The sequence below is a fragment of the Pleurodeles waltl genome, chromosome 7 (assembly GCF_031143425.1).
Source record: "Pleurodeles waltl isolate 20211129_DDA chromosome 7, aPleWal1.hap1.20221129, whole genome shotgun sequence".
NCBI classification, from domain to species: domain Eukaryota; kingdom Metazoa; phylum Chordata; class Amphibia; order Caudata; family Salamandridae; genus Pleurodeles; species Pleurodeles waltl.
Genome location: NC_090446.1, coordinates 17,951,628 through 18,023,716, shown reverse-complemented (window position 1 = coordinate 18,023,716; position 72,089 = coordinate 17,951,628). Strand labels below are relative to the sequence as shown.

At 44.2% G+C, this 72,089-nt stretch overlaps 1 gene segment (V, D, J or C); it reads left to right on the top strand.

The window, feature by feature from the left end:
• The first annotated feature begins 18,914 nt into the window (after positions 1-18,914).
• On the top strand, positions 18,915-50,694 carry LOC138246733 (T cell receptor beta chain MC.7.G5-like). The segment is given in 6 exon segments: positions 18,915-18,932; positions 35,648-35,735; positions 41,103-41,435; positions 44,139-44,156; positions 46,956-47,062; positions 49,819-50,694. Coding segments are annotated over 6 exon segments (591 nt in total).
• Positions 50,695-72,089: the final 21,395 nt, after the last annotated feature.

The following is a 72,089-nucleotide window of genomic DNA, read 5'->3' as shown; positions in this document are numbered from 1 at the left end:
ATTTACGCGCATCAAGATTGAGTATTAGATACTATACTTTGAGTGGGTGTGATTTACTCCTGACTTTATACTGAATTTCCAGAAGTACATCATCCATACTCATGGTAAAAGCTTTGTGAACTGGATCTCTGGGGAGACATGGTTCCCAGGCAGCCTCACTTCGTCTGCCTCAGGTTTTTGCAAGGGGCCTTCACCAGGGCATGTCAGTGTGCGGCTCCAGGCACAGAAGTACACCGCGGAGTCAGTCAGCATCAGGCTCTCTGTCTCTAGGGTGAACGTCAAGTCCTGTGGTCTTTCAGTCTTAAAATGCTTGAGAGTGTTTTCTGCCACAGAGCCAGTTGATATGGAGTAAGAAATAAGCTGGAGGGCAGTGCCTGGAGCCTGTCTGTACCAGTACAAGTTGGGATTGGAGGTTCCTTTTACAGAGCAGTGGAGAAAAGTCGATCCACCTCTTCTTCCCATAAGTGATGGGGGGTTTTGGGAAATAGTCTGAGACCTGGTGCCTAAAAAAACAAAACCACCATACAATATAAATCAAAAAACACAATTACTGTCCACAAATAGAGTCCTGTCAATGACTTACATGAAAGAAGCGCAAAGAAAATGATGCTCAGCGACACGTGCTCCATGTGTACTTTGTTGCATCTGAGTTCTAGGATCTAGTGCTGTGAAGCAGCGCATGGAGAGAGGCGCCTTCTTTCTGCTTCCTGTGGCACAACACTTAAACAGAGCTTTGCCCCTCCTCCCCTAGTCATCATCTTTGCTTCGTAAAGCTCCTCCCTCTATGCCTTACTGCTTCAGTGAGCAGTCTCGCTGAAATGGTACCACCTGAGGGACATACCGGATGTGGTGGCCAAATTCAAAGCAAAGTTCACTAGAGGTCGTGGTGCAAATCTAGTGGGGCTACTTTGGTTGAGGGAGAGGGAGAGAAGTACCCACAGTTTCGACAACGATATGGTGCCACTGACCTGCCACATTATCTGGCGGCCTATTGTCCCACAAACACATACACACTTCTTTGTACCACATTGCAAAGGTGTCTGTGTGAGTCTAGCATACGGTTTGTACTGGAAGTGTACCGTTCCAGCATCAAGTACTGAGCTAAAACATACTTCTTTGTATGAGTTCTGTACAGTACAACACACTTGCAAAGTTAGCGAAGTTTAAAGGAAGGAAAGCTTTTCACCTTCTTTGCACCTTCCTCAAGGATGCGTAATGTTTGGTGCAACGCCCTGTCTAGAAATGTTAGTAGATGGGACTGTGTGTGAAAACCATGGAAGATTGTACGGGAACACCCATGGACCACCCATGTGACGCCTTCTTCACACAAAGCACCACGAAGGAGAATATAGTCGTACTTTTCATTACTTTTAGGCATTTTTCCAGTTCAAACTAAAATTTGCACTAAAAATAATTCACAAATACACTTTGCACCGGTTTGCATCACTTTTGGTGTATTTGCAGGGACTCAAAATGCAGGTAAATGTGGACCTACACTTAAAAGGAGATTGCGGCCTCCCACAGCAAGGATCTTTTGATTCACTGAGGACACTTGGGGGGTTTGAAGCAGACTTCTTTACTTATTGTTCTTTTCATATTGTCTCTATGAGGATGAAGCATTGGAATGCTGTTTGCTGTGTGTGGGTTGTCAGGACAGGAAAGTGGTAAATTGTCATCAGGGACATATTCTGAAGTTGTGCACGTTGGCACAACACAATGTATGGGGTTGGGGAAGGTACTCCTACTAACAGGCATAAGTCTCTACTCAGGGTTAGTGAATTCCATCTTGGCAGAAAATGAATCCCAGGCTTGAATGTAAATATATGGGACCTAACTACAAACACATTTGGGAGTATGGAAAGATGTAATCCTCTGGCGCTCTTTACTACTCTTAAATGGATCCAGAAACACCCCCGCCTGTTAGTACAAGTGCAAAGAGTGCAGTCCTTTCTATTTGCATTAACTGCTCAGGAATATTCTTATTTTTATTGAAATTCTAAATGATTTGCGTGTAATTCAAAAAGACAAACGAGTATGTAAAAAAGTAATGCAGGAGTATATTTTTATGTACTCCAAAATGCTTTTGTGAAAAAGCACCTATGTGAACCCATACGGTCCATTTGTGAATTAGGCCCAATTTTAATATCTCCCCGACTGACAAAGACCGAAGGAAGATGAGCTGCGGATCATCTTTTAATTTTTATGTTTTATTCTTTTCCTTATTACAAGGGTCCTGCAGGAAGCTAAATCTATCTCTGTGCCAAAACTGAAAATGTTAGGGCCGTATTTAGAGCCCCCTAGCGCCGCCGGAGTGTCACTTTTTGTGATGCCCCAGTGGCGCTAAGCACTGCGCCGTATTTACAAGGTGGCGTTAAGCCACTTTTTGTGGCTTAAAGCCACGTTGTAAATACGGCCCCTTCTCCCTCAGCACTGTGCCTGGAAGGAGCATTCAGTGGGTGTTGCTGTGGGTGGTCCACAGCAACACCCATTTCATTTTGACACTGCCTCAGATTTATGAAATTTCGTAAACCCGAGGCAGCTCCAAGATCTAACGCCACCCCAGTGGTGGCGTTAGAGTGGCACAACAAAGAGAAATACTTTTATTCTTCCTCGGTTTTTGCTTTTTCTATGTGTGCTGCATTCTGCCAGAAATCATTGTATGTGCAGGAAGGTGCCCTACCTGCACATAAACAATCATTTGAAAATGACGCTTTGGCACTTCTGTGTGTGCTGTATTCTGAAACACACACAGAAATGCCAAAGCGCCATTAATGATTGTTTATGTGCAGGAAGGGACATCTTCCCGCACATAAACAATCACACTCCTCAACACAGACATCCTTGCACAATGATGCAAGGATGCTGTTGTTGGCGCTGGCAGCTAAATTTAGCGCAAGTGCAGGGGGAAACGCAGGGGTGCACCGTATTTACTTAAATACGACGCATTCCTGCATTTCTAAAGTGACGCAGTGCGGCACTGGCAATTTTGGCGCAGCACTGGGCTGCGCCACTTTTCCTTAAATTTCGCCCTTAGTTCCCAAAAAGAACATTATTTGTTTGTGTTTTTTTAAGTGCCCTTCACAACTCGTTATTTGACTGCTACGGGGGCTTAAAAACCTCACTGAATTTACCAGGGTGAGGGTAGATGTAGACAATGACTGTCACAAGAGACACTTAAAATCACCTCCTAAATATTGACCCACTCTATTCTCCTTGAAGTCTCAATCTTCTTTAGAGAAGGAATGTCTGCCATCTAGCGGACACTTTACAGAAATGCAACACCTTATGTTACCAAACAATTTCTACCCATTACAATTGGCGTTTTTGTTTTTTAACCCACCTTTCAAAATGTTTTTTTCGTAAAATATTTATTTAGTATTTTTATTTGGAAAAATGACTATAGCACCTGTCCTTGTTAGCACTAATGAATGGCAGTACTTTCATTACTGAGCCTTTGTGACTCCCACAACCTTTTTATTTTTCAAGTACACACACAGTGAGTGTTCTGCTTGTGAACAAGACAACATGTCCTTTATGCAACTTTCTAAAAAAGGAATAAAAACACTAGGGGGCAGATGTAAGAAAAGCAACGCTGCTGTTTAAAATACGGCACACCATGGTACAGGGTAGGGGGCAATAGCATTCACATTTTTGACACTATTAATGCATTGCTCAGGGTTAGCGCCAACATTTTGGCACTAACTCTGGACAGTACATAGTGGTCCATTATAAATAATGTTGTGCCCCCTTTTAATGGCTTCTCTCAGCAGGCGTTAAAAATGCCACAAAAAATGGCGCAAAGAAATCTTTTCGATTTCTTTGCGCCATTTATTTGGGCCTCCCAATGCAGGAACCCACCCTTGCATACATTATGACTGGTGCAGGCATAATGTGGCGCTAGGCGTTACAATGTTGCGCAATGCATGCATTGCACCACTTTGTAAATCTGGCACAGAGATTTTGACCTCATTTGTCCACATTAGTGTAAAAAACAATGGATGCTAATTTGGCGCTAGGAGGAGCTTGGCCCTCTTTAATCTGGGCCTAGATGTATTCATCAAAGAATTCCCCCTGCAAGATGCAAACGCTTAAAGGTTGCAATTAGTTTTATTTCCACTTTCATCCATTTAAAACATGAAGCCGGTGGCTCCAAAACATACATCAAACCTCCAAGGATCCCTCCTCCCAAACCCCTCTCCCCCACCAGACAGAGTGGTTGAAAAGCCTTCATTGTTCACTTTAAAGCTTTGGTTCAGTGGCACCGGGGTCTTGCGGCAACCGAGGGCCATCTTATGCAGCAGGTTTGACTACATTATGTTGCTGAAAAACGTACAGGCCTATTGCCCAATGATGCCTTGATGACTCTGGGGGTCATTCTGGCTGGCGGTGCTCCCACGAGCTCCCACGAGCATTCTGACCGCGGCGGTTCCGCCGCGGTCAGAAACGGAAAGTCGGCGGTCTCCTGCCGACTTTCCGCTGCTCGGGGGAATCCTCCATGGCGGCGGAGCCATCCTGTTCCTGGCGGGTCTCCCGCCAGGAACAGGATGGCGGTAGGGGGTGCCGCGGGGCCCCTGGGGGCCCCTGCAGTGCCCATGCCAATGGCATGGGCACTGCAGGGGCCCCCGTAAGAGGGCCCCGCAAAGTATTTCAGTGTCTGCTAAGCAGACACTGAAATACGCGACGGGTGCAACTGCACCCGTCGCACCCCTGCAACTCCGCCGGCTCAATTCTGAGCCGGCGTCCTCGTTGCAGGGGCATTTCCGCTGGGCCGGCGGGCGCTCCTTTGGAGAGCGCCCGCCGGCCCAGCGGAAATGTTTAAATGGCCGCCGCGGTCTTTTGACCGCGGTGCGGTAATTTCACGGCGGTACCTTGGCGGACGGCCTCCGCCGTCCGCCAAGGTCAAAATCAGGCCCTCTGTATCTGAACAGTCCCTGGGACGTTTCTTTTTCTGTCGACATGGATTCATAATGGATTTTTGTAACTTTTTGTTTGGAATTTCAGAAGGATGCTGAGTAAACCATTTCAGTTTTAACATTTTCTGCCATGACTTTATTAAGTCCATCTTTTTTACTTCCAAACCCTTAGGCCCATAATTAGACTTTTTTAGCGCAGCATTTGCATCATTTTTTGATGCAAAAATGGCGCAAACTTGCAAAATACAATTGTATTTTGTAAGTTTGCACCGTTTTTGCATCAAAAAGCGGAAACGTGGCGCTAAAAAAGAATAAATATGGGCCTTACTGTGATAATTATAAAACATTGTAGCTCACACAATTTCTGAACTTCTTTCTGAAACTTACACCGTTGTCATCTCAGTGTGTGTGAAAAGTTCGGTCGGTTATACAGTGTAAGGCGACATTGTGGGGGGTCCACACAAACGGATGAACATTTGCTACCAATGTGTACAAAAGCTGTGCTTTTAGTCCCTGCAGGGAAGGTATTGTGTTGTAAAAGAAAGAGGGGCTGTTCAGTGATTTCAGAGCTGGCTGTGTGAGCCCAGGGTCTTATCCTGCTTTGGAGTGAGCCAGCGGCAAACCAGATCAGAGCCTTTCCCAAACAAATAAGGCCATATTTAACAGAAAATGACGGTGCTCATCGCTGCACCAAAATTGGCCATCATTTTCACAATGCAGAGATGCACAGTATTTAATTGAATACGGCACACCACTGTGTTGTCCCCTCCGCTGGTGCTAAATTGAGCTGATATTTAGATTTCAGCAGAAGGGATAACCGTCATCATTGTAATGGAGTAACCGTTCCACCAATATCTAAATCACAAGCTCTGTCTTCAGGCTGAAAAGCCCCCATCTTGGCCTGACATCCGTGAAGTGTGGTAGGTGCTCTGGGTCAGTATCTGAGGAGGAAAGAAATGTCAGACACCAAAATGAGTGCCAGTAGGACCCACCTGCAACCACCTGCTCAAATTAACTCCTGGATGTGGCCAATTTCACTGAAAATCACTCAAAATGTATAGTTATTAAAACTTGTACTACCATTAAGCACACTATAAGGTCACTAACCTTCATCAGGGAATAGGTACAAGGGATTTTTTCTCTATTAGAATCCCTGAAGTTTAGGGCAGTCTCCTAAGGGTCATGTATTTTTTTGTGCTTTACAATCCCACAAGAGACAACATGCCCAAGAGTGCAATACAGATGTTTCCTTTTTCGTATCTGCTGCCCATTAGCATCTCAAGCGGGATGAGAGAAAGGGCCTGATTTCCCGGATGGGTTACTCCATCACAACCGTGACAGACAACTTGTCCGGCCTATTACAATTTCCATAGGATATAATGGAATCGTAGTACAGCGGATGGGATATCTGTCACATTTGTGAAGGAGTAACTACAGCTACCAGACTCTAAATCAGACCCATCGCCTGACTACTATCTCTATACTAATTAGAATGTTGTCATCTACAGATTAAAATGATCATCCTTTACGTCGGCATCTCCCATTCCCTGCAGGGCTTGTCCAACCAGTGTATGGTCTGCATTCGCTGCCCACATTAAACAGACAGCCAAAGCCCGGCAGGTAAGGGTATTGCCAGTGTAGGGAAGTGCACTAGTTTTGTTTTACAAACCTTGCAAGGTAGTTTACGCCCAATAGGGCAACATAGATTTTGTTTTGTTTACACCACCCACAAACAATTCAAAAGGTCATAGTCTGTCTACTGCATCTGCAGGTAAGTCCAGTGTTTTCTGCTAGCCAAATGCCCGAAGTTAAACCTCTTGTTTATGTCTGGAGTAAATAGATTACCATTGTTTAATATGGAAAATAATATCCCTTTTGTATAGTAAACAGACTATCATGCCTAACAGAGGGCAGTGAGCAAAGACATGGACCCCGGCAGTAGGTAAAACTAACTTCAAAATAATTGAGCATATGTATTATGGAACACCCAGACACAGACCTGTTGGCATTGCCAATGCTTGATTTGTTTTTGCCATTGAATATATCAAAAACCATTTTAGGAAGGCCAGTTGTGCACTTGGGGATCACGGTCTTGTAATCTTGGAATGTTTTAAAAAAAATAAAATACAACAAAATCAATGTCTAGATGGAGTCTGTGTGCATTTGTGTAAATGCATGAGCAGCCATCTTGGAATGTTTTTTCATAAAGCATATTGAAAACCCTTTCAAGATGTCTGTTGTCGGTGCACACACATGCACATAAACAAATGACCATGTTGAAATGGATAAACACCATCCACAGATGGCTGTCTGCAGCTGTATTATGGCAGGCAGGACACAACATTTTGGTAGGCAAGTGGGTGCTAGGGAAGAGCGGGGTTTTAAAATAAAGTAGGGGCAGAAAAGGGAGGAGCAAAGAGAGGGCAGGAGAGAGAGAAGAGGAGAAAATAGTCCCACGTGAACTGAAGGAGGAAAGATATCAAGGCTTGTAAAAAGATGTCGCCCTGTCTCATGCGGGCATGTGCTCTCTCGCACACCTGGAAAATAATACTGCTTCAGGAGTCTTTGACACCAATATGACTGATCAAAGGTTCAAGGGATCAGATTAATCAAAATAATTGTAGAATTTGTAATTCATTAGGAAAAGAGAGAATATTTGAAGTCTTCTGCAGCGGGGTAGCTCCACACCTTATTCAGATACAGCGATCATACCAAATCATTTGTGATGACTCCTTAATACCCATTCCTAAATTTGCTAGAACTTGTCCACCTTTCCCTACAGTCCACATTTATTTGTCTGTTGCATAGGCAGTGTGCAAAGTACATATTACAGGTTTATGAAAAGGAAACAATTCAACTGGAAACTAGAGGCCAGATGTATCAAAATTCCATTTTGCATTCCCTAAATAACGAATTTTAAGAAACAGCTATTTAGAGAATGCAAAATAGTATGTAATAAAATAGTGAATCCCTAATAGCGATTCCTACCGAATCGCTATCGCTATTAGTGAATTGCTATTTTGTTTTGCAACTCAATTCGTTCCTATGGGCCCGAAGGTCCAAAGGTGTCAATGGTTTTGCATTACCAAAATTGGGAAATACAAAATCAAGGGATGCTTAGGGCCTGAGGCCCCTTTTGATGCACCCTGAAAATAATTTGTGCACATGTAAAGAGCACTTATTCCCTGAGAGCATGTGTGCACTACATGGCACTTTAACAAATGCATTTTTAATGCATTTTTTAAAATTGCAAATGGTTACCACCAACTTGGATTAGGTGGTAATAGCATTTCCTAAATGCCCATTTCACATTTAGGAAATGCTTGTTACATGTGCTTAGGGAATCACAAATAGGGATCTGCTAAAATGGGACTGCCAATGCCTTTCATACATGTGGAAAGGCACTTTTACATTCGCAAACAGTGAAATTTAGCGATTCCACCATTTGTGAAAGCAAGAACCTTTGATACATGTGGCCCTAGGCGAGGTAATAAAGACGTGGTACACAATACTTCACCATCTACTCAGGGCATCTGTGTATCTCCAAAGGCTCGGGCCGGATCACAAACCATTTTTAACTAGTGATATTTCATGAATTAGGTGGTATGTTAAGGCTGTGCTGGGTCTCAACACCTTTAACCACTGTGCAATGAAAACAGGATTCTAGAGGTGGTAATGTGTGACAAGAACGTTTGTGTACATTTGCTGTGTGGAATTTTGATACAATGATGATATGTGATGTTTTGTGTGCAGTTGTGTTTTTGTGTTGCATTATTGCAAAGTAATGTTGTTGTGTTGTTGTGGGGTTGCTCTGCTGTGTTCTGGTTTGTCTGTTCTGTTGTGATATGCCCTGGTATCATTTAATTGTGTGGGTATGTTGCTTTGTGAATGTTATTGTTAGGGCCACTGGAATTCATAGATTTGCCACAATTACTGCATAACCCTTCATCTGTATAAATTGCAGATTTATTTTGTTTGTTTTGGACTTGAAAGGACCAAGTTACTTAAATGTTTGTCAGACTAATAACTGCACAGTGCCAGGCCCTTTGTGGCACAGTACAGTGGGTCACCTTGTAGTTGCTAATTGCTGGATTTAATGGGCAACATATACTAATAAGGTGAAACCTTCCCCAGGACTGCATTTATCTCTGTAAAAATGTAAAATCAATGATGTAATGCTGCCAGAAATGTGCCGCACTATTCCGCATAATTGGCCTTTTCTTACCGCATAAATTAGTCAACTCTGCCACATAATGGCGAGTCGCAATGCAGGATGAAGAATGGTGACCCTGACACCATCTGCGAGTCACAAGGGGGTTGCATAGGCCCACCTCATTAATATTAATGAGGTGGGTCGCAATTTGCGACCCCCTCGCGACTTGCAGCACACACAGGGATGGTGGCCTGCTGGAGACAGCAGACCACCACGTCTGTGACTGCTTTTAAATAAAGCAGTTTTTTTTTTGTTTGTAATGCAGCCCGTTTTCCTTAAAGGAAAACGAGATGCATTACAAAATAAAAAAATGAAACGTGTCACTTTCATTTTTTCAGAGCAGGTAGTGGTCCATAGGTCCACTGTCTGCTCTGAAAAAATGTTTTCAATGCCATTCACAAAGGAGAAGGGGTCCCATGGGGACCCCTTCCCTTTTGCGAATGGGTTACCACCTGTGTGACACGGGTGGTAACTGCAATTGCTTTGCGACTGCGTTCGCAGTCACAAAGCAATCCTGTATCGCGCTGCGACTCGCAAATAGGAAGGGGAACACCCCTTCCTATTTGCGACTCGCAGTCCCGTTTTGCGAGTCGGTAACCAGGTTACCGACTCGCAAAATGGGAATAGGGCATTGCGATGTGGGTTTTGCCCGTCGCAAACAGCAAAAATCGCTGTTTGCGACACGTAAAACTCTTGCTACATCTGGCCTGTGGTCCTTCCTTGCAGCATAACTCCAGTGACGCTGGTTATTCAGTTGTGTTCTGTTGTTTATTCAGCAAATGCTGCAACATTTCCAGCCAAAAGCCGCTGACGCCTTTACGGATCCACTGACAAGTGCAGTTTACCACGTCTAGTGTGGTAAGATAGCGCTGCTCCGGCTGTTCAACTATTTAAGACACCAGTAAGGCCAACACTGGGGTGGAGACTGTCCTAGCACTGCCAGTGCTTACTGTGTGTACCTGGACCTCTGTGCTTCAAGACACTTGCGTTGTTCACCCAGGGAGTAGTTAACCACCTCATACCAGTTTAAATGGGGCACTACAGGAGCAGATTCAATTGTTTTATGGCCCTTTTTAACTTTTATCTCAGGTCAAGGAGACAGAGAGAAAGAAAAAATATTGAAATGGGAAATTAAAAATAAGATAGAGGCAAATGAAGTGAGACAGCATAAAGGAAAGAAAGTAAAATGCAAATAATGAAAGAAGGAAAAAGAAGGAAAGCAGAAATATACATTGAAATGTGAGACAAAAGGTGAGTGAAGGAAAGAAGAGATAAAAGAATTAACTAATGAAAGGAATACAAAACGATGGGTGAGAAAAATAAGCCAGTAGTGGTAAATGTGCAGTTTTTGTCCATATTCCTTTAAATCTTTCTGTAAGATTTGTAATTTTGCACCCATTTCTGTTAATTTTCCCCGAGGGTACAATTCCAATTACACATTATAAGAAGAGTTGGGATCACTCACTTTACTTGCACATTTATTGCTCTATATAGGGTTAAAGTGGGGGTATTTTATTTTTCTGGCTATTCTATTGTTGTTTATCCACTGTTAGCCCAGGGCTCCAAGCCCCCTCTAGCTCCTGGAGATGTTTGCAGCACCCCTCTAGCCCCTGGAAAGTTTGGCGCATCACTATGGCTCCTAGAGAGGTTTGCTGCACCCTATAGCTCCTAGAGAGGTTTGAAGCACCCCTCTAGCTCCTTGTGAGGTCTGGCACACCACTATACCTCCTAGAGAAGTTTGCAGCACCCCTCTAGCTCCTGGAGAAGTTTACAGCACACCTCTAGCACCTGGAGAGTTCTGCAGCACCCCTAGCTCCTGGGTAGGTTTCCTGCACCCCTCTAGCACCTGGAGAGATTTGCAGCATCCCCCTAGGTCCAGGAGAGTTTTGGCACAAAACTATAGCTCCTGGAGAGGTTTTCTGCACCCCTATAGACAATGGAGAGGTTTGCAGCACCCCTCTAGCTCCTGGAGAAGTCTACAGCAGCCCTCTAGCACCTGAAGAGGTTTGCAGCACCCCCTAGCTCCCAGAGTGGTTTGGCGCACCACTATAGCCCCTGGAGAAGTTTACAGCACCCCTCTAGCTCCTGGAGAGGTTTGCAACACCCTCTAGCTCCTGGATAGGTTTGCAGCACCCCTCTAGCTCCTCGAGAAGTTTACAGCACCCCTCCAGCACCTGGAGAGGTTTGCAGCACCCCCTAGCTCCTGGAGAGGTTTGGCGCACCACTATAACTCCTGGATAGGTTTGCAACACCCTCTAGCTCCTGGATAGGTTTGCAGCCCCCTCTAGCTCCTGGAAAGGTTTGCACCACCCTCTAGCTCCTGGATAGGTTTGCAGCCCCCTCTAGCTCCTGGAGAGGTTTGGCGCACCACTATAACTCCTGGATAGGTTTGCAACACCCTCTAGCTCCTCGATCGGTTTGCAGCGCTCTCCCTAGGTCCTGGATAGGTTTGCAGCCCCCTCTAGCTCCTGGAAAGGTTTGCACCACCCTCTAGCTCCTGGATAGGTTTGCAGCCCCTTCTAGCTCCTGGAAAGGTTTGCACCACCCACCTAGCTCCTGGAAAGGTTTGCAGCCCCCCTGTAAACCCTGGAGAAGTTTGCAGCCCCCTCTAGCTCCTGGAGAGGTGTTCACCACCCCCTAGCTCCTAGACATGTTTGCAGCCCCCTCTAGTTCCTGGAGAGGTTTGCAGCCCCCTCTAGGTCCTGGACATGTTTGCAGCCCCTTCTAGTTCCTGTAGAGGTTTTTGTGCAGCTCTCAGCATCCTGTCACTCACTGTGATACTCCAGGCACAGTAGTACTGAGCTGTGTCATTCTGCCGCACACTGTCGGCCCTCAGGATGAAATGCTGAGCCCCCGGCCTCTCTGCCCTGAAGTGTGTCTCTGGGCTGTCATCAAGCATGCCAGTGCCCCTGGACAGGAACATCATTTCGAAGGGCTGCTGGGGAGTCTTTCGGTACCAGTACATGTTTGGATTGCTGGTGCCCTCCACCGAGCAGCTCATTTCGACAGCCATTCCTGGGGGGACGGAGAGAAATGGGGGGCTCTGGAGTATGGTCTGTGGTTCCACATCTGCAGGGGAAAGGAAGCAGCAAAAGAGAGATGATGAAACAAAAAAGAGAAGTATATTCTGACAGTGAAAAGGAAGATGATTAAATAACTCACAGTGAAAAAACAGAAGCAGTGCGCAGAGTGAGCACGAGCCGTGCATTGCGCCTCGCGCGCTGGTGCTATGACAGCCGAGGTGCATCAGAGCAGGTACTTCCTCTTAAAAGTGGGAGTCAGGGGTGGGTTTCTTTCTGCCCCCTCCTGCCCTCCTCTTTGACTCCTCCTACTTTTGCATTGCACATCTTTCACTTAAGTGGTACAGGTCAGAGCACAGTTTGGTGACCTGAGGTCAGTGCATGAGAAATAACCTCACGAGGAGGCATTTGTTGAAGTGTTAAAAAAAAAACTAGAGACTATTTTTTTACTTTTATACATTTTAAAGTTATTCTAGTCCTGGGAATAATTCATTGCACACCAGTGAAGAGTTGCAGAACTGAGGTGGAAAAGGTTGATGTCTCCTAACATTTATCTGACAACAGACCTTACAAACCTGCTACACTGGTGAAGCAACAGAGAAATCAACAGATGCAAAGCAAACGGGTTGTGCCTTAAAATGTACTGGGTTTTGGCTTAGTACATGAGTATCTACTGTCTGCACCAGGACATGAGTATGTACGGTCTACACCAGTACATGAGTATCTATGGTCTGCACCAGGACATTAGTATCTACGGTCTGCACCAGGACATGACTATCTATGGTCTGCATCAGGACATGAATATCTACGGTCTGCACCAGGACATGAGTATCTACGGTCTGCACAAGGGCAAGAGTATCTACGGTCTGCACCTGTACAAGAGTATCTACAGTCTGCACAAGGCATGAGTATCTATGGTCTGCACCTGTACAAGAGTATCTACGGTCTGCACCAGGACATGAGTATCTACTGTCTGCACCAGGACATGAGTATCTACGGTCTGCACCAGTACAAGAGTACCTACGGTCTTCACAAGGACATGAGTATCTACGGTCTGCACATCGATATGAGTATCTACGGTCTGCACCAGGACATGAGTATCTACGGTCTGCACCAGTACAAGAGTTTTTACGGTTTGCACAAGGACATGAGTATCTATGGTCTGCACAAGGGCAAGAGTATCTACGGTCTGCACCTGTACAAGAGTATCTACAGTCTGCACAAGGCATGAGTATCTATGGTCTGCACCTGTACAAGAGTATCTACGGTCTGCACCAGGACATGAGTATCTACTGTCTGCACCAGGACATGAGTATCTACGGTCTGCACCAGTACAAGAGTACCTACGGTCTTCACAAGGACATGAGTATCTACGGTCTGCACATCGATATGAGTATCTACGGTCTGCACCAGGACATGAGTATCTACGGTCTGCACCAGTACAAGAGTTTTTACGGTTTGCACAAGGACATGAGTATCTATGGTCTGCACAAAGACATGAGTATCTACAGTCTGCACCAGGACATGAGTATCTACGGTCTGCACAAGGACATGAGTATCTACGGTCTGCATCAGGGATCTCCAACCTATTCTATGAAGAGAGATACTTCTGATCAATGAAATGTTCCTGAGTTAGTAATGAATTTGACAACTATTAGTTGTTATCACATCAGAGACAATCACAATTGTGGCTAAACCTTGCAGAATTACTATTACTGACCTTCCAGATGCATGTCACAATATTGAGTGATGCCAAAATATCATAACCACAATCTTGACTAATACAATGTCATGAGGGTACATATATAATTTAGTATAGATTTGCTATTCTAAACTCCACATCTTTGTACCCTGAAGATATATATATATATATATATATATATATATATATATATATATATATATATATATATATATATATATATATATCTTCGATTTGAACAGATGTAAGACAGTCAATTCAGCTATACTTACCGTTATATATTGTGGTAGACTATATTCTGAATACAATATTTTGGCTGGACAAGATTTAAAATTGAATATTGGATAAAACTGAGAGTAACATCAGTCTCAGGAAAAGGTTATCATAATAAGAGGCCTCCAAATGACTAATGGCATATCAGTCCCAGCAGCAAGTACCCACTGGCACAAAGGGAAATACTAACATCTAAAATACTAAAAGCTCTAAATGTCCACAACTCAGTATGAAGTGCCATTCAAAGAGCAGCTTAAACAGGGTTTCAATTTGTAATCACTTTGTTTACAAGCATCAGCATATCAGTTTCGCAAAATACACAGGTTTCTATGGAATGTATACTCTTCACTGTGGGTTAATACACTCAAAGAAAATCTTGTCTTTTTCTTGTCAAGTGAACTTCTTCAATAGGGCCAGAGTAGACCCTCTGAATTGTGTACAGTGCTGGTTTGCACTTCAGGGAGCTACTTCCAGGGTACTCGAGAGCTACCCGTTAGAGATCCCTAATCTACCCTCAAGAGGGTATCAACATGACCACCATAGCACAGAGACACCACTATCCAGATAGAATTATTACAGCTTTTTTGAGAAAGTTGATTTTATAAATTTACCAATAAACTTACTTCTCACATGAACCTACTGACTGGTGCACTTCTCAGCATCACTTCTAACCACTGCTGCAGTACATTTCATCAGAGAGTAGCTGCACTTCGCCGAAGTATTCCAGTACTATACGCAGTGAATATCTGCAATTCTCAGCACTGCTGCAATACATGTAATGGAAGAGTACCTGTACTTCTAAGTACTGCTGCAGTACATTTAATGGAAGAGTACCTGTACTTCTAAGTACTGCTGCAGTAAATTTCAAAGGAGAGTAGCTGCACTTCTCCGAAGTACTCCAGTACTATATGGAGTGAATATCTGCAATTCTTAGTACTGTTGCAGTACATGTAATGGAACAGTACCTGTACTTCCAAGTACTGCTGCAGTATATTTAATGGGAGAGTAGCTATACTTCTCTGAAGCAATCCAGTATTATAAGGAGTGAATATCCGCACTTCTCAACACTGCTCCAGTATATTTAATGGAAGAGTACCTGCACTTCTCAGCAGTGCTACAGTACACTTAATGGAGGAGTGCCTGCACTTCTCAGAACTGCTGCAATACATTTAATGGGAGTGTACCTGCAATTCTCAGCACTGCGGCAGTACATTTAATGAGAGTGTACATGCACTTCTCAGCACTGCTGCAGTACATTTAATGAGAGTGTACATGCACTTTTCAGCCCTCTAAAGTGTATTTAATAGGTGAGTACCTGCACTTCTCTGCACTAATGCACAAAATGTAATGGGAGCGTACTTGCACTTCTTAGCACTGATGCAGTAAATGTAATGGTAGAGTACCTGCACTTCTCAGCACTGCTGCAATTTATTTAATGGGAGAGTACCTGCACTTCTCAGCTCTACTGCAGTACATTTCATGGGGGAGTACCTGCACTTCTCACCGCTGCTGCAGTACATTTCATGGGAGAGCAGCTGCACGTCTCAAATGGTACTCTAAGGAGTGAGTATCTGCACTTCTTTATTTCCACTTAAAGCACTGGTAGTAATCTGGTCTGCTGATGTTTCTCAAGCTCATTGTGCTTCCAAACCCTTCACTGACTTCGTACTGCATCCATCCTATAATATATGGAAGAGCCCCAACCGCTTGGATGAAACTTATGAAAATACTCCATGACAGTATTCCTTCATTCTCTGATAAGGTACTTCATGTAGCACCTGTCCCTTGGAAAAGGGCATCTCTGCCTGGTTCTCGCCACCTGACCTTCCACTCTAGCACCTCATTTAGTAATTGGATGCTTGCTAAGGACCAGGCAGGGCAGTACTGCACATGCGGGCCTTTACAATAGTGAGTAAATTGGCATTATCTTTTGTGTTGCATAGCAGCGCCTATGCGCCCACTGCAACGTTTAGTAAATGAATACTTTCTAAACCTCTGGTAATATCATGAGTAATAATTAGTAAAGCATCAAAAGTATCCGTAGAGCAATTTATAAGAGAATACTAATACTAAAGGCCAGGCAGGGCAGTACTGCGCATGCAGGTTTTTACAATAGTATGTAAATCAACATGAATCCCTAGAAAACTTTATAAAAGGATACTAATACTAAAGGCCAGACAGGGTAGTACTGTGCATGCAGGCCTTTACAATGGTAAGTAAATTGCGTGAATCCCTAGAGCACTTTATAAAGAATACTAATACTAAAGGCCAAGCAGGGTAGTGCTGCGCATGCGGGCCTTTACAATGGTAAGTAAATCGACATGAATCCCTAGAGTACTTTATAAAAGAATACTAACACTAAAGGCCAGGCAGGGTAGTACTGTGCATGAGGGTCTTTACAATGGTAAGCAAATCGAAATGAATCCCTAGATAATAGTTCACTAATAATAGTTTATTAATACTTTATAATAGTTTACTAATACTAAAGGCCAGGCAGGGCAGTACTGTGGGCCTTTACAATGGTAAGTAAATAGGCATGCATCCCTGGAGCACTTTATAATACTAATACTAAAGGCCAGGCAGGGCAGTACTGTGCATGCGGGCCTTTACAATGGTAAGTAAATCGACATTACTCCCTGGAGCACTTTATAATACTAATACTAAAGGCCAGACAGGTCAGTACTGTTCATGAAGGCCTTTACAAAGGTAAGTAAATCGACATGAATACCTAGAGCACTTTATAAAGAATACTAATACTAAAAGCCAGGTAGGGCCGTACTGCTCATGCAAGCCTTTACAATGGTAAGTAAATCAACATAAATCCCTAGAGCACTTTATAGAAGAATACTAATACTAAAGGCCAGGCAGGTTTGTACTGCGCATAGGGGCCTTTACAATGGCAAGTAAATCAACGTGAATCCCTAGAGCACTTTATAAAAGAATACTAATACTAAAGGCCGGGCAGGGCAGTAATGCACAGGCAGGCCTTTACAATGGTAAGTAAATCAACATGAATCCCTAGAGCTCTTTTTAAAAGAATACTAATGCTAAAGGCCAGGCAGGGCAGTACTGCGCATGCGGGCCTTTACAATGTAAGGAAATCAACATGAATTCCTAGAGCACTTTATAAAAGCATACTAATACTAAAGGCCAAGCAGGGTAGTACTGTGCATGCAAGCCTTTACAATGGTAAGTAAATGGACATGAATCCCTAGAGCACTTTATAATACTAATACTAAAGACCAGGCAGGGTAGTACTGTGCATGCGAGCCTTTACAATGGTAAGTAAATCGACATGAATCCCTAGAGCACTTTATAAAGAATACTAATACTAAAGACCGGGCAGTACTGCTCATGCAAGCCTTTACAATGGTAAGTAAATCGACGTGAATCCCTAGAGCACTTTATAAAGAATACTAATACTAAAGGCCAAGCAGGGTAGTACTGCACATGCAGGCCTTTACAATGGTAAGTAAATCAACATGAATCCCTAGAGCACTTTATAAGAAATACTAATACTATTGGCCAGGCAAGGTAGTACTGCGCAAGGGGGCCTTTACAATGGTAAGTAAATCAACATGAATCCCTAGAGCACTTTATAAAAGAATGTTAATTCTAACGTCCAGGCAAGGTAGTACTGCGCATGGGGGCCTTTACAATGGTAAGTAAATCAACATGAATACCTAGAGTACTTTATAAAAGAATACTAATACTGAAGGCCAGGCAAGGTAGTACTGTGCTTGGGGGCCTTTACAATGGTTAGTAAATCAACAGGAAATCCTAGAGTACTTTATAAAAGAATACTAATACTAAAGGCCAAGCAGGGTAGTACTGCGCATGCGGGCCTTTACAATGGTAAGTAAATGGACATGAATCCCTAAAGCACTTTATAATACTAATACTAAAGACCAGGCAGGGCAGTACTGTGCATGCGAGCCTTTACAATGGTAAGTAAATCGACGTGAATCCCTAGAGCACTTTATAAAGAATACTTATACTAAAGACCAAGCAGAGTAGTACTGTGCATGCGGGCCTTTACAATGGTAAGTAAATCAACATGAATCCCTAGAGTACTTTATAAGGAATAGTAATACTAAAGGCCAGGCAAGGCAGTACTGCGCAAGGGGGCCTTTACAATGGTAAGTAAATCAACATGAATACCTAGAGTACTTTATAAAAGAATACTAATTCTGAAGGCCAGGCAAGGTAGTACTGTGCATGGGGGTCTTTACAATGGTAAGTAAATCAACATGAATACCTAGAGTACTTTATAAAAGAATACTAATACTGAAGGCCAGGCAAGGTAGTACTGTGCTTGGGGGCCTTTACAATGGTTAGTAAATCGACAGGAATACCTAGAGTACTTTATAAAAGAATACTAATACTAAAGGCCAAGCAGGGTAGTACTGTGCAGGCGGGCCTTTACAATGGTAAGTAAATCAACATGAATCCCTGGAGCACTTTATAATACTAATACTAAAGGCTAGGCAGGGCAGTACTGCGCATGCGGGCCTTTACAATGGTAAGTTAATCGACATGAATCCCTAGAGCACTTTATTAAGAATACTAATACTAAAGGCCAGGCAGGTCCGTACTGCTCATGCAAGCCTTTACAATGGTAAGTAAATCAACATAAATCCCTAGAGCACTTTAGAGAAGAATACTAATACTAAAGGCCAGGCAGGGTAGTACTGCACATTGGGGCCTTTACAATGGCAAGTAAATCAACGTGAATCCTTAGAGCACTTTATAAAGAATACTAATACTAAAGGCCATGCAGGGCAGTACTGACCATGCGGGCATTTACAATGGTAAGTAAACCGACGTAAATCCCTTGATCACTTTATAAAAGAATACCAATACTAAAGGCCAGACAGGGGAGTACTGTGCATGCAGGTCTTTACAATGATAAGTAAATCAACTTGAATCCCTTGAGCACTTTACAAAGAATACTAATACTAAAGGCCAGGCAGGGCTGTACTGCACATGCAGACCTTTACAATGGTAAGTAAACCGACATTTTGTTTGTGTCACATAGCAGCGCGTGTACACCCACTGCAAACTTTAGTAAACACGTACGGCCTATTAAAGACTTCTTGTATTAGCTAACTAATTAAGCAACAAACGAATCCCTAGAGCACTTTATAAAAGAATACTGCCTACTGTATTTTAATACTTTTTATTCTTTGATACATTTTTACATTTTAACGATAAACACAATCTGTCCCTATTCACATAAAATGCCAACGGTCTCCTTCTTATCCAATACTTTGGGTGTATTATCACTAAATTAATGCCTATTTTATTTTTTGTGCGTTATGCAGCAATATTCCTGATACATTACTGCCATCTACTGGTGCTTATCTTTCATTTTTGTTCAATCTAAATAAGTGTATGTCTGCAAAGCCTGTATAAAGCTTGTCTCTGTTTTCTTTCCCATTTCTTGTCAAAATGTAATAGATTTAGGAGGGCCTAGTGCCTCCTTGTGCCTCATTAGCATCATGTTTTATGATGCTAATGCTGCCCAACAAGGCCAAATTCACTGCGCCATATTGCAAAGTGGCGCAATTCATGCATTGTGCCACTTTGGAACCCCTTGCACCACATTATGCCTGCGACAGGAATAATGTATGCAAGGACAGCGCTCCCCCATCAGGAGGACCCTAAAAATGGCGTAGTGAATGTCAGAGATTCCACTGTGCCATTTTTAACGGCTATTTTTTACACCTGCACGGAACAGGCGTTGAAAGGGGGCATACCATTGTTTTCAATGGGCCCCTATGTACTTTGCAGGATTACTGCCAAATTTTGGTGCTAATCCTGCACAGTACATCAATAGCATCAATCATTTTGACGCTTTTGACCCTACTCTGTGCCATGGTGTGTGGTAGGGGGCGCTAAAGGGCACAAGAAAAGTGGCGCTGCAGTGGTATCTTTTTGCATTATTTGGAGATTCTTTAATATATGTTATGTTTGGGGGCAAATCTAATGTTTTGTATTATAATATAGATTTGTGTGAGTTTTGACAATTTATTAAGATAAAAGTGTATTTTAAGGGTGATATTTGTTTTAAAGATTCAACATTTTTGGGATTATTAGGCATTGTACACTATTTTGGTTTCAGCTTAGATATATATTTTCAACTGATAATAACTTAATAAGAGTTTATGCCTGTTTGGCATTTTTCCAAGCGCACCCCTCATTCAACTGTGCACTAGGCCTGAAGTGAAGGGCCTCATCTTTTTTTTTTGTTGTTGTCCTCACTCATCCCAGGCACCAGGTCTTTTTCCTTTGCTCTTGTGATCAACCATCCTCCTTGACCCGGAGAGGGAGGGGCCTCCTTCTTTCTCTCTCAACAAGTCCACCTAACAATGAAGGTACAGGAAGGAATTTCGAGAGACAGCAGGGAAGGAATAATCATCGGCCAAAATTGATATATTCACCAATTGTGCTTCCAACCGGGCTTTAAAAGGTAGCCAGATTTTCCTTGACTTAAATGTATTATCTGCTCCGGTCTACCAAAAATAGCTAATATAGGGGTGACCTCGATCTCAACCCCAAATACATTAGACATCGTATGTCTCACTGCTTCCCAAAAAGGTTGAATCGCCGAACATATGGACATCCAGCGCCTTTTCCAAACCACACTTTCCACATTTGATCACCTCACCTTTCCCCATCTTTGAAAGTCTGTATTTAGTGTGAATATATGATTTCGTCTAAACGGAACAGGTTTGACCACTTGATATAGAGTACGCATAGACACCTCCCAAACCTGCCCGAGCCGTATTTCCAGAAAAACATCACCCCATAGTTCTTTAGGCAGATTAAATTCGCCATCCCCTGCCTCCACCAACTCCCAATACCATAACGCCACAACTTATTTTGGAAGGGGATCTACCAAAATCTTATCCGCTATCTGAGACCGCATCTCTTATTATCCTTAGCTATCCACCCTTTCAATTGGAGATATTTTAACCTCGACAAGGCCCCACCTGTTTTCTGCAAATTTTCCTCCCAAGACAGTAAGTCCCCCTTCCTTAACTAGCTCTCCCCAGTATTTAAAACCTTCCTTCTTAATTGGGATGGCCAAAACATCCTTCAAACACTCTGGCGTACCTGGCGAATCCCAGATAAGTGACCATTTGCTATAGTATTCAATCCTAAACAGAGACCTGACACTAAACCATAATTGGGCAGCATCCCGCAGAAGTTTTAGCTTGATTTTTTTGAAGAATTTGGGATCCCCAAATTTAAACAAGTAATGGTTTAAACCCTCCTTTACTTCTGCTAACATAGCCTTAAACATACATCCCATGTCTGTGGTACCTAAAGAAGAGCCCAAAATCCTGACATTTTTAAGTTGGAACACCCAACCATGTACTAGCAAATCAGGTAATGCTAATCCGCCTCTTTCCCTTTTCCTCAGCAGCTTTTTCCAAGAAATCCTCACTCCCTTCTGTGCCCAAATAAATGAATTTATATCTTGCTGAAATTTGCCAATCAAAACTTTATCAAACAGTAAAGGAATTGAGTGGTATAAGAAAGTAACTTTAGGTAAAATTATCATTTTAACTAAATTAATTCTACCCAAAATTGACAAAGGTAAATACATCCAATTTTTCATCAGCTTAGAGCACTCCCTCCGTAACATACTAAGATTAGTGTCTGCAATTTGCTCAATATCTTGAAGTATCTTAATACCAAATTACCTCATTTCACTTTTACTAGTACGATTCCCCATGCTCTGATTCCATGCCATTATAACTGTCTTATCAGCATTTATCTTAGCCCGAAACCATACCAAAATTCTCAATTTTATCTAAGATGGCTGGTAAAGCCATATGTAAATCAGATGTACAGACTAACAAATCATCAGCATAAAGGGAGGCTTTTTTCTCCCTTTCCCCGTATACAAAAGAAGGAATTTTCTGCTCCTGTCTGATTCTTCTGGCAAGAGGTTCAATATATAAATTGAACAATAATGGTGAAAGTGGACATCCCTGTCTTGTACCCATAAATATCTGGATCAGAGGTGTCAAACTTCCATTTAACAAAACCCTAGCTACTGGTTTCGAATAAATTAGACGCATCACCTGACAAAATGTATCCCCAAAACCATATTCTTTTAAAACATTAAAGAGAAAGACCCAATTCACCCTGTCAAATGCCTTTGCAGCATCCAACATTACTGCACCTAAAGGGAGGCTGAAGGGCCTCATCTTGTGTCCACTCTCATGCTGAGGTGGAGGCCGTGCATCCAGGGGAGCACATGTGCTAGGATGCTGGCATTGTAGACAGCCTCTGGCTTTCTAATTGCCCGGTGACAGTGCACGTGGTGCACTCATGACAGCATCACGTGACAGAGGCGGCCACATTTGTTAAACATAGATAATGGGAAACTGAAGCCCCCAGTGCCCATTTTAACCAGGTCAGAAGTGCAAGACCAGCTCGTTACCCAGATTCCAGTCATCCCAATGGAATTGTCGTGAGAAGCGGTGCATGTAGCAAGAATCAGGTGAAAATTGGATACTTATGGTGGAATTCCTAAAAACAGAGATTAATTTTAGTTCCAAAGTAAAGACCAGGGAATACTCATTTGAAAACTGAATATGAGTGAGGCCAAGGAGCCTTCAGGTGTAGGTAGTGGTGAGACTTCTTCAAAGAAGATGGTTCAGGATTCGTGGTGAGAGCCTTGGTAACAGACGTTTTTGAATCTGTGTTGAGGAGAAAGAGAAAGACTAAAGTTATTTCCAATGAAGAATATTGGTCCCTAAAGGAGGAGGTTGTGGATAAAAAAATAAGGTCAGGAAAAAAGAAAGATGAAAAGGGAGGTAGATGATAATCTTTCTTATCATGGCAGATGGATGATCTTATCACCACAAAAGAGCAAGGTGTCCTACGCGGCACAAAGGAGGGTGCCCTTTGTGGCACAAAAGAGAGTCAGGCTACACCTGAGGAAAAAAATATCGATGACGAGGGTGAAGACAGTTGTGATGAATTTGTTTTCGATAATTATGAAGACAGTGGTTGGGACTTAAACTATGATAAAATTGAAAGAATAAGGAACTAAAGAATCCTCAAGTAGTAGACATGTTTAGACCTGACATGATAAGGTACCCTAGAAATATTGATTGGTGGCCTATGACTCATGTATCAGATTTTATAAAGTTATACAGATGGTGGGCATTAGAGAAGGAAGCAAGAGCTATGATGAGAGCAGAATGCTCTTGTCTGATTGTATGACCTTGGATTTAGATGCAGATCTCATCAGTTTTGTTTTTAAATTGGGTTGCGATCCCATGAATGGTCTGGAGAGGGCAGTGAAGCAGTGTCAGGATATGCTGATGTATGTTATTGGACGATTAGCAAGAATTTTAAATATGGCTGAAGAAGCCTAATCAAAGTTGGTCCATGTGGATATGGAGTTGTTAGGAGGATGGTCACAGAGGGCAATATGTTTCCTTGGAAATGCAAATGTGGCTTTGATGGCTGAGAGGAGGAAAGCAATTCTTATGCAGATTAGTCCGAAGTTAGGGGACTTTGCAAAAAAGGAGTCGAATTAAGACCCAAAACAGGATCTGTTTGGACATGGTTCAGTGAAAGGTGTTGAAAATATGTTTCCACCTTTGCAAACTTCGATAAGGCTCAGACGTCTTGAGAGAGTATTTGGGGGACATGTGTTCGACAGGGCTGGAGTAAGGGGACGTTTCTCTGGAGGGTAATTTACAAGGTCCCAATAACAATCGCAGGGCAGCAGCTCCTTTAGAGGGTTTCAGTCTTCTCCCGGATTCTACCCTCAGAGAGGAAGAAGTAACAGGTCACCAGTCCAGAGGAAGGGTGCAGTTCTTCAAAAGGAACCAAGGTAAGTGTGAAGACAACTTTTGGTTGTTTGCTATGAAAGGTGGGGGGGCTTAAGACATTTTGTGCACAATTGGAAGGTTTTAACAAGGGATCAATGGGTCCTAGAAGATGCTCAAGTTTGCACAATAATTCCAGGAAATTCCAGGACAAACTGCAGAACCAAGGCAAATGCTATTACAAAAGGATCAGCAAAGATTGGTGGAATCGGAGATTCGCAATATATTAAAAAAGGGAGAAATAGAGAAAGTGTCAGAGAAAGAAGTAATGTTTGTGATCACAGTGTTTCTTGGTCAATAAAAAGGACAAGTGTTGGGGGCTTGTAATACATTTGAGAAATTTGAATTGTTTTTTGATTTACAGACATCTCAAGTTGGGGGGTATCCATCTTTTACGAGATATTTTGAAAATAACCCCCTTGGTGTTTTGCAAAGATGTTGAGGCCAGCTGCAGCATTTCACAGGGAAAGGGGAATTGAAATGGTTATGTATCTGGAGGATTTTCTGATTAAGTCTTAGAATCATTAGGAGTTGAAGACACAACTTCATTTAGTTTTAGATCTAAATTCAGGATGGGAAATTCCTCAGCATTCAGGTGAACACAGTGTTTTCAACCTTAAGTTTACCTGAGAAAAAATTGGTGAAAATAAAATGAAAAGTGAAGCAAGTTTTAAAGAAGCAGTTCATTAAATTGAGATCTTTAGCAATAGTTGTAGGTTTCTTTTCTTCTTCAATTCAGGTGGTCTTCCCGGGACCCCTTCATTACAGAGCACTGGAGAGACTGAAGGCGGAAGGCCTAAGAAAGGGTTTATGGTATGGGGACCAAGGAAAGGTTACAGTGGAAGCATGGGAGGAATTAATTTGGTGGCTAAACAGTTTGGATACTTGGAACGATTTTTGGAATATGTTCAGACTATGTATTGGACATAGATGCAAGTCTTTTTGGTTGGGGCGCTTGTTTGGATCAGCAAGCAACATATCACAGATGTTCATGGGAAGAGAGGTGGTACCATATAAATGGTTTGGAGATGAAAGCTTTGCATAAAAAGGTTTTGGGAAAACATTAAAGAATTGCTTTTTTTGTTAAAGCTGGACAATCAGTTGGCTGGCAACAAGTCAAGGAGCCTAACAGAAATTGCAAATAACATTTGGGGTTTTCGTCTGGAACAGAGGATATGATTCCAAGCAGAGTATTTTCCAGGTCTGTCAATATGGTGGCAGACTGGAATTCAAGGTATGTCAGGGACTACAGCAATTAGAAACTGGAAATGTTCATCTATTCGAGGGAATTTAGAGAGCTTGGGGTCTCTTAGAAGCACATTTTTTTGCATCAAGTTTGACATTCCAGTTACCCTGGTATTTCAGTTGGAGGCCAGATCCCCAGTAAAAGCAGTGGATGCATTTCAACAGGTTTCTATATGGTAAGTTTCTTTAATTTGTAGAGTAATGATGGGTACTAATTTACAGTGGCCACCTTGACCTAGGTATAGTAGTTTACGAGACGTAAATTTGATATTTCAGAAATTGGAGAGTTGGCCTTCAAATAAGTATTTGTCATTCACGACAGTTATCTTGCAAGTTGGCATCTTTACTATGTTTGATTATTTTTAGAAGGGTTCAGATGTAAGAATTTTGGAAGTAATCATTTTTACAACCCAGATGTAGTAATATTTCAAATTACAAAAAAGACTAAGACTATGGCCTTCATTACAACTTTGTCGGGCGGCAACTGCCCGCCCAGCCGGGATGTCGGCCGTAACACAGGTGCTGGCTCCAAATGGATACCAAGGATTGCACCGCCAGCCTGTTGGCGGTGCAATCGTTGAAACAGCCCTGGCGGTCTTTGACCGCCAGGGTTGTAATGAGGGCCTATGTCTTCATTAGTATTTCATCCAAGATTTGATAAGCATCCAAAGTTATGTGGAATGCACTGTTTGTGAAAGTAGGATGACTGAACTTAGAAGAGATGGACTGACTCAGTTGTTGAACTCTTATGTGAGACTATTTAATCAGCTGAGTTCAATAATTATAGTATGTTGACTGTAAATATACATGCTAGAAGCATGAGTGGATATGCAAAGATTTGGTGCACATTCAATTCAATGCGATGGCGAGTAAAGTTTTTTTCTTCAGGAGGTTTTCTGAAAGAGTTTTTGAAAGCGGCAGACTGGTCTAATGCTGATGTCTTTGCAAAATTGTATTTAAATCTATGGAACATGTTTTGACTGTTGTGTTTTCACATCTTTGAACATACATAATGCAAGCCTCAGGTCTTGATATGAAATGTAGATTCTACAAGTTTTGCGAAGCAAAAGTCTGGTTGTCATTAAAGACACAGAGGCTAGCACTATCCCACCCTCCCTGCCAACATAAAAATAATTATGGAGGGAGAGTGGGCATGAAAAGTATTTACAGTGTTTTAAATATATAGGCTTTGTTAAGAAAAAAGTTCAGAGTTAATTTTACATTCACTCCTATATTTCTTTTTTTCAGAGAACCAATAAGGATGGAGATTTTTTTGTGTCAGAGGAGGCATGAAAAGTTGGAACATTTGGTTACTCTTTTCAGTACAAGATGTTTTAGCATTCGAGCAGCTGTAAAGAGGAAGATAGCTGATGGCTTCAGAGTGATAGAGCCTGCAGTTTTGTTCTAATTCTAACATTTAAGTATGGTTAAAGTTTGATTTAAAGTGCTGCATGGAGTAACAATAAAAGATTAATGCATAATGCTAGCCTCAGTGTCTTTAATTAAATCCAGATTGTCTCTTCACAAAACTTAGAGAATCTACATTTTGTGGCTGCACAACTGTTCTAAGTTATTGTAGTTGAATTGTGACACTGTAATGTCTGGTGCTAGACCCCGCAGGCAAGGTAAAAAGCAGATCATTTAGCATCATTGCAGCTACGGTTTAAACAAAAAAAACAAAAAAATGTGTTTTCATTCTTCTGATATGTTTTTCTCAAGTAAACAGTGATCAGAAGAAAGGATGTGTCTAAGACAACATGTTTATTGTTTACACCCTATAGCTCATTACAGGAAAGACATAGGCCCTTATTACGACTTCGGCGGACAGAAAAGGCCATCCACCAAAGTCCTGCAGTCTGGTTGGCGCCAGTGCGGTCCCCTTCCCGTGGCCCCTATAAGGAGTTTCCAGTTGGGTCAGCGGGAGGAAATAGAGTTTCCACCTGCTGGCCCAGTGGGAAACAGCCCACAACATTGACGCCGGCTCATAATTGAACTGGCGAAAATGTTGTGGTGCGTAGGGTGCACGAGCACTTGTCGCACTTATCACTGTCTGCAAAGCAGACTGTAAAAAGCACAAGGGGCTGGCCAGGGAGCCCCCTGCACTGTCCATGCTACCCCCATGTAACTGCCGGTGGACAAGGGACTCAGAATCCCCAGGGCAGAGCTGCACTGGAGGATTAGGACCACCAGCACCGCCAGCCCCTCCAGTGGAGGAGAAGTGGTGGTGCTGGTGGTCAGACCGTGGCGCAACCACCACGGTCATAATGTGGCTGTCAGACCACCACAGTGGCGGCGGTCCGACAGCCACCGTGGCACTGGCGGTCTTAAGACCACCTTGGCCATAATGAGGCCCATAACCTTTCTGCATGTTTTTCATGTCTTATTCTACAGCATTTTTAATCTGAATTACATTAATTCGATTCTAATATTTGATTTGCCACATATTACTGAGTACTTTTAGATGTGTTTAATTATGCCCTACCGATTCCACTTTATTCTTCACATCTGAAAACACACCATTTCATTTGAAAGAGCAATACACCAAGGATTTAAGTTGTTTGTGAGGGGGTTGATTGTGTAGCCATGTATTATAGGGGGTTAAAATACACACCTCCGTACATTATAAGGATACTGCAAGTCAACTCAGAATTCCATGATTTTCAACTTTGGCCTGGTCCCTCTACATGCTCATGGAACTTCTCAGTGACTTCAAATATCCTTATAAAGTACAATTGGCGGTATTTTAATCCCTGTATAATGACCATTACCATGATTAACGCATGTGGATCTTCTTCAATAGCCAGTACTTTATCTCTGTGTAATGACCATTAATATGTTCATAACATGTGGGGAATTCAAACATGCATGAATTTTGCACAGACAGTTTAACACTGTTTTTGTTTAATAGCTCTATCTTCCCATGGGAGAGGAAAGAGTTTTGCATAAACTGTAAATTATCAGATTACTTGTGGACAACTTTTATCATTGATCTAAGGTAACCTTACCTTCCTGAATCAGTAATGAAGAGTTCACTCCTAAAATTATTGAGCATGCTGTATGTGTTGTACCACTGTGGGTCTGTAATCTGCTCCGTTAAACAGCTTGTAAAGGTTAACTTACAAGTAATAGTTAGTCGGTGATGCCACTCAGATCAACTAACACACTTTGGGGACAATTATTAACACTTTTTACAGATGTGAAACTTAAGTGTGCAAAAGGTGTCCCAGTCTTTGATTCACAGAATCTACGGATATTTAGGGGCAGGGATGGCAAAATGCCCACTAGGTGGAAATAATTTTCTGATATCTTACGTGTTGGTTAGGGACGGGTGCATCAGGACTACTAGAGTCAAGGAATGGCCCTTGAAATTGTAATGACACCTTACATTTTCGGGCCGTTAGAGCGTTCATTATCATTTATAATGCATTTCTAACTCAAACTGCATATGTAAGTTTACACCTGTCACTGTGGGGTGGGAGAAGGCTTTCAACTTGAAAAAGATTTATTGACATTTATTTTTCTTGAAACACCATCATGGACAGGGAGTGGACGGTCCATGGTAGGAATGCCCTGAATGTTTGGGATTTCCCACACTTGCGAACAACCTAACAACTGCCAGAGCTTTACAAAGGAGAAACACATTTATTTACACAGGAGCTGGGTGGAAATCACACTTGGTACAGATTTAAACACAAGTATGAATGTAAGTCTGATATACGGTATTTTTAGCTAAAAGGCAGCAGAGGACCTCCATGGGGGCAGATCAGCCATATGCTTTTAGGCCCATCTGCCACCAAGGGGGGCAGACGCCACTTGACACCGGGATGTTTTATTCGTAATATGTTGTTGTGGGGAGCGACCCCTTGGGCAAGGGTTGCTCCTCTTTAGTGGTGATTATTTTGCCCTTTTGTGTCCCCTTGAGGGCAGATCAGCCATATGCTTTTAGGCCCATCTGCCCCAAAGGTGAGCAGAACCACTAGACACCAGGGATGTTTTATTGAATATGTTGTTGTTGTGGGGAGTGGCCCATTGGCCAAGTGTCACTCCCCTTTAGGGGGTGATTATTCTGGACGTTTCTGCCCCTCTTGGGGGCAGATCGCCATATGCTATATGCTTTTAGGCCTGTATTACCCCAAAGGTGGGTAGAAGCCACTAGACACCAGGGATGTTTTATTGGGAATATGTTGTGGGGAGCGGCCACTTGGGAAAGGATCGCTCCCCTTTAGGGGGTGATTATTTTGGCCTATTCCACCTCCCACAAGGACAGACCAGCTATATGCTTTTAGGCCCATCAGCCATTAGACTCCAGGGATTTATTTATATAGTCATTTTGTTGTTTTAGGGAACGGCCCCTTGGGCAAGGTCCCTTTTGAGGGTGAATATTTTGGCTATATTTTTAGGTCCATCTGACCCCCAGTTTGGCTGGTGGTGTGTGCGGACTGATGCACTATATACCTTTGTGATCATAATGTTTTATTTCTCCTTTTTATTGTAGTGCAAAGCTTTTGATTCCTTTGCCTATGACTCCTGCTTGCGGTTTCGGTACTGGTGTCTGCAGTTTGCGTAGTTGGATGTGTTTGGTTAGAAACACTTTTTTGTACTGTTTACTCCAAATGAGTATCACTGCCCTGCATGAATCTGTTTTTTCTAAGAGGTGTAATAATAACAGCATATTAAGCTTATGTTTTGTTGTGCGTGAAATTCTCTTTGGATTTCTCCACAACATGTATTGTGTTGTCTTGTGTGTAACCGTCTTTGTTTTTTTCCTTCTCGTGGTATATTGTTGATGCTTGCTGTATCTGTGCAGACTACGTTGCTGCGCTCAGTCATTTTCACAATGCAGGGATGCACCATATTTAATAGAATACAGAGCACCCCTGTGTTGCCCCCTGCGCCGGTGCTAATTTGATGCCGAGCGCCAACGCAGCCATCCTTGCGCCATGGTCATGGATGGCTGCACTGTAGGGGAGATTGTTTCTGTGCAGGAAGGGACACCTTCCTGCAGAAAAACAATCTTAAATGGTGATTTGCTCTTTCTATGTGTGCTGCAGAATGCAGCACACATAGAGAAAGGAAAAAATGAGGAGAAATTTAAGCATTTCTTCTCGTCGTGCCATGCTTAATGCCACCTTGTAAATACAGCACATTCCTGCATGTTCCTAAAAGCTGGGAAGATGGTGACTACAGTACAGTAAACCGTTTGTGGATGTTATTTTTAGGGGAAAACACAGACACTTTTTCCTGGAGCACTTTTTCCGTATTTTTAAAAAATGTACTCAAAATGTTGCTATATTTTGCCTATTTTCTCAGTCCCCTCGAGGGAAATCTACAAATATTTTAAACTTTTTGGGTTACGAATGAGAGTGGAAAAAAGGACCCAAATCAGGCGTGGGTAGTTTATGTAGAAAAAAGTTATGGAGCCCTATGTGCAAACTATCCCAAATTGCCAGAAAAGGGCTCAGCACTAGAGGGGAAAGGCCTAGCAGCAAAGAGGTTAACACATGGAGTGCATTAGATAACAATTAATGTGGTTAGGGGTTCATGTCACATGAGTCTGATATATATTGTCCATCTGACTTATAAGGTACAGAGTTTGGTAAGGAATGAAAAATATATTCATGTTTTAGACACTATCCAAACATGTTTAAACATTAAACTAATAATGTTGTTTTGTTTGGAATCAGAGAAACATCATAGTATTCATAGAGTCCTCTCTTTCTGCAGAACAAAATAGTCTGTGAAACATATGATAATTGTGCACTTAGAGGAAGAGACAGATGCATAGACACACTTCTTATAATAAAAACTGCAACTTTGTCCATGTGTGTTTTATTAAGTTGGGAGGGGATGACCATATCAACTTAATCAACCGGGATCTTGTTCAATTTCATCAATAATCATTGAGAAAAGGCTCCTTAGTGGTAGCTGTAGTACAAACAGCAGGATATTCCCCTGAGTAATGTTTGACAAACACAACACAATAAAATAAGCAAACGAATTTAGAAAAAAAAGAATAAATAGCAAAATTGCACAAAATGGTTAGAACACATTAAGGGAGCCAAGATATTACTTCTTGACAAAAATGTAAAAATGCCCACAGGGAGAATGGTAGACTAAACATAGCAATGAGTCTGTCTCCAGTACCCAAAAACAGCCGCCAAAGGTCACTCTTGCATCAAAGATGAACATAAGTTGCCACGTGCAAACAGTTTTGAGCCACAGAGGATGGGACACCTGGGTCAGGTTCAGTTAACCAGCTGCTGCCTTGATGGAGCATCCTAAACCAAGGACATGACATGTTGAAACAAACTGTTCCAGACTCTGCCTCCACAACTCTTCATTAAAAGGTGACATCTGCATCAAAGTCTGGGAATGCAGCCTGCACTTTACTCAAACCTGACCAGTGCTTTCTGACAAAACCTGGATCCTTTCCCAAAGTATTCTGAAGCAGCAGAAATGGGGTGGCAGGGCTTTACTAGGGGCCATAAATGAATACTTTTGAAATGCCTCATCCAATGAAAGGACACAAAACACTAAGAGGCACATTTATGGAAAGCCCAATGCTGCGCTGTGCTGCGTGACAGGGAAAGGGCTGGAATGATCCATACTTAACGTGCGCTTACCTGGCTTTTCCATGTGCACGAAATGCTGCCCAGTGCCAAAAAGCCACTGAGCACCTGCCTTTGACCATACACACCCCAACCTGCTGGACAGTGCCTTACATAATTCTAAATCTGGTTGCAAATAAATGTCCCCTTAGTTGTCTAGTCTGCGAGTTTGAGTCAAACCACTCAACCATTAAATCTGTCAACCTTTATTTATGGAACAACTCTGTAACTTTGGGCCCATTTGCGGAGGCAGGACTTTCAAGGTCAGAATTTTACCACCTTAGTTTTACTCCTATCTATGGAGAAACTGTCCACCTTTGTGAGTTTTTTTAGTCCCAAGAGTACTCTAAGAAATGGAAGGCATCTGTAGATTGACATGAGTACTTACTTATGCATCATATTTACGTGCAATATTCCCAGCTGGAGGAAAAATCTGCCTCCTTTTTAGGGTCGTGCAAGCGTGCTAACCTGTCGTAATCTCTCTGTGGACTTTTAACTACGCCCACCACACTCCCATCAGTTTAGTTGGTTCAAGGGCTTGCCTTTTTTAAATGGCTTGATTTTGTTTGTGAAAGGCATGCATATGTCATGCCTTTTCTGGTATTTAGCCATTCTCGAGCTCACCGGCCAACTGCTGAAAACATACGCAGCTCCATGTTTTCAGCATAGTTTCTGCACTACTTTTTCTTTTTATTTCGTACGCAGCGCGATCTCGCTGCACATTTGCTGATACGTTTGTCTGCATGCGAACTTCGGTTTCATTTTGTGTGCTCCTTCACACTCATGGCGTAGACTTTAAATGGGGTCACTTATGTAATGCTGGATTACTTTTAATTTTCATTTTATGTGGCAATAAAAGTCTGGTTAGGACTTTACAACGCTAATAGATCTAAGTCGAACAAATGCGAGACCCATTGCATTGCAAATGCTTGTTAATTTTTTCCTTGTACAGCATATGTTTCCGGATAGCAATCCTTACCTTTAAATCCCCACGTTTTCATTCCCTTTTTCCACCTTAGAAGCTCTTGTTCCTTCCTTTAAGAGAGGCACTTTTGTGTACAATTCTAAGGTGAACGACTACCTGCAATCGGTATTGGTACCCTCAAACATTTCAGATCTGTGAGTGCTCATTTAATTCTAACTTGTATTTCTCCTAAAAGTCCCATGTCACATTCATTCCCTCTCATTTACAAATGTCAGATATTCATCTCAGGCTGAGTTTCCCACCTTCAGTAAACTTACTCCTGCAAATTGTTCTTAGTGCCAAACTAAGTGGAACTTAGCTCTGCAAAACGTCTGTGGTTCAAGCCCCTCACACCATATGCACCACTTTACAACTAAGTGTAACTTAGGTGTGTGAAAGCGTTTGTGAACTCAGTCGCTCAAATTTCAGTTACCAATTTGCACCTAGTGGAAGTGAGATGTGCACAATCATTAGAGAACAGTGCCCCAAATCCAAACTACTGTTCTCCAGTGGGACTTAAGAGAGTAAAACCTTTTGTAAATCAATGCCTCTCGACCTTACTTGTGACATTATCTTATGTCCCACCTTGCACCTAAGTGGAAATTATATGCATAGAAACCTTTGTGTGAACCCATCTCTCCAGGTCACATGTAACATCTTGCACCCAAATGAAACTCTGGGATGCAAAACCTATGACAGACCGAGGCCTCAAGGTCTTCTCATTAGGGATGGGCAGAAACCACAGTGTCACTCAGCAGAATTCTGCGGAGTTACATGAAAACTCTGGGAGATTTTGTGGCGTTCCACAAGTGGGCAGACAAGACACATCAGGCTACTTGAGCTGATTATTAGTGCCAGGAGCTCATTCTGTGCTGAAAAATTAGCACGAATGACACTTCGCAGTGCACCAGAGGGTGTTGCCTATTAAGTTGATTTTGTGCCACTTGAGTAGATTTTTTTTACTTGAACAGCATTTTCTGACCATGGACTCCCTCATTGAGAAAATCTTGCATGAGCCATCCTGGTGACCGAAACTCATGCTCGGGGAGGCCAAATCTCACTCACCCTCACCAATTTACCACTGGCGAGCCACATGTGGGAAAAACTCCAACACATGACGGTTGGCAGTTACAAGCGTAATGTGGAGTGGCCAAAACTACACCAACTCCTTTGGTGGTGCAGAATTTATCACCCACCGCTACTTATCACCCACTTTGCAAATAAGTCTACAAAGGTGCAGTGTAACCTTTGTTAAATGAGATCTTGAGATCTTTGCACTAAACTGAAACTTGGATGCACTAATGTTTTTCTGACTCCCAGGCTCCAGATCTCAGGTACTGGCTTGCACTTAATTTGCACACAGGTATGCACAAGCATTTGTGTATTGAGCCCCAGATCTCCTATACCACTACGCATCTAAGTGAAACTGAGTTCATCCAAAAATGTATGAAAGTAGACCCAACAAATCTTTGAACCCCCCTAAGAAAAACTTAAGTGTGCAAGGACTCTTGTGAACAGAACCCTCAGATCTCCAGAGCACCTTGCACCTAGATGGGACCTGGGTACACAAAACCTTTTATATCTTAGGCCTGCAGGGCTCATGTAGCGCCTTGAGGCGATATTCACCCTTCTGGTACCAGGTACGTTGAACTGCAAGTCATGCAGTATCCCCTGTACTGCACACGTTGTAAATGTGTTACTCCCAGAATACTCTTGTCGCCTACTGATGCAAGTGTCTGACGAGTGTTTTAGCCGAACACACTGCGCCCACAAGACTTCCTGTAGTGCTGAGCATCACGTGACTTTTTCCACAGTGTGCAACAAGCCTGTAACTGTATTTAACAATATTTTACATTTACTGTCATCAAAGTCCCTGCCAGCTGGCAAGTACTTTAATTAGCTGCAGAGGCATAAGCTTCACCAATAGAGGAGAGGTTTCTCCGAGAACCTTCCTTGGGGTGTGGCTGGGGGAGGGGCCATTTTTGTATGAGTGTGTAATGCCGTGGGGACAGGGGGCACCGTGGTACAGCCCTATGGGCCGCCTTTACAAAAACATTACCTTGAGAACTTTCACTCACGAGTTGAGGAACCCGGTGGAATATTTACTGAAAGCTATGCTTTCTTTTCTTAATTTATTTTTTATTTTGTAGTTAGCTAATACTTTATTAACAACGATGGACCTTCCATGAGATTGATTTCTGTGGCACCCCTTTAAAGCCCGGTGAATCTGACCAGCTGCGAGTTTTGAGTAAGTAACAGGGTAATACTAGTTTACTCTTTTAATCACTAATATTCTTACCAATGTTCTATTGTAATTTGTTGTAATTTGTCGATCAAGCTTCCCTTTTGTTCTTTTTTAAATGTGTGCACTTCACATGACCGTTATTATGTTTGCAAAGGTTATTTAAAAAAAACAAAAAACGAAAAGACATGTATATTTTTTACAGACTTCTTTGTCAACAAATTATCTATTTGGCTACTCCAAAGTTTCTTTGCAGAAATGAAAAGTTGGAATTAATAGCAATTACATTTGTTATACATTCACTTTAGCCTTCTGCTCTTGGCTTGGGCATGTTGGCTCCTGTAATGCCACAGTGGGGGCTGCCTCCCTTATTTACCTCTGTGCACCTGGTTTTGAAACTTTGTGGTGTTCTGGTGAGACATTAGTTATCACTTTCATTGATGTTCATGTCATACACACGTGTAGAGCAGCAACACAACCAGATGTCTCTTAATTAGCTCTTATCTTAGAGTCTACAGAGAGAAATCAGCTGCAAATGGGTTTTTCTTAGTCTAGAGATGCTGTAACAGAAGTGAAAAAGTGAGAAACTGATGACTCCTTGGTGCAGACCACCACACCCCATTGCGACAGGCCATGTCGCTCTGTGTTCACCACTCAGCTGTACTTCGGCGAAGGGACCAAGTTAAGCGTACTCGGTGAGACTTTATGGTATTGTTCAGTCTGGTGTAATCACCTACACATAAGTACCAATCTGCTCTCAGCAGTCAGGCAGCATTACAAAAATGAATCATCCTTGTTGATTTGCAGAATTTTCCTTGGTTAGATCTCACAGGGACCATGTGGTGATGTCTCAAATCTGTGTACTGTATATGCAAGTGTTGAGCAAAAATAAATCTTAAATAGGATGTGTTTGAACATTGGTCTTTAACGTGTTCCAATGCATTGAAAATGGTGGTTCAGACAAGAGAGCGGGACTGAATGTCCCAGTATTTCGCCGTAGGTATGTCACTGTGTACTTACTCAGAAGCTTACTTTGGTCCAGGTACCAAACTGTCTGTTTTAGGTAAGAAAACCAAGATTATCATGACAGGTTAATGTGAAATTGGCAATGTCTTTTTTTGAAATGTTGTTCATTTCTCCTGAATTCTGCTTTGACACAATTATCACAACTTCAGTGCATGAACAATGTTCCAGTTGGGTAAACGAGTGAGGGGTCTTTAGTCGAGTAGAACTGGTGTGAGATAGAAATGAGGGGGATCGTTCTAAGCTTCACCAGAAGTTCAGAATGTGTCTTCTTCAGACGCCTTGGTGATGCATCAACGATGGTGGAACCAATCGAGAAGACGGTGTATCTAGAGGGGTCGGAGGATAAAAGGATTTTTGTGTCAATAGCAAAGAAACCAACTAATGAGAGAACTAAAACTATAGATACTTTGTAAGGCAACGACACAGTTGTGCAGAACACGCCCGACAGAAGCTAGGCTGGGAGATCTAAGTTTGCAACAAAGGACAGTCAACATTTGATAGGAGGGGTTCTTATTTACCTGTTATCCATTATGCATGCTGAATTGCTTACGTTTACACCAGAATGTTTTAAATGGACCTGGTGGGATGTTAATTGGGCTGCACCTCGTGCAAAAACAGGGCTGAAACTCAGAGGAAATATGATTTATGAATAATATTTTGTGCAATTTACATTGATAGCAACTACTTACAATATGTCAAAAGGTTGCTGGCCCATTAATTTGGAAAGAATATGGGTGTGGGGTGCTAGTGGAAATACACAAGCAGTTATTACCAGAGGATTCTGGGAGTTGGAGATTAACATGGAAGGCATGACCACTGAGAAATGGTTGACAATCCCGATTATATACTGATCTCCAGAGTCCCAACAAGTCTAGACAATACTGTGTTTCAGTGTTTGAGTATGTTAGAGGAATTAACTCAAGGAAAGACACAAGACAGGATAACCTCAATTATTGTGCTGTAAATGTGGAACATTGACTGTGAAGCCTTACTCATTCCCTGAACAGAAAGCAGTTTGTGTATGTATAATGATGCTGTTTCTATCAGTAGACATACATGAGCCATAGGGGCAGCCGGCTATTAATGAGCTGACTTACGTATTGAAACTGAATAGAAATCTATTTATGTCCACTGTGCTACCTGCAGGGGCCATGCTCCGCGGTGGGTGGTCTTTGTACAGACGCTTGCTTCTCACACGCCTGTGATGTCCCGCCTGGTCGCGACAGCACCTGCGCTCCACACTGAAGTTTTCGAACAGCCTCTCGTGGCTGTGTTATGCAAGCGAGCAATACTTCGGAGCAGGAACCAGACTCACTGTCCTCGGTAAGACAATCCCCTTGGCCTGGTCCCCTGAGTGCATCATGTGTCCTGGATGCACCAGCATGCGTTGTTAGATGGGGTCAGTGTACAATCTAATGTCTTCTAGATGGGTCTAGATTCCAATGGTCTGAGGCTCCATGTCCTGCGTGTGATGGGACTGGCATGTCTTGGTGATGCCCCGCCCTCAGGCTTTGAGAGTACCAGAGGGACATTGCACTGACTAGGCAGCAGGTACACCCTAGAATGAGTTCCGCACACCCCTAGGTGGTTTCCAGAATGAGACATTTGCGATTAAAAAGGTGAAAGAAAATGTACTTAGAACTTATATCACCCTAAAAATGCCCTACCACAGCGTGTTTTATGAAGAAAACAAGCTGTTGTATTTATAAACTAAATTCCTGGAGCCCTTCAACGTTCCTTGTTCAGTTCTGAAGATGTGATTTGGTTTATATGAGTATGAATAAATGGGAACAAGTTTTGAAAAGAGTTTGTTTCTAAATATTTATTGAATTTTTGTCTGATGTGAACAGGGAACATTTTATTTTATTCATCTGCACCTTGCTTGAGTTAAAAAGCAGGAACACCCCCAGAATGCACCTCGTAAAGACGCTTACTGTTAGACTGCGGTATATTTCAATTCTGATGTCCCAATAAAACACAGGAGCTCTTCTAGGGCGCTCCTAATCGGTCAGGAAATTCTGCAGCCACGAATGTGCAATGTGATTTTTTAAATATTTTTATATTATTTAACTAATGTTTTTGCTGGCTGCACAAGTGTTTTATAGCATGCTGAACTGATGCATAATAAGGACAAATATATATAATTTATTTATAAATGTATCGATATATATAATAATACATAATCGATATATACAGGACATTTGAGTCTGAGATGGGTAAAACACAGCAGCTATGCACGTCATGGGCAGCTTTCTGGGGGAGACTTTACTTTAGCAAAGAAGGAGACAGATTAAAACTTTTCGAAAAAGAGAGAAAATACTGTTTCTGCAAGCAGCTCCGTGCAGTACTTTGAAACTGGAACAAAACTGTCTGCAGTAGGTAACATTGTTTTTAATTGTTACATTTTGCATTTCTACATAGACTGTCACACGGTCGAACACTGATATGCCAAAGAGAATCATTGGGAATTGAGAAGGTTCATAAATTCATTTATCTGAGGATCCACGAACATTCTTTATTTTATATTTTGTTTTAGAAGGTTTGTGCCCCGATGATGGAAAGATCTGTGGCCCCATTCTTGGGGGTCACCTATATAAGGTGCCTGGACCAGCAGTTCGCACCTGTTGTGACTTCCATCTCTGATGCTCGCCCCGCAGGTCAGCAAATCCTGTCTGTGGCTGCAAAACCCAGAGAAAGCCCGTCCGAGCGGCCTGGGCACGGACCCCGGGCGAGGGCGAGCGGGGAAGCGCCTTGGCAAAGTCACGATCAGAACACATCAGTCTTTGGTCTTGTCTGGGCACTCATGGATAGTGGGCACGCGCATGCTATCGATGGTTCCAATTATTAAGTGCTTTGAATCGGCCTCCTTGTCTTTTAACTGTAAGATGTTTTTGGTAAACATCCCATATTAGAGTAAAACCCACATTGAGATGCTGCTCGGCCATTGGTACCTGTGAACTACTGGTGGAAGCCGCTCACAGAAGGAGCCTCTTAATGTAAGTTATTGGTGTGGACCTTGGTAGTGAAAAGGGGTTCACAGTTCTGTTTTTAAAACACCAAATACACGTATTTTAACTTGGCTCCTGGACAAAGCTCATTTAGGACTGGGGATCAGCAGATGAGCAAAATGAGCCTTCTTTGTGGCATGATCAGCCCGGGGGTGGGGGGGGGAGGGGTGGGTGTTGCTTAATCGATACAAGTTTCTTGGGTCACAAACAGTTGTAACAGGACACTCTCTTTGCTGAGGACCTTCATCTGCTCAGTATTTTGCATTCGATCCAAAGTCTGTTTCAGAAAAGTACAGTTTTTTCCATTTCCAAAAGTGTATTTCTTTTTTTTTTTTAATCTTTTTATTGTGTCTTTAATGACAAAGTGTACATTTCTTACAAACTGACAAAAGCAGTTCAACAGTTTGGCACTTATTCTAAATGTGCATTTCTGCCTAGAATGCTACATGGCAGAATATTGAGGAACCCATGAAGAATCTTGAGGGTAGGCTTCGCCTCCACTGAAGAAACATATTTTTCTGAGACATCAGTATTTTTCTGACAATACCTTTACTTGTATTCATGTTACTTGTAGTCTCTGAGTGTCTCTGTGGTTACAAGCAGTTTGAACACAACTCTACCTCAACCTGCCCTCTATCCATTGCCAGGTGTGACAGTGCCTTGGGTCTCAGAATCTGACCACGGGAGGCTACATGAGATCCCTCAGGTGGTGACCTGTCATTTAGGTTTCAATATCTCCTCGTCCATCGGTGGTCCACCTACAAGCGATGACACTCAGGCTCTAGAGAGGAAGTTTCCCATCTCACACAATGTGGTGCATGTTGGGAGCTGCTACTGAGCTAGGGTGTCCTAGGGGGCCCTAGGAGGTCCTAGGGGGACCCAGGGAGTCCTAGGTCATCAGATGTATTCCAAAGACGCAGAGACCTGCAGGGAATGTTTGTGGTAGTTTGGTGGTGGGTGTTGGCACCAGCAGCCATTTCTAGACTGTCCATTGCATTGCTTGTGACCCAGGTACATACACTGAATAGCAGAACAGGGTAGAATTGCTGAACATGAGGCATGACCACATGATAAATTAACTGATGCACACACTTGGCAAATCAATGCATTTATTCAGCGTGTGTGTCAATGCTAAAGACACTTTTAGTTGCAACAAACTAGGTCAGGTCCAAGTTCTGGGGAAGCAGGGGGCACCTCACGTAGAAGGGGTGAAAGTTTATCTTGCAATACAAGGGATAAATGCATCTTTTTAACTCATGGTTCCTGTTACCGTTTATCACTGGGCAGTGGATTACCAACTGTGTAGTCTGGCGCTGCAAGCTGAGCATCTCTGCAGAACAAACATGAGAAACCCACAGCTACATTCATGTTCTTGTTGAATCTTAATCAAACTTCTTCGTTGAGCAAGATTTTCAATGTGAATAGGTCTTTGATCATCGCAGCTTTCTGGCAATACCTAATAGCTCAGATTTTGGATGCTGCTTAGCAGACCTCCTTTATCAATAAGAAACTGTGCCTTCTGCGACAGCTGCATCTTCACTTCATAGTGTCCAATGTTTTGGACACGGGTGCAAACTTCAAATTCTGTCTGTGGAGTTCAACAAAAGTTATGTTTCTGGAAATTCACAGAGAGGTAACATTTCCAAAGTTCGCCCATTTCTACCTTGAGCAGAGGTTTTCCCATTTTGTTAGAAAACTCTTCGGCAGAAATTGGGGCTATAGGGGGTGACATGGCATATCTGCAGGCTTTAACTACTTCAAAAACTTCATAACTTTAGGAAGTTTGTGGTACTACCTGTTGACTTTGTTAAGGTCCCAAAAGACTTTGCATGAGTACATGCACACCTTTTACATTTTCATAGCTCTAGTGTTTGACAAAATGGACTTATGATTGTCTCTATTCAAAATATTGTAAATCCCAAAAGACTGATTATTGCTGGTAAAACCCAAATCTATAAAGAAGAACAATGTCTGTGCTCTGCAGTGAAACATCAACTCAGAAGTAAATAATTATGTTATCAATTTCAGAGGATGGACTCAATATCAGTGAACCAAACGTGGCTCTTTTCGACCCATCGCCGCATGAGGTGAAAGAGAGACGAAGCGCCACACTGGTGTGTCTGGCCACCAAGTTCTACCCTGACCATGTGGTCCTGAGCTGGACAGTGAACGGGGTGGAGAGGACGGAAGGGGTGAAGAGTGATGACCACCCCACCCGGAGCAGCGACAAGATGTACTCCCTGAGCAGCCGGCTCCGGCTCTCGAAGAAGGAGTGGTTGAACCCGCAGACCACCTTCAGGTGTAAGGTGTACTTCGACCCCACAAAACAAAACATCATCAAGGAGACCAGAGGCCGAGAGGGTAAGATATAAGGGAGCAGGAATAAAACTTTAAAGATGAATCCATGGGCTTTGAGACTAACACTGATTAGTTGTGTTTGTCCAGTAAAACGTGTTGGTCGCAATAACTACAATGTTCAACTTTTCTCAAATGAAGAATAGTCAAGATTCTTTGGTGATGGGTCAGATGTGTAGGCCATATGGATGCAAGGTCGGACTGGCCTATATGGCAATCTGGCAGCGCAAGACGGGCTGGTCTGAAAGATCAGTGTGTGCGCTGGTTTTCTTAGCAGATTTAGGGCCTGGTTCATGGCCTGGTGGCCTGTCTTTATTGTAGATTTCCCTGAAATTAGCAGAAACTTTGCACATAGGATTCAGAACCCTAGACCACCTTTTTCATTCAGTATTCTGGAAACTTCTCTCATTATTTCAATGCTTCAAACCACAATAACTTTCCTCTTATTCACACCGATACACACCACCTACATTTCTTCCTACTCCTGCATACATCCGATAGCCACAAACAACTTTTCCACATTACGGTAAGTCTTGAAGATATTTCTCCAAAAAATCTTTTCACATCAGTATATTCAATACTTAAATATAAATAAATCAATTCTCTTGTTGAAGCCTTTTCACACTATTTGATTCTTTTTTTGTAAACAATTTGACCATTCTCCTCAATATCTGTGGCAAACATGATTTGTAATCAACACGCGTTTCGGCATGAACAGCCTTCATCAGGAACACCACATATTATCAAGAACACAAGCAGTACGTTTCTAGAACCAGTATGTTTACCTATGTGTGGAAAAAAGCAAAATAATACTAAAACTTAAGTTGTACCTATGAACTGAAGTAAATATCAAAGAGAATGAGTATATATTTGTGCTCCGAAGAATAAAGACAATGAATTAAACAAATCACATGAGAGAAGTTTCCAGGGTATTGAGTGAAAAAGGTAGACTGGGTTTGAATCCTATTTGCAGTGTTGTCGTGTCGCAGTAACAATATTGCATTTGAGGGTCCCAGATTTGTTTGACACAAAATTACCACAAACACTACCAGCAGCAAACCCGAATGTATGCAATCTCCTATACCTTGAAATATATCCCTACAGCATCTTTACAACTTCACAACTGACTTGATTTGCATATGTGGGCCATTTCTTTCTCTAGATGGTTCACTGATGGGGGCATTTTTATTTTGGTGCTAGGGCCAATTTTTGTCCCAGTTTGACTCTGGCATTCTCACTGAAAATGTTATAAGAATTTATTGCATGTTTTTTTTTTTTTTTTTTTTTTTTAAAGGAAGTGTATTTGCCAGGTAGATGCCTACATGATATACATGGGATTGCAAAGCCTGGGCCTGTCTGAGCAGTTAATTAAACATCATAGGTTTTTGTGTAAAACACTGTAGATATACTTGGGGTGGTGGTGGTGGCGGTGGATCTGAGGGGGGTGGTAGGGGATGTGAGGGGGGTAGTGGAGGGGATCTGAGGGGGTGGCAGGGGATGTGAGGGGGTGGTGGCGGGGGTTCTCTGTTGGAGGTGGGGGAGGATGTGAGGGGGGTGGTGGTGGGGGATCTGAGGGGGATGGCGGGGGATCTGAGGGGGGTGGTGGTGGATATGAGGGGGGTGGCAGGGGATCTGAGGGGGTGGGAGGGGATCTGAGGGGGTGGTGGCAGGGGAGTTGAGGGGGAGGTGCTTAACGCTGCCGACTATTCAGAATGTAAAGAGACAGGACATGAACAGTTCGAAAAGACCTGCTGGAGACTGTGTTCAAGACCCTTCCTCCACTTGGTAAAACTTTTAACAAACTGGTTCATCTTGTGCATGCGAAATAGGCATTTTCTTTTTCACTTTGAACTTTAAAACAGCTGAACCAAAGTGCCCCAAGCTACAGACACCAAGGGTCTCCTATGACTTTCCTGCCAGTGCTTGTGGTGAAACGCGGTGTTTAGTCACAGAACTGATTGTCCCACGATGCTTGGAGCATCCTTGGTGCCTTTGAGCAGCAGTGAACAGTGAGTGCACACATGAGCACATTAGAAGTGATTCCTTACTCCAGTTGTCTTATCATAGGTTCACTATGCAGGAAACACCATCTACCCTTTCAACAGGTGGAATCTGCTTGGGGTCACCTTTGACCACTTGATTCACCTCTGGCTTTTAAACCTGAGCACCGATTTACTGATTTTGTTCACAGCACAGACACCACATTTGCTGCCTTTATCTAAAGGATACAAAACAGTGCAGACCGCACATACTACGAGCGGTCTGCAGCTGCTCTCATCCCCTGCACCGGTGCACAAACAGGAAGCCTTGTTTGGTGCTCATCCTCACAACATGGCTCACAGACGAGTGTGTGAAATTGTTTTCTTTCACAAAAGGTAGCAACCTTATTAGGGGAGGAGGATCTGACCAAAGACCTTGGGCGACAAAACGCATCAAGACAAGATGTGTGTAGTAAACACCATTCAACACTATGTTACCCTTCATGCAGCCTTTCTAGAGAGTGATGGTTTATGTAGTTACTTGTTTCCTACTTATGGTCAGGCTCTCTAAGGGTACAGCATGCCTGTTGAAAGAGAGATCTTAGGGTGCACTCCCTCAGTCCCCTTCAATCTCTTTATACGACTCCCATATAATACCTGTTATAGTGACAGCAAATATCTCTGGAAAGATTGCAAGCTCTGAGTTTATTTTCTTTTTCTCTTTCCTCAGGGTGCGGTACAACTTCTGGTGAGTAAATATATCTCGTTATTTGTCAGCCGTGACGTCAGAATGCACCAACCATGCAACATTGTTCACAATTAAAGAAAATATGTGTTGAAAATTAACTTTTCACTGAAATGAAATTTAACAGAGTCTTCAAGTCTTACACTCACATGAAGCCCTGCATAGCACCAGGCAGGCCACAGCTCACAAAACACCTAATGCAATGCTCGTGACCTCCCCATTAACAAACACCCAGGCAGGGGGCCTGGTGCTGACAGCCTTTGACCAGGTCCCACAAACCAACCCCCACCAGAGGCTGGCTAACCCTGCTGCACAGGGCCTTGGTCCACACCGGCTCCCAGCCCTCCCCCCAAGCCAACCCCTGATGGGTACAGCCGAAGGCCTTGCAGAGGGGGGTTGGGGAGGGAGCAGGCCCAGTAAAGTCCAATCTCTGTTGCTGACCACCCCTTCTGCACATGGTCCCTTCCAGGTGTAATGAGATCTGAGGACACAGACCAGCCCCAAGGACCTCACGCAGGAGCCTACCCCTGCCACACAAGGCTTTTGGCCATGTGCGCAAGGGTGGCCTTGTGGGTCTGTCCCGTGGTCAGGCCCCGCATCCAACCACAAGCAGCTGACCAACCCCACTGTAAACCATCTTTTACCATCTGCATCAGGGCTTTACCCAGGGCTTGGCCTGTGACCTCACCCTGCACCGAACCCCAGGCATGACTACAGGACAAAGGCCTTTTCTGTGTTTCCTATTTTATTATTGTGTAGGTTTATGAACCCTGGAATCCCTGGAGTGTCCCAACTCTCGAAGTTGTTTTTCACCCCAAGGACGAAGTTTTGGGATCCAAACCTAGCCCTTTGACCACAAAAGCTGCAATAACATTTAGTTTGTTTACAATTTGACTTTATGGTGACATTTTGAGGCTGACGCACACATGAGGGTGGAGATCAGGATATGCTCCACATGTAGGTCCTTCACTTTTTTTAGGGTGCAGGGATGGATCCGGTGTCCTCTAATGACAGCCACAAAAACATTTCTGAGTGACGTCAGCGTGGGAGTGCAGTGTTCCTAAATGCATACACCTCGAAAGCACGTCCACCACTTGTGTGGACCGAGGGCAGTGTGAACCCCAAGTTCATGAGCCAATGTGTCCCAGAGACAAGGCACGTTACAGGATTTGAAAATACTGTCAAATAAGAACAGAACAACTAAAAAAAAAAAGAGATCTAGAGCAGCATTTGGAAAACCATAAAGAGTTATTACACAATTTAAATGGAGTAAAGTGCAGCAATGGAAAAAATGCAGGTGGAGCAAATCTGGTTTAAGTGCTTACGTCATTGGCATTAAGGCTCTCGGTAATCGAACAAACCAAGAGGCAAATTCAATAATGAGCCGATCCCAAATCTGCAGCAAAAACAGTGAAAAGTCATACAGAATCCCTGGTACAAGCCAAAGGTCACCTGACTCAGGCCCAAATCTGAGGATTTATATAGCAAGTTTCAGCAAAGAGCATCAAAACTGCAGAGTTACTGGGGTCCGAAGAAAGCAATACATTTTCAACAAATCAGAGTAAAGATTTTAAAATCGTCAGTCAGTCTTATTCCCAAAACACGCACCACCGAAGCACTAACCCACTACATTAATTTCAACTGCAACATTTGGCTCTTAATTAATACATTTACTTGTGAAATCAAGAGTTCATTAATATTCTACTAACTTGTTAATAATGCACAGAAGCTCCCTCACCAGCCAATCATAATGCCTAGGTTTCTCAGACCTTGTTGTGGTCAGTGCCTGAAATGGACAATGGGACAAAAAATGTCAATCCCTCCTCCAATCAAAATTGTATATTTTTCAAGCTTGGGAGTGTAAATGATCCGTGAATCCAGTTTGGGAAACAGCCGGCGCTTTACTTTGTGTGCCAAGTTAATGAGGATCTGTCTCTCTACTTCTTGTCACTGATTCAACCCCCATCGGGCAGATTTTTAGAGCCCCTTGTGCCACTTTAGCACCACTTTAGCGTGACGTTAGCGTCATTTTTTTACGCTAAGGTGGGGCTAAGGTTACCTTTTCGCTGCGCAATTTTACAAAGTGGCGCTATGGATGCATTGCGTCACTTTGTAACCCTTTGAGCCACATTATGCATGCACAATGCGTAATGTATACAAAGGAGGCGTTCCGGTGCAAGGAGGAACGCAAAAATGGCGCAATAAAATCTACAAGATTTCATTGTGCCATTTTTGGCGTCATTTTTTTACGCAAGCGTTAAAAGGACGCACGCATTGTAATCGATGGGCCTCCTTGCACTTTGCTCCACTAGCGTCAAAATTGATGACATTTATGCAGCAAAGCGCCACAGCTGTGTCAACATTTTTGATGCTATTGTTCCTAATACCGCCATGGTGCGCCATATCATTCACACGGCACACACATGGTGCCGTTAGGGGGGTGCAGGGAGGTGCAAGAAAAGTGTGTTCTGAATGTGGTTGAATACCTTTGTCTATAACTATTGCACATGATTTCACACAGCTTTAGTCATAATTCACAATAGAATACTAGGAACACTCCTCCAAGCTTACAGATGTCACCTCTTAATTGGTATACTAATGGAGACATCTATGAAAGCTACAAGTAGTCAGTAGTTTACTCCAAGTGTTGGAGAAACCCTTCTAGAGTCAATGTCAAACTTTTTCTGTGAGTTGTTTCACTTCAGAGTACTTTCTAAACTACACTGTGAACTAGAAATAACTGTCATTAAAAATTAATGTCAAAAGATTAAAGTAATGTTTTGTCTTTTTTTTAAATTTCAGAATCATTTCGAAGGTCTGCCAACACTGGGAAACTCACATATCTGTTTCTTATTACCAAGAGTGCCCTTTATGGATTTTTTGTGACAGTGCTGTTACTAAAGCTAATGGTGAGAAACATTTCCTAATGTCCTTTGATGCACAGTTACATGTGGGTGTTTCACTTGACAGCTGGAATCCGCATAACTCCCTCAAAGTTCGCCAATGTAGGGATGACGTCTTGAAATCTAGGAAACATAGACATTCATTTAAACTAACAAGTGGGACTGCATGTTTTGGAATTGTAATTTCACACGTGTCCACTTTTAATAGGTTGTGGTCAATAGTGTTACAACACCGTGTAAGCACACTACCTCCAGTTTGAAATACATAGGAGCATATGTGCAAGAATGTGCAGGAAGGGACACCTCCCTGCACATAGACTAACATGAATGTCCTTATGCAGCACACATAAAAAAAGAAGAAACAATGAGAAATAGAAGTATTCTTCCACTTTGCGACACTCTAACGCCACCCTGGGCAGGTGTAGTTTTTGGCGCTGCCTCAGATTTACGATTCTTTGTAAATCTGGGGCTGCATCAAACTGCAATGGGTGTTGCATGGGTGCACCCACAGCAACACGCATTGCACGCCCCTCTGATGCAGGAAACTGCGTTGGGTGCCCATATTTACAAAGCAGTTTTAAACCACAAAAAGTGGGTTAACGCCACCTTGTAAATATAGCGCAGGGCAAAGCGCCACCGGAGCATCACAAAAAGTGATGCTCCGGTGACACTATCGGCTTGTAAATATGCCCCCAAAACAGGAGGTTACCCTGTTACCTGTACGTTAAATAGCTGGATTTCTTGACATTAGTCAAGCTTCACATTGTACCAGCGGCAGCTCCTCTTCTTAGGAGAAGAAAAAATAAAATGATAATAACAGAATGTTATTATCATTTTATTTTTATCTGGAGCCTGGTTGGGGGGCCGGGGTTGGAGGAGGGATGGATGAGGAGTGGTATATGCACCATAAGTGCGCATGTCTGTTTGGCTGGCCATGTTGGGCTGGCCAAAAAGACATGCATGCTTCGCATTTCTCCACCCGGCCCTATTGCACACCCGGGAGGAGGAAGTGCACAGGGTCGAACGAGGCTGCTCACACCAATCATGACTCTGCTGCCATGCTGGTGGTAGTAGCATTGTGATTGGCTATGCAGAGTGTGGAAGCCGGTGTGCTTCCCGGAAGAGGACGGAGGAGACAAAGCTATCTCCCAATGAAGCAGGTAAGTCTTTTTTTTTTTTTCCCTGCCCCGCCACCCCCGTTCAGTGGCAGCCACCACTGCATTGCACCCTTAAAAGTATTGGTATAAACAAGTGCAGATTTACTGTTTTTTTGCAGTTCACAAAGTTTGGCAGTAAGTTTCCAGTGATACTTCTGGCAAAGTCATGTGGCATTTTGATCTTGTAACATTTTTGGATGTTACTAGTTCTAAAAAATGATTGGACATTTCTTAATTGAGAAAGACAGCTTTACAGCTAGATTTTGTTTTTTCTTTCCAGGGAAAATAGCTTTTTTGAGAAGCTCCCCGACTCCTCGCCACAAAACATTTGGCTGTTCTGTTCACCTTCCAACCCTGGAAGTGGGTTTACTCCACAGCTTTGCTGGATTAAAATACAGACAATGTCCAAGGTGGCAAAGGGTCAGAGAGGAGTTTGTTGATGTCCACAACTCAGATTATGTGGGCATTCACAAATTCTCAAGGAAAACAATTGTTTGATCCACCCGCTCTAGCAACACAAAAGGATGATGGAACTTTTCAAACACTCACCCCCAGTCACAGATCTGTGTTTAATCTATTATTCTTTTGATCACCATGCCACCCCAGTTTGGACCCAGCCATATGAAAATCAGTCTTGACCCTGTTCCCCATGGGAACAGTCCAGCCCGAACTGCCAAGCCAAGTCCTCCCTGGACCGGAAACAAGCATCCTGGGCCCTGTTTCAGGGAATCACCCTTCATCAGCCAGACTAGCTTGAACATAGTGGCACAGTGAGCACGGGACCCACATCTGGACATACCCTTCCCACTTAGGGCAACTTTAGCAACACAAAAGGATCTGCCAGCTCCACAACCCTAGCATGGGGTATACTATTGCATAATTGTAGGATGTCTTGTTGTACAATTATGCAGTAGTAAACGTCAGGTATTCTTTGGTGGATAATTCATGGTAATGAATTACCAACTGCAAATTTACTTTGTGAATTGCGACCACACTGTCAATGCAAAAAGGGATGGGTGGGTACAATGTAAATGATAAAGCTTCTTTTTCTGTTTGGGGGGGGTAGAAGTATGTGGTGTGCGACAAGGGACAGCAGGACAAAGAAACTGAAAACATATCCTGGTACTTTTTTCTTTCACACTGCTGAGCTGGGGTGGAAGCTCAAAGCAATTCTGGAAAACCATCTCCAGTTCCTAATCCCACTGAGCGAGTGACCCAAGAAAGTCTGTCCCTCTCAGAGAAAGCTTGGGTTATCGCATGAACAAAACCTGAAACAAACTTGTGAAAATATTTATTAGATAAACAGTAATAAACCCATTTCAAAAATCCGTCACACAGCTGTATCCACATGTTTCCAACCTCTCCTGGGCACATTACCCCTTCTGCGTCTCATCCCTTCACCCTGCCACCCACCACTTTATTACTTGTGAAATTTGAGATTAACACTGTTCATATCTCACTGGATAAGCTACGCCACTGTGTACAATCCAACACCCAAGCTGTAGAACTTAGAAGAGATTGTGCTTCCAATGTTTAGTGATGCAGGTAACATCCAATGTGTTCTTCTCCAAGCCCTAATGTGATGTTTTCTTTTTTACGTTTTAGCCCACCAATGGCAAGCATTTTTCCTGAATGGCAATTGGATGGACAATTAATGCAGACAAGGACCAGCTGACCATGGCGCCATCACCCAAAATATTGTCATCCGGACTCTGCGCTTACGCAATATGCGAGAAAACAAGATGTTACACTGTACTACTCTCAACATAGACATGTGTAATCACATTCTGCATTCTCTATTCAGTGTAGGTCAGTCTCAAGCATGTTATTTGTAATCTGTGGCATGTATTTAGAATCACCAGTAACATTAAAAGATAAATATTCTATAAATTAACCAGTGGTGAAGTCTCACATCATTCCCACTTCTGTGCTTTCGTTCACGGAATTTCCTGATTTTCCTACATTTACGTCTGCCATGCTTTTGCCCGCAACCTGGTAGTATTTATTTAGTCTTGAACGGGACGTGCTGATTTGTTGTGAGTTATCGTCAAAACCATTATCCTCCAGCCTTTGTATCTAGGTACATGTTGGCATCTCTTTAAAAGTGGTGCAAACCTCCAAGAGCCATATTACATATAGGACATCCTGTCCAGTTTGAAAGATGGCACTCCATTAACTGGATCCCTTGGATGCAGACCAGGACACTGTGCATATTATGCTCAATCAGCTGTCCACAGTGTAGGTTCAGATGTGTGCTGGCACCCTTAACAGGACATTAGAGGAAGGTGTACCAGCACTTTAAAGCCACTGATCTGCTTTTCAGTTCAATCAGAGACGGCAGTGTTAAAGAGAGAAAGGGTCCCCCCTTGCAGGTGGATTTGAATGTCTGGGGGGGTCCCATGACCTCACCCCACCCCCTCTAAGGGCAGGTGCTCTGACTGCTTAGCATCTCTCTGGTGCTCACAATCAATGCACCTACCAATTGCTTCTTTGTCCTTGGGCCTCCATCTGCAATAGCACAGGCTAAATGGAATGGAATCGAATGAACACCCAACTTTCATCGTACTGTTTTACATGTGTGCACCAGTATAGCCCATAGTACAGAAGGTGCTGTGAAGGTGTAAATAACCCCTTCTCTAATACCCAGTGGTGCAAATAACAGATGCCCACGCCTTTTGCATCCCTGGGTCACTTTGTATAACATGAAACTCACAGGCAGAAAACTTTACAAATTATGGGCAGTAATTGCAAATTACAGGATGTTTGATGGGTGGAAACCTTGCAACTCTATACACCTGTAATACCAAGGCAAAAATCAAGCAAATAGAAATGCAATGTATTCAAATACATATACAAATACTATTTTGAAAAGTGCAATCTTTCTAAATTAAACTGAACATAAAGCTGTATACTGTGTTATGCATTGTTATTTGAAATGTCATACTGGGTGTTCAAACTCTTGCCGAAACTGTCTGATTCGTTTACTTCCTCGGCCAGTAATGAAGCCATTTTAAACTGACTCAGCACCATGGAGCTGAAGACTGGTAAATTACTTGCACTTCTAATTTCGGCTTTTCGGCTTTTCATGCCTAAATACCAAGCCTGCTAATTTACCTGCAGTTATCATGGGTTTTCTGTTATAGTGCATTTATTTGGTAGGCAGCTGCTTCTGGATCCCACCAGCTGTCACATCCATAAGGGCTGAGTTGTCCACATTGTGAGGATTTGGGTTTACTACATGGTATGACTGGGAGGCCTTACCGTGCAGTAAACTCGCTAATGCCATCTCGGGTCCAGTCAGGTACGTCTGCTTAACCTAAAGCTCAACCCTGGGTATCTGTGGCAGCAAGCAGTAAGGCTTAGCAAAGGAACAATGTGTAAAGCACTTAGCAGCAAACAACAGAATAGGAAACTCACACAACACAAAAGAAATGGGACACTAATTTATAAAAATAGATTCAATTTTTATACATTTTTACAGACCTTAAGCATCAGCTAATCAAAATCCACTGGAGTGTTCCAGAGATACAGATTTGAGAAGTAATAAGTTACTTTTGTATCAACCACAAACAAGCATTGGCCAAAAAAAGTTTGGAAACTTTTGGAATGTTTGTAAAAGTTAGATTGACAACTCATCATTAACCCCTTGGATTCAAAATAGCCTGATTGATGAGGGGTGATAGCGCAAAATAGGCCCAGGATGCTTGTTTCTGGTCCAGGGAGAACATGGCCAGGCAGTTCGGGCTGGACTGTCCCCATGGGGAGTATGGTCAAAATTGATTTGCATACGGCTGGGTCCAAGCAGGCATAGGGTTGTGAGCAAATAAAATGATGGATTAAACCCAGATCTGTGCCTGGGGTGAATGTTTGATTTGTTCAGCATTCAATCCATCATCTGTTCTTTTTCTATTTGTTGCCCTAAGTGGGAAGGGTATGCCCAGACGTGGGTCCCATGTTCACTGTGCCACTGGATTCAAGCTAGCCTGCCTGATGCAGGTTGATAACCTGAAATCGGTCCCAGGATGCTTGTTTCCAGTCTGCCAGTTTGGGCTGGACTGTTCCCATGGGGAGTGGGGTCAAGAGTCATTTGTAGTGGATAGCACAATGGGTGCTGCAGTTCACTTGCAACATTTACATTAATGGCCCGATGTACACCTTTGTACCATACTCCAATTAGGGGGATGCCAGTTTAAACATGTTGAAAGGGGGAGCACAAGCATGTAATCACTGGTTAGCAGGGGTAAAGTGCACGGAGTACTACGGCCAGCAAAAACAGTGAAGACAAAAAATCTGAAGGTATATCACAGAAAAGATGGTCATTTCCAGAGATTGTGTTTGTTTTCTCAGTACAGAATTGTTCTTTAATTCTTCATGTCTGAAGGAAACATGAAAGCAAAAGACACTAAGGCCCATATTTATGAAAAATGGTGCACAACTGTGCCAGCGCAGTTGAGCATCATTTTTTTTAACACGAGCTAACGCCATTACCTAACGCCTTCCGTGTGCCATATTTAAGAAATGACACACAATGGTGCTAAGGAATGGCTAGCGTCTCAGAAAAAGACACTAGCTGGTGAGGGATGGCGTTAGGGGAAATGGCGCTAGGGGGTCAAAAATGACAGTAAGCTGATTAGCGGCAAAAATTCAGCCGCTAGTCAGCCTAGCATCATATTTTGATGCACAAGAGGCCCAAAAATAACTCCTGTCTAAGTATAGACAGGAGTCATTACCGCTACCCCAATGCCCACCACTGGGTACCAGTGTCTCCAGGGCAAGCCCAACATACCAAGTGCCAGGCAGGGTGCCCCATGTAAGGGGCACCCAGTGGCACACCACACACATACACATACCTACAACTTACCTGGGATGGGCTCCTTCCTCCTGTACTGTCCCTGTGGTGTGGGTGGTGGTGATGCTGGGGGTTGGGGTGGGCATCTATGAGCCCATTTCATTTGTGTTTTCCCATGGAAATGGGCCAACCCGCACTTTAACACCTGGTATGACCAGGCGTTAAATAATGACGTTAATTGGGCTTAGTGCCATTATTTAGGCCTGCCTCATAGTTGCACATCGTTTCTGCATCGGGTGTTAAATATGGCACTGGAGGGCTAGCGTCATTTTTAGAAAGGGAAAGCCTACCTTGAATCTCATTGAAGCAAGGTGGGTTGGCACATCCTAGAAATGGCGCTAACTCAAATATTTTGATGCTAGACGGGTCTAACATCAAAATATAAATATAGAGTTAAGTTAGCTCAGCTTTAGCATGAAAATAAATGACCCTAAGGCGACACTAACTTTCCATAAATATGGGCCAAAGGATTTAAGTGATTTATCTTAACATTGACTTTATGACCATAAATTATAAGAAATAAAATACCCTCCACTGTTTATTAAAAGAATGTTTCCAGTCAACACCGCGTTTCACGACATTATTAGGTAATTCCAACTTCGACCTCCTTCCTCCTTATGGTCACAAAAGGACTCATTGACTTTTAATATTCTTATGATATGAGGCAGGGGATATTTGCTCCCATACATATTGCTCTTTTCATTCATTGCCAACATTTCACAGCAATGCTCATTCACTTTTCTTATGATTCTTGTTCATTGACTTCTTCCCTCCCTTACCATCACCTTTAACTCTGCAGACGTTCAATCTATTATAGATTTGTAAATAGCATGATTACACAGAAGAGGGTGTTGTGCTGCGATAGAAGGTCTGAGGGTGGAAACTAGAAGAGCAGTCCTCAAGGAGAAGAGAGTAGGGTTTTCTAGATAGCCAAATGATTGAGAATCATCCTAAGGTCAGCGGGGAGAGAATCCCAGGGTTTAGCAGCAAGTAGGAAGAGCAAGCTGTCAGTTTAGTTTTCATTGTATTTTGTAGTAGCCCTTTACAACCACAACTTGCCACATAGTGTTACTGATAGAGCTATAGGTGACATTGCTAAACAGGATACTTGTGTTAATAAACATTCCACTTTTATTCTGTCCTCCTGTAGCTCTTCAACTGTTTGATTAAAAATTCATCGGAAAGACTTCATGATATTCCTGTGCAAGTAGGCTCTTACCCAGTGCTTCATAACTCAAATACATGTTAATTGTAGTGTTAATGTTCTAATACACGTCTTGCCTTATAACATTTTTATTACCAACCATATAACAGTAATGATTTGGTTTCTGTTAAATCAGCTCGTTAGTAATAGTAGAGTTCTAAGCACTTTCCAAATTAAATAGTTGCAATTTGACCCCAAGCTCCAATGGAACTTTTTACATGTGCTAAAATAGCAACATTCAGTGCACATGTGTTAATCTGCAGCTTGTGAACGGCTTCTCAGTTTCTCATGTCTTCTTCCTTTAGAAATATATTGACCTTCACTTTCTAAATAAGTCCTATTTCCATGGCCATTGAATCCTTCATCTCCTAACTTCGCATTATCCTATAACCTGTTCAGCAGGTGCAAGAAAGGACTCTATTTTGCTGCAATCCCCCACCTTTTCCCTTACCGGGTTTGCTGGCTTTTGGGCTTTATTGAGATGACAGTATGAACAGTGTTATTGCACATATGCCCTTACCCTAAAACATTTTTTGTGCATTGGCTTTGTTAGACCAGTCAGCCTTCGGGTGGAATTCCCCAAAACATTCTGCCGTACTCCTCCAATTCTGATGATCTCCTTTTTGTTGCCTTTAGGACTCTGTTCACCTTTCCACTGCTAACGAGTGGTAAAGTGCATGTGGTCACTCTCTAAAACATGGTGACATTGACTTAAACACACTTGCCACATTTAATTTACTTGTAAGTCCCTAGTACAGTGGTACTCCATGCTCCTAGGCCTGTAAATTAAATCTTATGAGTGGGCCTGCAGCACCTATTTTGCCACCCACTAAAGTGGCCTTTTAAATATGTCTCAGGCCTGCCATTGGAGGATGTATGTGCAGTTTAAACTGCCATTTTGACCTGTCTAAATAAACATTTTGCCAGGCTAAACTTTCCTTATAAATGCATATAAGTCACCCCTAGGTTAGGCCCTGAACAGCCCAGAGGGGAGATTGCAGTGTATTAGAAAAGTTGGGCATGTCACTTTACGTTTTGCATGTCCTGGTAGTAAAACAATCCCTAAATGTGTTTTTTACTAGTGCAAGGCCTACCTCTCCCATAGGATAACATTGGGTTACCTTATTACACTTAATAAGTGATAACCTTCAAGTTGGGGAAGGTAGGAAAATCAAGTTTATGTTTAAAGAATTGTAATGTAAAATCCTCTTTAATGGTAAAGTGGGGATTTAAGTCACAGTTTTGAAAAAGATACTTTTAGAAAACTAGCATTTTCTTGTTCTAACCATTTTGTGCCTGCAACCGATATCCTGGGTCTCATAAGTAGGTGTAGCTGGCAGTTGGTCCTTGTGTAATTCTGGCAGACTTGAGACAAAGGGGGAATAGGAGTTGGCAGGATGAGTCATCTCTGGCTGGATAGGGGAGGGAGCTGTCACCAATCACACTGGCACATCACACAGACACTGTCTCTGTACACTCACAAAGGGTTTCCTACCAGTCTATTGTGCCCCAGACAAGCTAGGTCCAGGGCAGGGTGACAGAAAATTCCAAACACCTCTGGTGGTGGAACCCTCCAGAACCTTCGCCTACTTTAAAGCTGGCAATAAGTATAAATATTGGACCCTCAGACCCAACTCTTGAGTACATCTCTGGAACTATGGAAGACTCAGAAGAACTGCTGTGCTCCTCTCCAAGAAGCACTACTGCTCTGTTGCCCTGCAGAACTGCTGCCATACCTGAGAAAGAAGGACTGGTGCTACATCTAGAACCGAGGACTGCAATGAAGACTCCGAAAGCTAGTTGGCTGGCCTCCTGAACAAAGCCTGAGGGACATGAAAGGCTCCAGCCATCCTGAGCACAGCACCTGCACTCTATGTGCTGTGAGTCATGTCCCCCAAGTGGTGCCATCCCAGTCCTGGACTCTTGAAAGTGTGTCTGAAGGTGCTCTGCTGACTCAATTGTGGTCTCCTTGGCAGAACCGATGCAGTGCGATGCACGTCCTCGCAGCTCTGCATCATAACTGTTGTTGCGCGATGCATCTCTAATGCAGGACATCGCATCACAAGCCCCATTAATGGCTTTATTGGAGCTGCCGCTGCACAACAGATCTCTGACTTAAATCCTTGCATCACCATCTGCATCTTGGAACTGCCGCTGTGCAACTCATCCTCAACGAGGGAGCTTGCACCACTCCACAATCAAGATTTAAGGTACTTTGTTCAGCGGGCCTAACTTTGTCCTTGTAATTTGCCCATGCTCCATCGTGGTCCATCGGAACCTGCGTCTTTGACCCAATCCACTGTGACAAGAAAAACATAGTTGGCGCTTGGTGCCCTTAAGCACCATGGCCCATATTTATACTTTTTGACGCACAACTGCGCCAACGCAGTTGTGCATCAAAAATGTTACTGCCGGCTAATGCCATTCCAACACGCCATGCGGGCGCCTTATTTATGGAATGACGTTAGCCAGCACTGCGGACTGGTGTGCGTCAAAAAAAATGACTCACACCAGGCAGTGCCGGCGTATGGGAAAATTGGGGGTTGTGCGCCAAAAAGTGGAGCAAGTCAGGTCTGAGGCAAAATTCAGGCCTCAAACCGGATTTGCGCAATTTTTTTTTACGCCCACCTCCATTGACATGACTCCTGTCTTAGCAAAGACAGGAGTCATGCCCCCTTGCCCAATGGCCATGCCCAGGGGACTTATGTCTCCTGGGCATGGTCATTGGGCATAGTGGCATGTAGGGGGACCCAAATCAGGCCCCCCTATGCCACAAACAAATCGGAAAAAAATACTTACCCGAACTTACCTTTACTTCCCTGGGATGGGTCCCTCCATCCTTGGGTGTCCTCCTGGGGTGGGCAAGGGTGGCAGGGGGTGTCCCTGGGGGCAGGGGAAGGCACCTCTGGGCTCCTTCCGAGCCCACAGGTCCCTTAACGCCTGCCCTGACCCAGGCGTTAAAAAACGGCGCCCATCAGGCTGTGTGCCGTTTTTTAAGGCCCACCCCCTCCTGTGCGTCAAAATGACGCCAGAGTATAAATAAAGGGCACAGGCCTTAAGGTCATTTTTTGGAAGGGAACGCCTACCTTGCATATAATTAACGCAAGGCTGGTTCCCCTTTCCAAAAAATGACGCACATGGTGGAATTTTGACGCCCGCGGGGTCGGGCGTCAAAGTATAAATATGGGGCAGGGTTTGCGCCGATTGTGCGTCAAAATTTTTGACGCACATTCGGCCCAAACAGAGTATAAATATGCCCCTATATTTCCCTGAAATCTTTAAAATTCCATATCTCCAGTTCTGCTGATTTGATTTTTGTTATTTTGGTCTCAAATAGTTTATTAAATTCTACTCTATTTTTCTAAATTGGTATAGGAGTTTTCTTGTGTTGTGATTTTTCTTTATTACTCTTTAAAGTGCTGCATAAATACTTTACACATTGCTTCTAAGCCTGGCTGTGTTTGTGGCAAGCTACCAGAGAATTAAGTTCAAGTTAATTTGAGGTTTGCTTGTGACTTCACTCTGGCAATAATTGTGGTTACTGCTTGAGTAGGGTTTCACCCTCCTCAACCAGTAACCCAATTCTCTACAGGCTTCACCCAATTGGCTTATTTAGCTTGCCAGTAAGACCGGTATAGATGGTGCAGATGCTCCAACAGTGGTTTGGACATGCAATATCATAAATGAGTTGCAGTGTGTATTTGCACAAGCCAAATTTAGGGCACAATTATTTGTCTCTAGAGAATGTCACTGTGCCCTGGCTGCACTTCTGTGCAAAAGTACTGCTGTGACACGTGAAAACAAAGTGTGCCTTTTCCATGTAGAAATGCCAATCTTTATGTATTAGCTTACCTGCCCAAAATTGAGCCTTCATACAGAAATATTGTATGGCACGGGCAAAGTGGGCAATTGTCCAGGGCCCCACCTTCTAAGTGCCTCCCAGGGAAGGTGAGATTTCTCCACCGCTGTCTATTTCTCTACTTCCACCTCTCACTTTCTCTCTACCTACCTCTACTTCTGACTCTGTCTTTCTCTATCAAGTGTCATCTTAAAGATTTTTGGGATCATGGGCAAGATACATTTCTGTAGCTTTGAATGACACAGTTTCTCAAAGTTTGAAGAACATTTCAATGTTGTGTCATTTCATGCAGTCTTGAAATACCAGAAAAATGGCAATAAAATGAAAAGTTGTTTTGAAAGGGTTTCACAAATAATGCCTTACTTGAGGCCCAAAAACACTTAAAATGACACTTGCCTTCGAAGCCCATTGAATTAGATGCTTATTTTTTTAAAGAAGGGCATATTATTGAATTGGGAACAGTATCCCCCTAACTAAAGCTGTTTGTCACTGATTCGATAAATCTGTATTTTCCATGAACAAGGTAAGTTATGAACAATATTTCTTTTTACCTATCATATCTTGGAAAACTGCTAGAACTGGCAATCAAAGTTAGTTAAAAAAAAAAAAATTGTCAAAGTAAAGATTTGTTATACTTTAAATAACAGGAATTGGTAAAGCTGATATGTCTGCCTTGCTTAAGTGGTGTTTTCATTGTTGTGTGATTTCTCTGGATACAACAACAAAAAAAACTCACATAAAGGGATCCAAATACTGATCAGGAGCCATGCTGCCAGCGAGAGCAACCTCAAATGTCAAGAGGGCTCAGGGACGACGACAGGGATGCGGGAACAAATAATTAAAATAAAACACTTACCATTCCCGCTGCCGCCGCATCCTGCCTCCTTGCTCCCAGCATTCACCAGGCCACCAGCACATGCTCCCCAGCAATCCTGGCGCTGCTCTCATGCTATACCTAGCATGAGAGCAGCATCAGTATTGGTCTGAGCGGCTTGGTCTGCTGCTGAGACAGTGCACTGGGGTCTGCGCAGTTTCTCCAGCCCGGTTGTGCAGCACAGCCAGGTTGGAGAAACCTAAGTGCACATGTGTGTTTGGCCAGCCTAAGACGACCAAACACACATGCGCACTTAGTGCACTCCACTCCTCCTCCCCCATTGACTTAGCCCCACCCACCCCTCACATGCTGGCTGAGCCAACACAGAAAGATAACAAAAATAATAAATTAGTGTTTTATTTTCTGCTACTGCCATTGCGGATGAGCCGCCTCTGCTTGTTGCATGAGGCACAGGATCATAGACTACATGTTTTAGGTCACACCCACGATTATATAGACAAGGCGTCCCAAAAAATGCCTAGCAGTTGTTTTTTGGCCAATCTCCTTTTAACAAGCCCTCTCACTTTTCATCCCTCTTAAAACGCTGCATAAATCTAGCTGCAAATTATAAATGACAACCTTAGTAGTACTCTTTTTTTTTAGTTCATAAAGACAAAAAGTACAGTTGCTCATGTGCTTGTTCAAACTTGTGAGCATAATAGTGCAGCAGGTGTCAACAAGTGCCTTGAAAGTGCAAATGATAGTGTTATGCTGACATATTGACAGTTTGTGCACCAGTCTCTGAAATGCTGATTGTATGAAATGGGGTCTCTGGTTGGCATAAGTATAAACCCTGTCCAAGCAGGAACCACAATCCTAGTCAGGGTAAGTCACAAACACCCTAGGTTAACCTGGGCTCACCCTTTGGTAGCTTGTCACACAACACTCAGACTTAACTTAAGAGGCAAAGTGTTAAGTATTTGTGCAACACTTCAAACAGTAAAACAGAGAAAATACCACACAAAAATAAGCAACTCCAGGTAGAAAAATAGAGCTACATTTAATACATACAACATGAACAAAACGACAACAATCCAATAAGTAGAAGTCGTAATAGGAATTGTTAAAAATAAATGTAAAATAGTGCTCAGAAGCAATAAGCGTTTAAATGAGACATCTGGTCACGCTGGACCGGGGAAAAGTCAAAAATTCAGGCAGACCCACTTGGGCCCGCAGAACCAAATTACCCGGATCCGGGATGCGTCATTGCCTACAAAGATGCAAGGTGTATCCAAAGTGATGTGTCAGTGCGGAGCCACACAGTGGATGAGATGCGTTGATTTTCTCCACACAACTGCAATGATGCTTTGGTTTCGAGTGGGAAGCACTGTTTCTGAATGCGATGTGAGTCTGGTGCTGTTGCATTAGGCAATGGTTCTATTCTGAAGGCAATGTGCTGGTTCCAAAGGCGATGCTTCGAGTCCACTCAACACAACGTTTAGGGTGCGATGATTCAGACTTAAGCAAAGGTGAAGATGCAACGGCTCCAAAGAGGATGCGTGGTGTTAGAAATGGGGTATTTGGTTGACAGTCAGGTTACCCCCTGTTCAAGCAAGGACCCTCACTCTAGTCAGGGCAAAAGAGAATCACCCTCAGCTAACCCCTGCTTACCCCCTTGGTAGCTTGGCAGAGCAGTAGGCTTAACTTCAGAGTGCTAGGTGTAAAGTATTTGTACCAAAACACACAGTAACTTAATGAAAACACTACAAAATGACACAACACCAGTTTAGAAAATTAGGAAATATTTATCTAAACAAAACGACAAAAATCCGACATACACAAGTCAAGTTATGACGAAGATCACGGAGTCGGTTGCAGGCGGCGTCACCGGATTCAGCAGCAGCGTTGGTCCTAAGTCGATTTCCTTGGATTTCTACCAGCTTTTCTTTCAAGGGCCCAGGGACTGGATAGGGCACCACTTGTCAGAGCAGGAGTCTCTCCAGAGACTCCAGGTTCTGGCAGAGAGAAGTCTTTGCTGTCCCTAAGACTTCAAACAACAGGAGGCAAGCTCTAAGTCAAGCCCGTAGATTTCTTCACAAGATGGAAGGCACACAAAGTCCAGTCTTTGCCCTCTTACTCTGGCAGAAGCAGCAACTGCAGGATAGCTCCACAAAGCACAGTCACGGGCAGGGCAGCACTTCTCCTCAGCTCTTCAGCTCATCTCCAGGCATAGGTTCCTCTTAATGTCCAGAAGTGATCTATGGTTTTGGGTGCCTTTCTTCCACCCAATTTCTCCTTCGAAGTAGGCCTACTTCAAAGTAAAGTCTCTTTTGAATGTGAAATCCTGCCTTTCCCAGGCCAGGCCCCAGACACTCACCAGGGGGTTGGAGGCTGCATTGTGTGAGGGTAGGCACAGCCCTTTCAGGTGCGAGTGACCACTCCTCTCCTCCCTCCTAGCACAGATGGCTCATCAGGAAATGCAGACTACACCCCAGCTCCCTTTGTGTCACTGTCTAGTGTGAGGGGCAACGAGCTCAACTGCCAAACTGACCCAGACAGGGAATCCACAAACAGGCAGAGTCACAGAAATGGTATAAGCAAGAAAATGCTCACTTTCTAAAAGTGGCATTTTCAAACACACAATCATAAAATCAACTTTAATAAAAGATGTATTTTTAAATTGTGAGCTCAGAGACCCCAAACTCCACATGTCCATCCGATACCAAAGAGAATCTACACTTTAATCAGATTTAGAGTTAGCCCCCATATTAACCTATGAGAGGGACAGGCCTTGCAACAGTGAAAAACGAATTTAGCAATATGTCACTGTCAGGACATATAAAACACATCATTATATGTCCTACCTTAACCATACACTGCACCCTGCCCTTGGTTCTACCTAGGGCCTACCTTAAGGGTGTATCGCATGTAAGAAAAGGGAAGGTTTAAGTCTGGCAAGTGGGTACACTTGCCAAGTCGAATATACAGTTAAAACTGCACACACAGACACTATAATGGCGGGTCTGAGACTTGATTACAGAGCTACTTATGTGGGTGGCACAACCAGTGCTGCAGGCCCACTAGTAGTATTTGATTTACAGGCCCTGGCACCTCCAGTGCACTTTACTAGGGACTTACTAGTAAATCAAATATGCCAATCATGGATAAACCATTCAACAATACAATTTATACAGAAAGCATATGCACTTTAGCACTGGTTAGCAGTGGTAAAGTGCTCAGAGTTAAAAAAAAACAACAGCAACAGGTCAGAAAGGAATATGAGGCAGGAGGAAAAAAGTTTGGGGATGACCCTGCATAAGCAAAAAAGTCCAACACGACCCTCTACCAGCCTAAAGCAAGGGGAGAACAAGCAATACCTTGATGTACTTCCCTGATTGGGGTGATAGAACAAGGACCCAGGCCAAAAACAGCAGGTTCATGTTCCAGTTCTACGCCTTCTCTCAGGGCCCACTAAGCTAACCCATGGGGAACCCTTCTCCACATCTGCAGATACCATCTGTGCAGCACCTAACTTTACCTTGCTCACAGATGTATCCCAATGGGCAGATAGAACCCCCAGGGCCAACACAGTGGTGTTGCTCACTCCACCGCCGGGGTGTGACTCTCGTTCTCCCCCCAAGGGACAACTCTGTCCACCAGAACAGCAAGCCACAGTGACCCCTGGCAACTGTCAGGGATGAGAGCCTGACCTCAGGCCTCTCCAAGCACTGTGACTGTGGAGAGTGGGGGGACGGTAGCCCCAGGTGCCTGCCACCCTTTGACCACTCTCCCTTCCACCAGGTCAAGGATGACAACCTGACCCTAGTCCTCCCCTCTGGGGCTCTGTACTCTTCCTCCAGGAGCGGCACCACCAGAGTCAAAAAATTGTCAGGGTGCTTGTAGAAGCAGTCCTGCACAATTCTTCCACCAGTGCAGGGCTGTTTACCTGCAACTGGTCCTCCAACCTGGAGTATGTACCTTCAGGTTGGGCCAGGGGTGATGCTTCCCTCCCCCTGCCCTCCCTTCTGGGGTCCTGCACCCCCCAACTAGGAGTGCCCCCCCAGACGACAACACGGTAGTGTCACTGTTAGCAGTAGCCCCTTCCTCCAGGTCAGGTGGGACACCCTGAACCTGGCCTTCCAATACAGGGTTTGTACTCTTAGATTGCACTGGGGTCAGGGGTGAGTCTCTCTCTCCCCTTCCCCTACTTTCAGGGCTCTGCACCCCCTTTCGGGGAGAGTACCCCCTGAAATCACACCAGTGGGGTGATTGGGCAAACCGCCCCCCCCTTTCAGTTCAGGTTTTACCCCCTACACCTGATCCTCCAGTCCATGGTCTGTACCCTCAGACTGGACCACTGCCTGGCAACCCAGGACTTCCTGGGGGGCATTCCTACCTCCCAGCAGGTCAGAGTTTACCCTCTGAACCTGGTCATCCAACCCAGAGTCACCACCCTGTGGTTGACCCACTGCCTGGTGCACCAGGACTTTCTTGGGACACTTACCCCCCATCAGGTCAGAGTTTACCCCCTGAACCTGACCATTCAACCCAGAGTCACCACTCTGCAGTTGAACCATTGCCTGGCACACCAGGACTTCCAGGGGGGGCACACTTACCCCACTTAAGGGACACACTGTCCCCAAGGGCCACACAAGAGTCTGGCTGGTGCAGGTCTCCTGACCTCTGCCCATCTGACAGAGTCTGGATTCCACCCAACCCAGAAATGGTCTCACCAAGGTCATTCCTGGGGGGCTCTGCTCTCAGAGCTGACCCCTGACCCTCCAGGTTCTCCACTGGGGTCCACAACCCCCTCTCAACCCTCTGTCTAGACTTCTGCACCCCCTCACTAGGTGTTGTACTGCCAGACATCAGAACTGGTGGGACGCTGGCTACAGCCGCCCCCCCACGTTCTCCTGACACTGTGGGGTCTCCCTCAGCTGATGGCCCTATAGTACAGGAAAGGCTCCCCTCCTGGTGTTCCCTCATGGAACCCTCCATGACCTGGCACCGGATCTCGGGCACCTTGGGCCGCAGCCCATTCCCATTCACTCTCCTCTGAGACACGACATGGGGTCCCTCACCCATCCCACTGCACTGGGACCTACCTGGGACAGTACAATCCTTCCCTACCTCACCTTGTTGGGAAATACCTAGACCACTCCTCTCAGGAGCACCCCCAAGTGCCTCTTCAGACTCTCTGGTACTCACCCAGAGATCTGCTTCCAGTGTAAGTTCCCTGGGGTCAGAGAACTCACACTCCACCTGGTGTTGGCGTAGCTCTGGAAAATAAGGACTAGACATATGCTCTCCAGCAATTACATTGCTCAGCCCCTCACATGAATTAACCAAACTACCCTCCACCCAACCATCCAGTGACTCTGCTTTAAAAAAGCACCCCACATCACCCTCCTGGGACTGATGAGACAGTGCCTGACTATCCCTGACACTCAACCCACACTCTTCTGGGATGTCTTCACACTCCATAATCAGGACTTCTAACTGGGGGGAACCCCTCTCCCTGTCACTCTCACCTAGAGTTAGTAGAGTGTCCCTCCCACCAGTAGGAATATGACTCCCCATGCCAGTTCCCCAATCCACCTCAGGGACCCTGGACATCACTGGAGCTACCTCATACCCCTGAACCTCCTGGCGTGTGCTAACTCCCTCCCTCAAGTAGGGCACCACATCTCTGGGCATGTGCACTTCTTCAGCCGCACTGGATATCAAATTGTTGCTGCCACCATTCCAGCTGGACTCAGCTCCCCCCAGGTGTAACAGGTACCTCCACCACACCACTGTGTATCCTCTGCACTTCCCCACCCACATTTCTCTCCTCTGTGTGCCCTCCAGCCTTATTGACAGTCACCCAGGCCCTCTGTGCCTTTTGCAGCTCCCCCTTCCTGGTGAAGCTCTGAGTGGGACAGTCAAGATCTTTAAGGAACCGTTTCAATTAAGAGGTCCTCCTTTCCTGCCCTGGCTCCAGAATCACTACAGGAGGTTATGTAGCCCTTTGTGTGGGGACCGGACACTGCCTATTCAGGTGTGTCAGCCCCTCCCTCCCATCCTGCACAGGATGGCCCAGGAGGCTGTTCGATGGCCCATCAGTCACACCTAAGCTCCCATTGTGTGCGAGTGTCTAGGGGGAATCCACAAGCCCAGCTGTCACCCATCCCCAGATATGTATTACAGATAGGCACCAGATGGCCAATGTAAGAAAATGTCAACTTTCTTATAGTGGTGTTTCTCAGACTTACAATTTAAAACCCTACTTCACTATAAATTGTAATTTTAAATTGTGAGTCCAAGGACATCAAAATTGGTAAACTAATATCTTTCAGATTATGAATTACTCTTATAAAATATAATAAGGTAATCCCAATGTTATCCTATGAGAGAGTTAGGCCTTGCTGTAGTGAAAAACAGGTTTGTGAGTTTCTCAATACCAGGACATGTAAAACTTAAAAGCACCAGCCCTGCCTTTTAAGTACATTGCACCCTGCCCTCTGGGTTGTCCAGGGCCTACCTTAGGGGTGACTTATATTTGTAAAAAGGGAAAGTTTAGGCCTGGCAAAAGGGTTATTTTGTCAGGTCGACATGTCAGTGTAACACTGCACCAGCAGGCTCTGCAATGCCAGGCCTGAGACATGTTTAAAGTGCTACTTAAGTGGGTGGCACAGTCAATGCTGCAGGTCCACTAGTAGCATTTAATTTACAGACCCCGGGCACATGTAGAGAACTTTACTAGGGACTTATTATATTAAATGTGCCAACTGGGGTTAAGCCAAAGATACCATGATTTAGGGGCGAGTGCACAAGTACTTTAGTACTGGTTAGCAATGGAATAGCGCACAGAGTCCTAAAGCCAACAAAAATCATGTCAGAAAAGTGGAGGAGGAAGGCAAAATGTTTAGAGATGACCCTGCAGAAAGTGCCAGGTCCAACCCCGATGCACTCAGCAGAGGATGTCCTCTGGGTTAAGGATGGGTGGGTATAATGTTGTAGATATTCCATGATTGGTGCCCTTCACCCATCGGTTTCATTACTGCCCCAACCCTTCTAGCTCCAGATTGAATGCTTTCCGGGCACTTTTCCTTCACAAGGATGTTGCTCTTCACCTTACAGGGGCCAGAGGTGGGACAGCCTGTGGGCACCAGGGGGCACTGGGGTTGGACATCTTGTCCTCTGATGCAGATCCGTGCTCCTGCTTCACATTATACTAAATAATGCCTGAACGCCCACTGAGTCCAGCCCTGTGACTGGTGACTCCTTCTCAGGCTCTGATGTGAGTGAAAGTGCAGTTTAACGGTGGGGGTCGGGGGGAGGGGGTGCCTACATTTGAGGGACCCTCGGTTCTCTCTTAAAAAAGCATTGATTTTGCTTAGGTGGATAAACCCGAGGATGTTCACTCGGCGTGTGAATATAAAGCTGTGAAGTATATTTATTCAAACTCTAACACCCTCAGCCCTGCACCAGAGAAACACAGATGTGACCTTCACGAAATGTGGTCTCTGGTTGGCATAAGTATAAAACCTGTCCAAGCAGGAACCACAATCCTAGTCAGGGTAAGTCACAAACACCCTAGGTTAACCTGGGCTCACCCTTTGGTAGCTTGTCACACAACACTCAGACTTAACTTAAGAGGCAAAGTGTTAAGTATTTGTGCAACACTTCAAACAGTAAAACAGAGAAAATACCACACAAAAATAAGCAACTCCAGGTAGAAAAATAGAGCTACATTTAATACATACAACATGAACAAAACGACAACAATCCAATAAGTAGAAGTCGTAATAGGAATTGTTAAAAATAAATGTAAAATAGTGCTCAGAAGCAATAAGCGTTTAAATGAGACATCTGGTCACGCTGGACCGGGGAAAAGTCAAAAGTTCAGGCAGACCCACTTGGGCCCGCAGAACCAAAATACCCGGATCCGGGATGCGTCATTGCCTACAAAGATGCAAGGTGTATCCAAAGTGATGTGTCAGTGCCGAGCCACACAGTGGATGAGATGCGTTGATTTTCTCCACACAACTGCAATGATACTTTGGTTTTGAGTGGGAGACACTGTTTCTGAATGCGATGTGAGTCTGGTGCTGTTGCATTAGACGATGCATCTATTCTGAAGGCAATGTGCTGGTTCCAAAGGCAATGCTTCGAGTCCACTCAACACAATGATTAGGGTGCGATGGTTCAGACTTAAGCAAAGGTGAAGATGCAACGGCTCCAAAGAGGATGCGTGGTGTTAGAAATGGGGTATTTGGTTGACAGTCAGGTTACCCCCTGTTCAAGCAAGGACCCTCACTCTAGTCAGGGCAAAAGAGAATCGCCCTCAGCTAACCCCTGCTTACCCCCTTGGTAGCTTGGCAGAGCAGTAGGCTTAACTTCAGAGTGCTAGGTGTAAAGTATTTGTACCAAAACACACAGTAACTTAATGAAAACACTACAAAATGACACAACACCAGTTTAGAAAATTAGGAAATATTTATCTAAACAAAACGACAAAAATCCGACATACACAAGTCAAGTTATGACGAAGATCACGGAGTCGGTTGCAGGCGGCGTCACCGGATTCAGCAGCAGCGTTGGTCCTAAGTCGATTTCCTTGGATTTCCACCAGCTTTTCTTTCAAGGGCCCAGGGACTGGATAGGGCACCACTTGTCAGAGCAGGAGTCTCTCCAGAGACTCCAGGTTCTGGCAGAGAGAAGTCTTTGCTGTCCCTAAGACTTCAAACAACAGGAGGCAAGCTCTAAGTCAAGCCCGTAGATTTCTTCACAAGATGGAAGGCACACAAAGTCCAGTCTTTGCCCTCTTACTCTGGCAGAAGCAGCAACTGCAGGATAGCGCCACAAAGCACAGTCACGGGCAGGGCAGCACTTCTCCTCAGCTCTTCAGCTCATCTCCAGGCAGAGGTTCCTCTTAATCTCCAGAAGTGATCTATGGTTTTGGGTGCCTTTCTTCCACCCAATTTCTCCTTCGAAGTAGGCCTACTTCAAAGTAAAGTCTCTTTTGAATGTGAAATCCTACCTTTCCCAGGCCAGGCCCCAGACACTCACCAGGGGGTTGGAGGCTGCATTGTGTGAGGGTAGGCACAGCCCTTTCAGGTGCGAGTGACCACTCCTCTCCTCCCTCCTAGCACAGATGGCTCATCAGGAAATGCAGACTACACCCCAGCTCCCTTTGTGTCACTGTCTAGTGTGAGGGGCAACGAGCTCAACTGCCAAACTGACCCAGACAGGGAATCCACAAACAGGCAGAGTCACAGAAATGGTATAAGCAAGAAAATGCCCACTTTCTAAAAGTGGCATTTTCAAACACACAATCATAAAATCAACTTTAATAAAAGATGTATTTTTAAATTGTGAGCTCAGAGACCCCAAACTCCACATGTCCATCCGATACCAAAGAGAATCTACACTTTAATCAGATTTAAAGTTAGCCCCCATGTTAACCTATGAGAGGGACAGGCCTTGCAACAGTGAAAAACGAATTTAGCAATATGTCACTGTCAGGACATATAAAACACATCATTATATGTCCTACCTTAACCATACACGGCACCCTGCCCTTGGTTCTACCTAGGGCCTACCTTAAGGGTGTATCGCATGTAAGAAAAGGGAAGGTTTAAGCCTGGCAAGTGGGTACACTTGCCAAGTCGAATATACAGTTAAAACTGCACACACAGACACTACAATGGCGGGTCTGAGACTTGATTACAGAGCTACTTATGTGGGTGGCACAACCAGTGCTGCAGGCCCACTAGTAGCATTTGATTTACAGGCCCTGGCACCTCCAGTGCACTTTACTCGGAACTAACTAGTAAATCAAATATGCCAATCATGGATAAACCATTCAACAATACAATTTATACAGAGAGCATATGCACTTTAGCACTGGTTAGCAGTGGTAAAGTGCTCAGAGTTAAAAAACCAACAGCAACAGGTCAGAAAGGAATATGAGGCAGGAGGAAAAAAGTTTGGGGATGACCCTGCATAAGCAAAAAAGTCCAACACGACCCCCTACCAGCCTAAAGCCAGGGGAGAACAATCAATACCTTGATGTACTTCCCTGATTGGGGTGATAGAACAAGGACCCAGGCCCAAAACAGCAGGTTCATGTTCCAGTTCTACGCCTTCTCTCAGGGCCCACTAAGCTGACCCATGGGGAACCCTTCTCCACATCTGCAGATACCATCTGTGCAGCACCTAACTTTACCTTGCTCACAAATGTATCCCAATGGGCAGATAGAACCCCCAGGGCCAACACAGTGGTGTTGCTCACTCCACCGCCGGGGTGTGACTCTCGTTCTCCCCCCAAGGGACAACTCTGTCCACCAGAACAGCAAGCCACAGTGACCCCTGACAACTGTCAGGGATGAGAGCCTGACCTCAGGCCTCTCCAAGCACTGTGACTGTGGAGAGTGGGGGGACGGTAGCCCCAGGTGCCTGCCACCCTTTGACCACTCTCCCTTCCACCAGGTCAAGGATGACAACCTGACCCTGGTCCTCCCCTCTGGGGCTCTGTACTCTTCCTCCAGGAGCGGCACCACCAGAGTCAAAAAATTGCCAGGGTGCTTGTAGAAGCAGTCCTACACAATTCTTCCACCAGTGCAGGGCTGTTTACCTGCAACTGGTCCTCCAACCTGGAGTATGTACCTTCAGGTTGGGCCAGGGGTGATGCTTCCCTCCCCCTGCCCTCCCTTCTGGGGTCCTGCACCCCACAACTAGGAGTGCCCCCCCAGAAGACAACATGGTAGGGGCACTGTTAGCAGTAGCCCCTTCCACCAGGTCAGGTGGGACACCCTGAACCTGGCCTTCCAATACAGGGTTTGTACTCTTAGATTGCACTGGGGTCAGGGGTGAGTCTCTCTCTCCCCTTCCCCTACTTTCAGGGCTCTGCACCCCCTTTCGGGGAGAGTACCCCCTGAAATCACACCAGTGGGGTGATTGGGCAAACCGCCCCCCCTTTCAGGTCAGGTTTTAGCCCCTGCACCTGATCCTCCAGTCCATGGTCTGTACCCCCAGACTGGACCACTGCCTGGCAACCCAGGACTTCCTGGGGGGCATTCCTACCTCCCAGCAGGTCAGAGTTTACCCTCTGAACCTGGTCATCCAACCCAGAGTCACCACCCTGTGGTTGACCCACTGCCTGGTGCACCAGGACTTTCTTGGGAGCACACTTACCCCCATCAGGTCAGAGTTTACCCCCTGAACCTGACCATTCAACCCAGAGTCACCACTCTGCAGTTGGACCATTGCCTGGCACACCAGGACTTCCAGGGGGGGCACACTTACCCCACTTAAGGGACACACTGTCCCCAAGGGCCACACAAGAGTCTGGCTGGTGCAGGTCTCCTGACCTCTGCCCATCTGACAGAGTCTGGATTCCACCCAACCCAGAAATGGTCTCACCAAGGTCATTCATGGGGGGCTCTGCTCTCAGAGCTGACCCTCCAGGTTCTCCACTGGGGTCCACAACCCCCTCTCAACCCTCTGTCTAGACTTCTGCACCCCCTCACTAGGTGTGGTACTGCCAGACACCAGAACTGGTGGGACGCTGGCTACAGCCACCCCCCCACGTTCTCCTGACACTGTGGGGTCTCCCTCAACTCATGGCCCTATGGTACAGGAAAGGCTCCCCTCCTGGTGTTCCCTCATGGAACCCTCCAGGACCTGGCACCGGATCTCGGGCACCTTGGGCCGCAGCCCATTCCCATTCACTCTCCTCTGAGACACGACATGGGGTCCCTCACCCATCCCACTATACTGGGACCTACCTGGGACAGTACAATCCTTCCCTACCTCACCTTGTTGGGAAATACCTAGACCACTCCTTTCAGGAGCACCCCCAAGTGCCTCTTCAGACTCTCTGGTACTCACCCAGAGGTCTGCTTCCAGTGTATGTTCCCTGGGGTCAGAGAACTCACACTCCACCTGGTGTTGGCGTAGCTCTGGAAAATAAGGACTAGACATATGCTCTCCAGCAATTACATTGCTCAGCCCCTCACATGAATTAACCAAACTACCCTCCACCCAACCATCCAGTGACTCTGCTTTAAAAAAGCACCCCACATCACCCTCCTGGGACTGATGAGACAGTGCCTGACTATCCCTGACACTCAACCCACACTCTTCTGGGATGTCTTCACACTCCATAATCAGGACTTCTAACTGGGGGGAACCCCTCTCCCTGTCACTCTCACCTAGAGTTAGTAGAGTGTCCCTCCCACCAGTAGGAATATGACTCCCCATGCCAGTTCCCCAATCCACCTCAGGGACCCTGGGCATCACTGGAGCTACCTCATACCCCTGAACCTCCTGGCGTGTGCTAACTCCCTCCCTCAAGTAGGGCACCACATCTCTGGGCATGTGCACTTCTTCAGCAGCACTGGATATAAAATTGTTGCTGCCACCATTCCAGCTGGACTCAGCTCCCCCCAGGTGTAACAGGTACCTCCACCACACCACTGTGTATCCTCTGCACTTCCCCACCCACATTTCTCTCCTCTGTGTGCCCTCCAGCCTTATTGACAGTCACCCAGGCCCTCTGTGCCTTTTGCAGCTCCCCCTCCTGGTGAAGCTCTGAGTGGGACAGTCAAGATCTTTAAGGAACCGTTTCAATTGAGAGGTCCTCCTTTCCTGCCCTGGCTCCAGAATCACTACAGGAGGTTATGTAGCCCTTTGTGTGGGGACCGGACACTGCCTATTCAGGTGTGTCAGCCCCTCCCTCCCATCCTGCACAGGATGGCCCAGGAGGCTGTTCGATGGCCCATCAGTCACACCTAAGCTCCCATTGTGTGCGAGTGTCTAGGGGGAATCCACAAGCCCAGCTGTCACCCATCCCCAGATAGGTATTACAGATAGGCACCAGATGGCCAATGTAAGAAAATGTCAACTTTCTTATAGTGGTGCTTCTCAGACTTACAATTTAAAATCCTACTTCACTATAAATTGTAATTTTAAATTGTGAGTCCAAGGACATCAAAATTGGTAAACTAATATCTTTCAGATTATGAATTACTTTTATAAGATATAATAAGGTAATCCCAATGTTATCCTATGAGAGAGTTAGGCCTTGCTGTAGTGAAAAACAGGTTTGTGAGTTTCTCAATACCAGGACATGTAAAACTTAAAAGCACCAGCCCTGCCTTTT